This window comes from Limanda limanda, chromosome 12, assembly GCF_963576545.1.
Source record: "Limanda limanda chromosome 12, fLimLim1.1, whole genome shotgun sequence".
Classification (NCBI taxonomy): Eukaryota; Metazoa; Chordata; class Actinopteri; order Pleuronectiformes; family Pleuronectidae; genus Limanda; species Limanda limanda.
Genome location: NC_083647.1, coordinates 24,877,355 through 24,948,595, shown reverse-complemented (window position 1 = coordinate 24,948,595; position 71,241 = coordinate 24,877,355). Strand labels below are relative to the sequence as shown.

Here is a 71,241-nt window from a genome sequence, read left to right as displayed (position 1 = left end):
ATACAAATTAAACCACATTGTCAAATAATCCCTGGTTGAGGCCTCGTACTTCAGTCTTCAGAATATGAAACGCTCCTCTGCACCGAGCGGAGCTCCGAGGACTCGTGTAATTCCCTCCACAAGTGCTCTCAGGTAAATTCGAATCACCGTCGCAGCCGGAGTGAAACGTCTCGCTGCTCATTCCCAGTAGTGAAGAGGAGGGAGGGAGAGAATGAGAGGGCGGGGGGGGGGGGGGGGGGCAGGGGGAGGGATGAGAGCCGAGATGAGAGGCGAGATTGGAGTTTGGGGTTTCCTGGTGCAGATCACAGGGTCCGAGGAGGGAGGGGGATATTTTATCTCAGAGAAATGTTAGATGTCGATCCTCTGCTGCCGTCATACATAATGTAACAAACTCTTTTTCTGCCCATTCTGCAGAAACTGAATCGCAAACACACTGTTGCTGCGGCGACGTGTGTGTGTAAGCAAACCCAGATCTACTGAAATCAGCCCAGCGTTGGTGGAGTGTTTCCTCTTCTGATGAATGAAGAACATGCAGCTCACTCTTCTTGCTTCATTCTAGGGTAACGCATGCATTTTTAATGGTTGCATACGAAAAATGCCTCATCCAGCGATGGAGCGATTGTGGATGAAGTCGCTGCTGCACAATATTTAGTTGGAGGATGTTTCATCAGGCAGTTTTGTCGTTTTGCCCGGAGAGAGGAACCCCACACATGAAACGAATTCAGAGCGGGATTGTCTTTATGCTTCTTCTCCTTCTCTCTGTCTCTCGTCCCATTTTCTCATCACAGCCTTTCTCCTGAAGTGGAAAATCTGAAGTAATTGGTTTCTGAATTAAAGGAAAGCGAGCAGGGATGAAAACAGGTTCTAATTCATTTGACTCTCTCTGGGAGGACGGAGCGGCGGCATCAGGGAATTCTGGCAAACGAGCAATTTCTCCCTCAGTGTTTCACCGCCAACAATCAGCCGCTTCACTTATAGGATGGAGGTGCTGCTATTATTAGAGCTCCGGGTCAGCATCGGCATGCGGAGGCAGACCCCTGTGGCTTAATGCACTTCAGAGGATGAGGGCGGGGGGGCTTTCAGACGAGGCGATAGATGGCTTTGCTGAAAAAAAACTGTCCTTAGAGGGAATCTGCAGCCGGTGGAGGATCGTGACTCACCCACAGAAGATGGAGTCAGAACAGCTGCGCTCGTGGAAAATGTTGAATCATATTCATATAAGCGTGGATGTAAAGAAATGAGGGAAGACACAAAATATCCTCAGATACCAAAACACGTCTTCCCTTTCAGTGCCGTCCGAGACAATCATTGTTGTGACCCACTGTGTTTCAATGGTAAAGTTCTAAGTTGAATTTTAAATAAACTGTGACAGACGAGGAAGATGAAGATGAGGAGCTGCGGCAGAAGAACATTAAACTCCGGTTGAGATTCTTTTGTCACATGACTTGTTTGTGGTTATGAAAACTTCTCCGTCCTTGTGTAATAAAATATAGAATGTGGTGGGAGATGATGGGTGGATTATTATTTATCCAATTGTGCTCATTGATCTTCTCTAATCAAATTTCTGTTGCTGTGTGGGAAATATCGGTTTCTGTGTGAGTGTGTGTGTGTCTGTGTGTGTGAGTGTGTGAGTGTGTGTGTGTGTGTGTGTGTGTGTATGTGTGTGTCTTGCTTTTTGCCAACACACCTCCACACCTCCACGGATCAGCTCAGTGAATCTGCTGCAGGATATAAAGCCTGGTTCAGTGCCTCTGCGGTGGAAACACTTCAGCCACGCTCTGGGTTTTTTTAATTTTATTTTGAAAAGTCTCTAGTTTTCTTTTCCTGTCCTTGTTCTCTGGGTCTGTTCTTTGTAAAACACTTTCACATTGAGGCTTGTTGTTTTTACGTGTTTGCACATATGCCTGCTGTGGTGTGTCGTGTTGAAAATCTGCTGGAGCCAGTTTATCTGAACCATTGATTCATTCGTTCTTAGACCAACAGTCAAGACAACACTTGATTGATAAGATGGTGAAGCTGCTTCTTCCTCTTGGTTTCAGCTCGAAAACACGTTATAAAGAGCATTGAATCGCTAATACATATAAAGCTTAATCGTTTTTATACTGTTAATAAATTGCATATTGGTTTCTTTTTTCTTTCCTCGTCTCAAGAAAACAAACCTTTCCTCCCGATATCTGTTTTTATTGACCTGATCCTCGTAGTCTCTCTTTGCAGGATGATATACTGTAAACACAGACACTGGAACCGGACTTTTCCTTTGTGAAGCGTTCCGATCTGTGCACTGGATTTCTCCTGTTAGTTGCTTTATGTATGGCGCTGGAGGAAGTGACTCACCACCGGGCATCAAAGGCTCCGGGCACACGTCATGTAAATAGATGTTGATGCAAGAGCCTGCAGCGCTGACGAGAATCTGAGGATCAAACTGAAATCTGCTGCTGACCGTTACTTTCGCCTGAATCATTTTTATTTATTTTTTTAAACTTCTTTTTATTTCCTTTTATCAAATGCAGTCATACAGTACATCACATCATTTTTAACATGGAATTCGGTGCCACGGGTACAAGTCTTAGTCACACATGACATTACATTAAGACAGTATTCCGAAAAAGAAAGAGGATGGCCTGCAAATGTCCATTGCTTAAAAGGAAAAACAAAGAGAAAACAAACTAAATATATCTATATATTGTGTTTATCATATCAAATGGAAGTGTAGAGCAATGGGGAACCAGATGTTTATGAATACCTCTGTTTTCAGTTGTAATAGAGCAGTCAAATATTCCATCCTGTACATATCTAGAATTCTATCCCTCCATTCGGTTATTGTGGGGGGTGTGGCTTCGGCCAGGAGGCTGTTATTACTTTATTTGCTGTTAGAAGAAGGGTTCTCACGCCTGAATCATTTTGAGGAAATCTGATTTTGTTTTTTTAAAACCCATAACCATGATGTGCATATCATATATTAAATGTTTGTTTCCTTCCTCCTGCAGATCTACTTTACATGTAGCCGACTTGGTCCGGCCAGAATTTAAAAAAAAAATTAGCTATTATTATTATTCAGATTTATTATGAAGACTGTCTTTAGTGAGATTATATCTGATGATTTGTGTCCATTTAAATGTGTCTCCTGTTGGTGAGCGAGCGACCCGACCACTTCCTGAGATGAACCTGTCGGTGTAAAATGAAAAGCATGTGCGAGGAAGGTGTGTTTCAGTTCAGTGTGTGATCCTCTGTGGAGCTGCGGGTGATGGATGTGGTGTGTGTGTGTGTGTGGTGTGTGTGTGGGGGGGGTAACTGTGTGTGTCTGGTATCATCATCCCTGCTCTTTACTCTCAGCTGATAACCCCTGATTTGTTTGTGGGGGTTAATCCCTGGACAAGTGCAGCCTCTCAGTCTGCAGGGATTTAAACCGTCCAGGAGTTACAAACACAATGAGACAACTGTCCCTTTCACGCACGACCCCCCCGGAGCCTCGGGGACCCCCCCCCCCCCCCCACACAGGATCACAACACACTGATCAGCGGACGCCATTCACTCAACTGCTGGATCACAACAGAAAGGGGATCATCTCTTTTGAACGATTGAATCTCTTTCATGGGATTTGACAGAGATCTGCTCGTGAAGTTTGGTTTTCTCTTCATTTCACCCACTCAGCTACAGGTGGGGGGGGGGGTTTAATAGGGTACAAAAATAAAAACCATATCGGACAATGCTAAAGTATTACGTTTCTCTGCAAACAATGTTTTAATAAAACTGAATCAAGGCTTCATCACTTCACTTTTAAGACATCAGGAGACTCCAGTGTTGGTTGCTGGAGTCAAAGTGTTGTTTTTGTTCCATTTTAACTGAAATATTTCCAATGGTTTAAAGTTCCAGCACTTTTTAAAACCATTTTTGCACATTTTCCATTGTGAAGAACTTCCTTGCAACAGAAGGTTAAAAGTTTATTCGACGGGAAAAGGAAACAATCATTATCATATCTTTAGAGAGACAGCTTTAAAACTAAAAACAAAAGTTCAGAGGAAAATGTCCTCGAGGTTGATACATGAAAGTGTGTGTGTGTGTGTGTGTGTGTGTGTGTGTGTGTGTGTGTGTGTGTGTGTGTGTGTGTGTGTGTGTCTGTGTGTAGAATGTGTTTAACCTTGGTAGAGCATGCCAGTGTGAGGCCTGACATTGAAACCCGGAGGGAACGATCGCTTCAGAACACGTCGACACATTTACTGTAACTGTCCCGTAAAGCACCTCATGTAAACAGTGTGATTGACATAATTAGAACATAGTAAAGACTCTTCTAATCACTTGAGGTAGGAATATATTCTAATCTATCGAACCAGTGAGAAAATCACTCACGTTTTCTTATTTTAAATCTGTATAATGGAGGCGAGCTTCAGTATCCAGCTCTCAGGTGAGCTCTATTCTGTCTCAAACCTTAGTGACTTCCTTCAGATATCACGACGATGGATCGGACCGAGCTCCAACTTGTCGTCTCTGGTGCCATCACATGCAGCCATGACTCCAATTCTTCTTGTTGACGGAGGAGAAAAGTATTATTATTTATTTCTTAGCAGCAGAAATGACTCTGAGGTTAAAAGTAAATCAACGTGTTTGAATTGATGTATTCTGTTGAAAGCACTTTCTTAAATAAGTGGCAGCGGGTCAGAAGCACTTGGTTCCTCTCCAGCCTCCGGTGCTGTCCGACGCTCTCGCTCACGACTCGGCCTGATTGATGGAACGCGCCCTGCAGATTTCAGCCGGCTTGTTTGGATACTGTTGGCCCGATAGAGCACTTGTGCAAGGCTCCACTTGTGTTTTCCTACGTGTCTGCTGACAAGTCGGGGGTGGTGAGGGAGGCCGGGCTGGGCAAGGCCGACTGGTACGACAACACGGTTCTGTTATCAGAGACAACAGCACCGTCGGGTTATCAAAAGAAGGGATTTTCTTTGCTTATTAGGTCGAGAAACCAGAGACGCCTCGTGTGCTGTTACATTCTGCTGAGGTTCCCATATTCTAAATGTTGTGTTATGCATGAAGTTTTCTTGTTATTTGATCATATTTCAACCAACAACTGCATTCGTTTCCAGCACTTGTGTGTGAGCAGTGTTTCTGTATCTTCACTTCCGCCGTCCCAGCCTGGAACAGAGGCCCCCCTTGATTTAAACAAGCCTCATACATAAGGCCATGCTACTTTATCTTTGCTCTACATCGGTGGTGGTTGCTATTGGTTTCCATACAGATCAAGATCTATGAGCTATTCCCAGTGGAAATTGGTTGAAATGTTAAAACGTAGTGTGAAAAAAAAGGGAAATTCCTCAATCTTCCCCACGGGTTCTTTCTCGGTTCCATCCTTCCAGATTTTGCGTAATCCTGCTAACGAACTAGATTTAAAAAAAAAACCTGTGTAGAACAAATTGAATGATCACATTTCTAATTTCTTACTTTGTTTTTTTTAGATTTAGTGTTTATTCTGGATATTGATGGATCATGACACAGTTCTACTCTTCACCCTCATATCCACCTGGTTTCATCCTTTTTACACTAAGCTGCTCTATCTTTGATTCTGAAGCACACCACAAGTGTTTAGTTGCCAAGCCTGCAATAAACCTATAAATCGTATCTAATGAGGTAAGAGGATGAATTCACAAATCTCTGGCTTTGTGGAGGTAAATCTTCATTAGACCGAAGCGCCAGAATCGTGCACAGAGCCTCACACCGGGCGAGGAGCCTCCGAATAAGACATCACAGCAGCTCCACGTGACGCCATCCAGGTCTCAGGATCTTCTGCTTCCCAGAGAGAAGAGGCAGCGGTGAGCTGTCGACCCCTCGGCTCTGCCTGGAGCTCCTTCCTCAAATCCTCCCTCTGCTCTCTGTAGTAACCGAGATAAAATAAACCTCAGAGTTTAACTTTGACTGGTATTACCAACATGTAGGTCAGATAGTTCTCTTCCTTGATATAATTTTTACACTGGCAGTATATCTTTTACTTTTTTTCTGGGTTAGGATAATTCTGGATATTAGAGGTTTTAATTTCGACCGTTCTAACAACTAATAGACCTGCATGAGGTATTGTATAAAGAGTAAACGTGTTGCATAATAGAATCCATCAGCGTTTAGCTAAAAATAAAGCTAACAAGCTAAATTTAGCAACTTTTCTGTCCCTTCAACCTCAGGATGATTATTATTCTGCTCGTCTAGTGGTAAAGATTCAAGAAATCAGTTTAAACCCATCTCAAAAAATAAATAAGAAAAATCCTGGTTTATAATGTTGGTTAGCTTGTCAAGAAGACGCCGCGGAATATTGTGTAGAAGTTGTGTTATGTTTTTCTCCATGTGAGATTTCTCTCTGTCAAGCAGATGTGATGCCAAAGTTATTTCTTATTGTCGTGACAAAAAAAAACATGTAATTTCCAAACCCTGGGAACTGGCTGTCGCATATTTCCGAGCACCACAGATTGAAATGAAAGTAAATCGTTTGTCAATTTGTTTTCTTTATTCCCACTGGGAAAGGAAACGTGAGAGGAGCATCTTCTGCCTCTCAAGCCAGATTGAAGAGCCACAATCTTTATCTCTGTTGAAACCGGAGCCGGGCAGGAAGGAGTTTGGATGAATGCCGATCTGATCCTGATTGTAAATAGTGTTTTTCAAAGGGAGTGTTCCTCAGGCCACGGAGAGGGAGCTTGTTGATCCTCCAGAAACTCCTTATCTCTTCTTTGTGGGCCCTGCGTACATTGATCACGCCCATTGTTGTGCATTGAGGCCCCGAGTGAATGAGCCTGTTGTGTAGCAGCTCCCCCCCCCCCCCCCCCCTCCAAATGAAGACGTTCCCACAGAGAGGCCCGACACTCGGAGTGAGACGTCAGCCGGCCCGTGGACCTTGTTCAGCATCAGGCTATTGTGCTGGATCGTGAATTACATCTTTAAAACCATTTATTTATTACTAATTACTGCTTTTGTTAGATTAGAAACTTTAATCTAAAATTATAGATATTAGAATCCATATTTTTGTACTTTATTACTGTATTTCCGCCTTTAAAAATGTTCTAAATGACCCAGACGGACTTCACCACTATTCTGCCGACCTTGAGTCTAAACTGTATTTCATCCACTTTTTTCTCTCTGTATATTTTTAACTGCAATCTGTTTTACCATTCAAGCCGTCCAGCTGCATAATGTTGGATTTTCTAAATTAAGACGTTCCCTCGAATGTGCCTCAAAGACTCGTCCGACCGCACAGCTCATACTTCTTCACGCTAACTTAAGCATAATATTTACTTTACTTTCATTTGCCTTCAGTGACTGTATTTCCATCCCTTTGCTTTATAATTAGTGCCTTTTTTATTCGGTCAAGCTTTATTTTTAACCCAAGCTCTGTGAGCAGAATCCCATTATTCAGCCATTCAGATATATATATATATTTTTAGACTCAGTGTTTAGAAGGAGCAAGAATATGTGGATTATTTTTTGAATGAATGGTTTTCAGCTTGGATCCGTATGAGTGTGCGACCATGGCACAGGATCAGAACTGTGACACCACTCAATAGAGACTAATTATCTTGTGTTTTAATTGTAGAAAAACCTTTCATGTATTTAACAGAAATATATTTACTCTTCACAGACGAGTGATTTCATCTGTGTCTGACCTCAAAATGCAGCCTCGTAACTTTAACACTTCTCGTAGGGCTCTGGTTTAACGTGCTGCTCTGGGTGTGGCGACTCGAGTGCTGGTGGCAGTTTGCTCTTCGGTGTGTACGTTGGCATCGTTTACCAGAGGAGCCGGGACTCAAGCGCCCTCTACTGGTGGAGGCAGGTACCTGAGCTGTGTGCTGGGACGTGCGTCTTCTCTCTCTTCAGTTTCTTCATCATGAACCTTCCTCTCTGGAGCGTTTATTCTGTTTATTCAGACGTAAAAGGATGAAGTTATATCGTCCGCACTCCAAAGTGGTTAGTCACAAATTTGTAATTTAGTTTTGTATGAATTAGTTAAATTCTGTTTGTTTTTAAAAGCAGTAGTTTCTCTACATGACTCGATAAATGTTGGAGTCTATAACCTGTTCACTGTTTTGCTTTTTGCATTTCACTTTTTAATTCACTTTTTATATCTTTTATATATTTTTATATAGATATGTTTATGTCTAAATAAATGCTACCTTGTATAAATATTATAAGTGAGTAAATAAGAAGTAAATAGTGATTAAATATATATTGTTTTTTATTGTTTTTCTTATGTGTGGTGTATTTATTGTGTTTTCATGTTTCTATGTTCATTGTATGCTCCAATAACCAGAGCAAATTCCAGGTAGGTGTAAACCTACTTGGCAATAAATACCTTCTGATTCTGATTCTGATTCTGATCTGTTTTTATTTTGATCTGCCTGAAGGAGTCACACAAATAGACACTTGTTATAAAACACTTGTGTCCCCAAACAGTTTGTTACTTCACATTGCTGTGATCCAAAGCTGGAGAAGAACCAACAGTGCTGAGGATCAGATCTCAGACTTCAGGTTCCAGGGGGACGAACCCCTCAGTGAGCACATCTGTCCAGCTATGGGAGGGAACAGGTAGAAGTGAATCCTGCAGGAACCTGGCTCGTGGTTCTCCTGCACATTCAGTGTAGAGGAGGCCACTTTGTGAGGAGAGAGCCGCTCTGCAGCGTTTATTCTGTTTATTCAGACGTAAAAGAATGAAGTTATATCGTCCGCACTCCAAAGTTGTTGGTCACAAACTTAGAATTTAACTAATTCATACAGAACTAAATTCTGTTTGTTTTTAAAAGCAGTCGTTTCTCTACATGACTCACTTATTAAATGTTGGAGTCTATAACCTGAACTGTTTATTCGTGTCTTTATTTTGATCTGCCTGAAGGAGTCACACATAAAGACACTTGTTATAAAACACACTGTTTGTTACTTCACATTGCTGTGATCCAAAGCTGGAGAAGAACCAACAGTGCTGAGGATCAGATCTCAGACTTCAGGTTCCAGGGGGACGAACCCCTCAGTGAGCACATCTGTCCAGCTGTGGCAGGGAACAGGTAGAAGTGAATCCTGCAGGAACCTGGCTCGTGGTTCTCCTGCACATTCAGTGTAGAGGAGGCCACTTTGTGAGGAGAGAGCCGCTCCTCAGTGAGAGGCGGATCGGCTCACCGCTCCACTTCGCTGATCTTTCCCATGATAGCGCGTCTCACGCTGCGTGGGCTGGACTCGGCCCTCCTCCCGGCCACGCCAGGCTATTCTCCTGCCTCAATAGCTCTGTTTGACTCCCGAGTTTTGTCTGAGGGCCCGAAGTGGAGTCCCTCCTCTCTCTAGGACCCTCAATCCTGCCCAGCACCCCCCACCACCACCACCATCATCCCAGTGAAAACCGAGCGCCACAGGCTGAGCGGAGGAGAAGAGAGGTCGCTCACCACCCCCGGGTCCCAAAACTCTCCGGGGACAAAGGCAGAAAGAAAAAAAAAAAGACAGGAGCTATACGCTGCCGGGCTGACCCAACGCTGGCCTGCGTGTCTGACAGCAGAATTAATGGCCGAGTTTGAGATACTGCTGGAGCCAAGCTAACAGTTTACACACAGAAGGGTTTCCAAGGACGGGCCCTCAGACGGGGGGCTGGAAGGGAGGAGGAGAGATATTGAGACAGAAGGCGAGAGGAAGAGAGGGAGGAGGAGGAAGGAGGGTAGAGGGCACAGGGAGAGAAGAAGCAGGAGAAAGAAACGGAGCCGAGAGAGAACAGAGACGACAAGAAACAGAGAAAGTGATGGAGTGAGAAACTTTCAGCTTCAAAAAAATCTAACTTTATGTTATTCAGCCGAAAAAAAGCAGGGGCTGATCTAAGATTTTCCTGAACCAGGGGCCTATAAAGGGGCCACAATTTACACAAAGGAGCCAATTACACGTCCAACATCCAATTCCTGATTCAGTGAAGTGCACATTTAGGTTTCATCTTGTTTACTGTTGGCTCTGTAGCTTTCAAGCAGAGTCCACACATCACTGAATGTCCGACAGATGAGCCGGTTTGAGACCGGATCCACGCAGAGAGACACACGTCAGCTGGGATACAGTTTGCCTGGCTTGCCGGCGGTTGCCATGGAAACCTCACAGCGCAGAGGCAGGCATCCCAGGGAGTTTCTCGATGTCCCTCCGAGAGAATCGTCCAAAATGACGTCGCAACCGTCTGTAACCGTGGTGACAGCTCTGACATCACACACATCTGACAAGGGGAGCTGTTGTACTGCAGGTAGACACACACACACACACACACACACACACACACACACACACACACACACACTCCTTTCAGTTACACACCTACGAGAATTTCCAATCGTCCTCCGTCCAAACAGAAAAACATTCCCGGACCAGGGGATGATGCATTTTCTCTGTGTGAAATATTCATAACTCACTTTTGGCAATTTCCAACTCGCTCACTCACTCAGTCCACAGGATTTTTATTAGATTCTAGAAGAGCAACAATGCAAAGTACACTTCAGGGGTGGGGGGGGGGGGCCCCAAAAAAAATGTGTAAAATTCTTGAGGGGACGTGAGGACCGGGAAAACATCTCTCTCAGCACGGATAAATATTTGGATTAATCCTGGTTTTCTCATGCAAAGTGAGGCCTCAGCGATACCTTCAGCCGAGCGCCGGCTCCTGGATGAGTTCAGTAAGCCCCCCCGGCTTAAAGAGATCAATTGGAATCCCCCACCCCCCTCCTCCCGCCAACCCACCCTCCATTTTCTCCCTCTGCCCATTCAAAGAGAGGCCAACAGCATGAGATGGAGACACACTCATGTGTGAAATAGACTCTTCATGGGGACGCTGGTCTTTGGTCGTCTTGTGTTGGGACCCTCGTCTTAATCCCCGTCCAGATCCGGGGGGGGGGGCGGCGAGGACCAGGCCTTTTCTTTAGGAACAGGGGGGGGGGGGGGGGGGCGGCTGATGAGTCCATTGACCAACAGTTACGTATATGTGGAGATTTAAGTGATGATTTCATAAGCGACGGTCGACTGAGCAGCGCGGCTTCTTCCTCTGTAACGTGATGTGTGTGATGGGTTTGTCAACCAACTGGTGAAGCTCTTCAATGCAAACAATATATGTTATAATATATATATAATATAGACATAATGTTTGTGTATATATATATATATACACAAACATCCAGGCATAAATGCACAAATACAAAATATCACAGAAACACAATCCGAGAGAGATTTGCACCAGATGAACGTTTCTTCAGGAGAAAATGTAATTACTTATGAAATGTCACAAGTTCCACGTAAATTTTGCAAAATGAACCCCCAAGTTTAATCAGACAATGATCCTCCTCTGACTTACCACTGCCAGAGGTTTTTTAAAAAAGGGATGTTTCGTGTTTTAAGACCTTTCATGAGTTCTCTGACGCCACCTTCAGCTAAAAATGAACAGAAAATATATCGTGATTGTTACATTTCTACTACAATTGTTGGTTCATCCGCCCAAAAGAGGAAATCTGTGTCATTCCATGATCTGTGTGTTGTATTCAGCAGTTTTCCGGGGGGTTTGATAGTTCATTGCTTTACTTGTCAGCAGAATTACTCAAAAGCTTCTGAGCCAATGTCCACTGAACATGATGGAGGGATCAGGTCCGGGAAGAACCCATTACGTTTAGGAGCGGATGCAGATTGAGGGGCGATAGCAGGATTGTTTTTTATCTACGTGTACTTTGGCAGAACTGTGTAGTCTGAGTGACGCTCCAGTTATTTGTTCACACACTGTATCATGGGTGTCTATCAATGTGGCTATTAAATGTGACTAAAACTAGACTAAAATGTAATTTGTTTTCGTCGACTAAAACTAGACTAAAACTAAGAAGGATAAAAATGACTAAATGTGACTAAAACTAATATGCATTTTCGTCAAAAGACTAAGACTAAATCAAAAATAGCTGCCAAAATTAACACTGGTGGGAACATAGGACTGTGGGAACAAAGGGCTGTGGGAACATAGGGCTGTGGGAACATAGGCACGCCCCCCTTTATATCCCATTTGGCTGAGGAATGGCTCATGATGGAAGAGGAGCTGGAAAGTGACACACCAGAGAAACCAGTAAGCATCTGTTCCTCCCTGAAGAGACACAGGCTGAAAACGAGACGATCACATTCACCTTCCAGACCAAACATCCTGAGTGAGTCCAGCTACAGGAGAGAAGAGTGAAACTACAACCTGCCGACGCTCCACACACTGACCGTGAGTTTAACAAACACCTCGACTCAGAGGGAAAGTGAACCTCAGCGAAGTTCATGGAGCTGTGACTGACTGACTGTCTGTTTTCAGCTTCACCTAGAGACTCGATGGCTTCCAGATTAGAAGAAGATCTCTGCTGTCCCGTCTGCCATTATGTCTTCAGAGATCCTGTTCTTCTGTCATGTAGCCACAGCTTCTGTAAAGACTGTGTGAAGAGCTGGTGGAGAGACAAAGAAGTAAAAAAGTGTCCACTTTGTAAGAGAAGATCTTCAGAGCATGAACCACCTTGTAACCTGGCGTTGAAGAACCTGTGTGAGGTCTTCTTACAGGAGAGAGATCAGAGCTCTTCACATGCTCTCTGCAGTCTGCACTCAGAGAAACTCAGACTCTTCTGTCTGGAGCATCAGCAGCCAGTGTGTCTCATGTGCAGAAACTCAGAAAAACACACCGACCACAGATTCAGGCCCATCGATGAAGCTGCACAACAACACAAGAAGCAGCTTCAGGAAACTCTGGAGCCCTTGAAGAAGAAGTTACAGAGTTTAGAACGTGTTAAAGTAGAGTTTGAACAAACAGCAGAACACATTAAGGTCCAGGCCGGACTCACAGAGACGCAGATCAAGGAGCAGTTTAAAAAGCATCATCGGTTTCTGGAGGAGGAAGAGGAGGCCAGGATGGCTGCACTGAGGGAGGATGAGGAGCAGAAGAGTCGGATGATGAAGGAGAAGATAACGTCTCTTTCAGACACAATCAGAACCACAGAGGATGAGCTGGGAGCTGAAGACGTCTCGTTCCTGCTCAACTACAAGGCTGCAGTGGAACGAGTCCAGCAGCGCCCCCTGCTGGATGATCCACAACTGGTCTCAGGAGCTCTGATAGACCAGGCCAAACATCTGGGCAACCTGAGCTTCAACATCTGGAACAAGATGAAGGACATGGTCTCCTACAGTCCTGTGGTTCTGGACCCAAACTCTGTTCATCCAGGACTCATCCTGTCTGAAGATCTGACCAGTTTGAAACGAGGAGCGAGACAGAAGCTTCCTGACAATCCAGAGAGGTTTGATCATTACGTAGAAGTCCTGGGATCTGAAGGTTTTAACTCAGGGACTCACAGCTGGGACGTCCTGGTTGGAGACAGTCCTGACTGGACACTGGGTGTGTCACTAGAGTCTGTCCCGCGGAAGGGAGGTAAACTGTCTGGATACTGGGGAATAACGTTCTATGAAGGTAAATACTCAGCAGAGTCACCATCAGGAGTATCTTATCTCTCTGTGCAGAAGATCCAGAGGATCAGAGTGAAACTGGACTGGAGCAGAGGAGAACTGTTGTTCTCTGATCCTGACACTAACAAACACATTCACACTTTCAAACACACTTTCACTCAGAAGATGTTTCCATACTTTAGCACTCAATATCCCTTGAAGCTGTTACCTGTGAATGTGTCTGTGACGCTGGATCAGAGCAGTTAGAGATAAAGATTTTATTCATCTTGTTTATTTCTTCAAGAGAAATCTGCTGACTTGAAATGTTAAACTCGTTATTCTAAAGCTTTGTTTATTTCTCCTATTACTTCTGACTCATTTTTATTTCTCCTGTCGACTTTTCCACGTGTGTAAAAAGATTTCATTATTTTCTGATCTTTATCTTTGGTTTGTTTTTTACTTTCATGGAAAATGTTTTCTATCATTTAGATTTTGTGTGGATCCATGAAGTCGAGCAAACTGATGAAGATCCACATAAAAACACATTTATCAATAACAGCTGATCATTGTTCACATTCAACAAACTTTATTAAAACTCACACATCAGACATGATTCATGTTCAATCACATAAAGTCTGTTCACATATGAAATAATCCAACATATATGAACATTGGTCTGTTTGATGTGATGAAGCCAAAATGATTCTGTCTGTAGAAGTGTTTATTCAACAGCAGCCGAGTGATGTGATTTTAATATTGTGATATTAATAATAAAAACTATGAAACAGAAACAGAGTTCTGACCTTTTTTAAGTTGAAATGTTAATATAACATTATCTGTCATTAAGTAGGATTTAAAAAATTACATGACTAAATGTCCACGCTCAGAAAGTGCTGAAACGAAAATTTAAAAAAAATTACAATTGGAATTCAATATTTTTGTGTATTTTGCAAAGATTAATCGAACCACATGCATTAATCATTAATAAACAAATAGATTTTAATAATCAGAGCCTGTGGATGCAGATGTGTGAACGCAGCCTTGTCCCCCCCCCCCCTTATCTCGTGGACCGTAGAATATAAACCCTCTGACATCACAACTTCCTGCCTCAAAACCTAGAACCACAGAAGTTCAAATGTCGAACTTTAATATCCTGGTTTTTAAATTGTAAGATTCACACGTGCAGCATAAACATGAGCTCCATGATATTTATATATAATGCAGGAGTTTCCACTGAAGAATATTCCAGTTCACACTTGATCTGCAGGAAGTTTTCACTTCTGTCCTGCGCCGTCGATTCCACGTTGTGTAGATGTCTTGTAACGTGTCGTCGTTAATTAACCGAGTGTGTCTCTGCTCGCCGCCTTTGTTCTCGCTGATTAAAGCGATTCTGCTGCTGATCAAAGAGGAGAGTGATGGGGCAGGGAGAGGACATCCCACTCCTCCCCGTTCTCCTCCGCTAAACTTCCACTGTTCAAACTCTCGGTGACGTCTGAGGATCGAGATGAAACTGATCAAAACACTCAAAACTATAAGAACTTACATTTGAATTAAACATTCTTTTTTTTTTTTTTTTTTTTTTAACAATCTGTTTATTGAATTTTTTACATATTTAACAGACAAACAATACTGTTCCATCAATAACAATTACAGATGTAATTCCAACATACCAGAGAACAGATACCAACCCCCCACTCCCCTCCCTCCGGCACCCAGCCCCAACAGATGAGCAAATATTGTAGAAAAATCAAGAATTGAAAAGGATAGATGACATAAATCTTAATAATAATAATAACAATATAATAGCAATACTAAAAATAAATGAATAAATGAATAGATAAATATGATCAATACTAAAAAAAAAAAAAAAAAATGAAATAAAAGAAATTACGAGAGAATTTTTTTTTATAAATAATAATAAATAATAATAATAAAAGAAATAAAAGAAAACGAACACAAGTTCAGCAAGGCAGTACTTAGCACGCAGTGATCTGGCAGCTTGTGCTATTGACATAAGACAGAAAGGGATTCCAGGATTTCTCAAAAGAAACAGCCTTACCAATCAAAGTCAGTCTAATTTTTTCTAATTTAAGAAAATAGAGCACCTCCTTAACCCAGTGAGTATAGGTGGGTGGAACTGGGGATTTCCAAGTCCTTATCAGCTGGGGAAAGAGTAAGTGGGAAAGGCCATACACCAAACAGGACAGTTACGGCATTGGGAGACACATCCTTTCCAATTACCTTGGATAAAGTACCAAAGATCCCAGACCAAAATTTAGCCAGAGAGGAACAGCTCCAAAACATATGTGAATAATTTGCTGTGGCATGTTGACATCGTTCGCATAGGGGAGACACTGTATCAAATATTCTTGCAAGCCGAGCTCTAGTATAGTGAGCTCGATGGAGGATTCGGCATTGCATAAAGCTGTGCCCAGCACAGATTGAAGATCTATGTACCCTCCGTAAAATCCCCTCCCAAACATCATCTGAAATCACCTCACCAAGATCTGTCTCCCAAACTGTTTTAAGTACAATAGAAGAGCCTTGACGAAGGTTATGAATATTTAAATAAATAGAAGAGATTGCCCCCTTTAATGAAGACAGAGACTTCAGAGGCTACGGACAAAATTTCGATCTTGAAGATATCTAAAAAAAGAGTTTTTATGCCCAGCCTAGGCCATATAGAGAAAGTGCTATCCAATAACGATGGGGGAAAAGTAGGATTAGTTGCAAGTGGAGCACCAATAGAAAGTGTTTGCAGGCCAAAATGACGTCTAAATTGAGTCCATATTTTAATACTGGAGGCCACAATCACATTGTTAGTATAACCAGAAATAGAAAAAGGCAAGGGAGAGTACAGTAAGGCTTTCAATGATACCGGATGAACAGAATTTGCTTCCAGGATCAACCATGATGGAGGGACCTCAATATCTTCATAATTAACCCAATAGTTCAAATTTCTAATGTTTGTTGCCCAATAATAGTAAAGGAAGTTTGGCAACACCATTCCGCCCAGAGCCTTGGGCCTCTGTAAGACTTGTAAACGCAACCTAGGAGTTTTTCTGTTCCAAATAAAATCAAGAATAAGACTGTCTACTTTAAGAAAGAATGAAAGAGGAAGGAAGATCGGAATGCATTGGAATAAATATAAAAAGCGCGGGAAAATGTTCATTTTATTTGCATTGATTCTGGCAGCTATGGAAAGATTAAGTAGCGACCATCGCTCAAAATCTTGTTTAATTTTTGTTAGCAGAGAGAGATAATTATTCCTATAGATATTAGCCAACGTTTTAGCAACATGTACTCCGAGATAAACAAAGCCAGAGTTCACAATCTTAAATGGTACATTTGGGAGCTGAGATGAATCGTCATTAACCTCTCCATTAACAGTAAACATTTCACTTTTACCCAGATTAAGCTTATATCCTGAGAATCTACTAAATTTGTCTAGGACTGAGAGGGCTGCAGGAATAGAACGTGACAGATGAGACAAAAACAACAAAAGATCATCCGCGTACAGCGCCACCTTCAGCTCTACTCCATTTCTGGCTATACCACATATATCAGGATGAGACCGCAGAGCAATTGCTAGAGGCTCCATCACAATGGCAAATAAGAGCGGACTTAAAGGGCAGCCCTGCCTTGTAGAACGATGTAACTGAAAATATTCAGAATTAGTGCCATTTGTCCTGACCAAAGCCTGAGGAGAAGCATATAATAACCTGACCCATGAAACAAATTTTTCCCCAAAACCAAATTTCCCTAAAGTAAAAAAAAAGATAATCCCACTCTACCCTGTCAAAAGCCTTCTCGGCATCCAGAGATTAAAAAAAGAGTGTCTGTTACGAATTAACCCAGTCTGATCCAAAGATATAATTGAGGGTAGAACAACTTCTAAGCATCTGGCTAGCAACTTAGACAACAATTTAAAGTCAGCATTCAACAGGCTAATAGGACGATATGAACCGCATGAAAGTGGGTCTTTACCTTTCTTTAAAAGCAAGGAAATGCAAGCCTGGTTTAGGGTGTGGGGAAGTGTGCCTGACCTGTAAGACTCAGTGAACATCTCTAATAGGTGCGGGGCCAGCTTTTTCCAAAATGTTTTATAAAACTCGGCTGGAAAGCCATCTGGGCCCGGACTTTTACCACTTTGTAATGATTTAACTGCCGCCTCAAGTTCAATTGCTGTGATAGGATGCTCCAGTTCCTCAGCAACAACCCGATCCAAAGTGGGAGTGTCAAACCTATCAAAGAAGGAGATCATTAGTTTGTGTAGTTCTTCTGGGTAATGGGTTGGCACCTATGCTACTTTTTCGGATGTTTGGAATGGTCGTGTATTGCGTTTTTTGCTTTTTGTTTTTTTTGTTTTCTCTCTTCGCTGTTTTTGTTTGTTACATACTGAATTCTTTGTCCTTTAATGACACAGGTTAAGAGAACACTATCTAGTGTGGGCGGGGATATTAAATTTGTATCAAGTGAATATTGCATCTGCTGCTCAGTAACACAGGGTCACATTGTCAGGAAACAAACAATCCAAGACGTACAAACTGATATTCACATTAGTTCACATTCAGTCTTTGATCTGATCCTGAGGATTTTCTCTGGTGCTGAATGGAACCAGACGACAGATAGATCTGTGGTAACGGACGCCTCTAACACCACAGTGCCCTCTTTAGCCTCCACTATATTGAAGCTCTCTCTCTCGCTCTCTGTGACTGGCCCATAGACTCAGCTCGCACGCAGTAATTACCCATGCTCTGCAAAGTCCTGGGAGCTCAGCCCTTGCTAATGTCTAAGGATTCATTATAGTGTAAAATAGATAAAAATTCAATTATTTCCTCCCGGGTACACGCATTACTCCGGATTGTCCTTCTTCTTCTTCTTCTTCTGTTGAGGCCAATTCTCTTTGTCTGTGGTATCAACAGCACATCGAGCTTCTGGTTCCACAGATAGAAACTAATTGAACAAGGGGGGGGAAAGAAGGAAAATCTCTCCGCTGTTAGTTTCCGTCAAACATTTTCAAAACGAGGGGAAAGTTCCACTGGTCTCTGTAAATGTCTTTGACAGTTTGTCGTCTTTTCACAAAGTCGTAACGAACGTTTAGGTTGAAGGGGAAATAATTACAAGTGGTTTTAAAACCAGAGCTGCAAAAGGAACGTGAGTTTATAATGAATATCTGAATCGACTGATTAATTAAATGTTGCTCCTTATTGTTTCCAAAGAGGGAATCAAGTCTTAAAATAATCTTCTTAAAGCTCAGCAACTTTTTTCTACTGTTACATTTCTCAATAATGAAATTTACATTTAAACCTTGAAGTGAAAACTGCAATTTGTGCTGTTATGACTAGGGTTACAAAGGGGAAACTTTCCATGGGAAGTTTAGCTCGGGAATTTTGGGAATTTTGAAAAATAAATAAATACGCAAATTAAACGCTGAGCAATAAAAACATCATTCAAAACTCTATTTAAAAGATGTATGGAATGCAGCACACACTTCACGTTGAATTTCAACCCTCCACTGTGCATTCTTCCATCACATGCACAGATAACTCCCAGCATCCTTCACTCTACAGCAGGGCTATTGAAGCCTGCTGTAGTGTGCAGGACTAGTCAGGTAAGTTTCCATGATATTACTGGGGGAAATATATTAGCATGCTGATTGAGGATTGTTCATCTGTTCATCTAGCCTATTTCCATTCATTTATCCATCAATTGTAAAATATGTTTACAGACGATTCCAATTGTTTGGCTAACTATTTATATCTCTGGCATTGCATCAGTGTTTTTTTACAAACTTTTTTCTCGTCTTATTCTACAGAACGATGCCACGTGCACTCTCTCATGTGTGGAGACATTTCACCCCATCCAATGTAGAAGGAAAGGCTGTGTACATTTGCAAATACTGTGCAAAGACCTATGTTAAGAATGACACAACGATGCAGAAGCATATAGTCAAGTGCCCAAAGTTTCCTCAGGGCTCAAATCAGCCTATGACACAACAAAATGTTTATATTTATGTCTGTATATGACAAGGTAAATACAGTTAGTATAAATTACCCACAACATTTCCAGTTTATTCCCGTTAATTCCCATGGAAAGTTTCCAACTTTGAATATTCCCGGAATTTTGCAACTTTAGTTATGACACAATGGACCAGATGTGCACAGTTAAAGATGATGAAAGACTGAAGTTTGAATCCAATGTTTTATCCCTGACACCAGAAAAACAACTGCTCAAAAATCTGCAGACAAGTTATTCACGAGGAGTCGACTTTTCCAGAGCAGCACAAACATCCATCTTTACTCGCTTGTCTTCTATTCTCCGTCTCTCATCCTCTTCTCGCTAATGACACCATGGCCGTCACATTTCCTCGCTTTCATGCCATTTTACTCGTGTCACAAAATGTCAGGTCTCACAAGGTCGTTTCTCACAAATCCACATCCGCAGTGCATTAATATTCAGCCTGCCACTAAATATTGTATTCTCTTGATCCCCCTTGAACTTAAAACATCAGGTACTCTGCGTCAGTGTGAGGATCAAAGTCAGATTCCTCACGGCGGAAACGGAGTGAAATGTTTTTTCCATTGATTTCTTTCCCAGAGATCTTTGGGATTCAAACTAGCAACTGTTTAGTATTAAAAACCTTTTATGAAATCCCTTAAAACATATATTTAATAAAAAAATGCATTGATTCATTTTCTTTATGAGCAAACAACATCAGATTTGTTTGTTTCTTGACACATTTGAAATGTAAGGATATTTAAATTAAAATAGATATAAACAATGTGTTATTTATCAGTTTATCTTAACATGAATCCGCTAAATATTCATCTAATCCCTGTGACTGAGTCTCTGTCCTCACACCAGCAGCAGGATTCCCTGTTGCACCAACATTTCAAACTCACTAATTTGTTTCCTCGTTTAATCGCTTAATTAACTTCCAGCGTTTGAGTCCTGACGATCAATATAAATCACCGCTTCAGACCGGGGACCCGCTAATGAGATCAGATTAAGTGCCGGAATTACACTCGCTGCTGCCTGGAATAATTAGAAATCACTAAGTATCCCTCTATGCTATTAAAAGGCCATTTAAACAGCGTCCATAGAACCTATTTCTGTCTGTGACGACGCAGTAATTACAATCGGCCGGACGCAGACGAATCTCTCTCCTCGTCTCGTTCTGGTTTCACGTTGCTCACATGGAAACCGCGGCGGTTCCCCCGGCGTGTGGTGATGGACTGATTTGTTTTCACCAGCTCTACGTGTGGGACGGCAGCAGCTGGGCCTCCTGTGCACTTTTAATTATGTTTCTGTTCACCCCCTGAAATCTGAAGTGTGTTACAGACGAGTCGGAGATGGTTTTACAGACGCTCACAATCTCCGGTTTACACTACGCTCTAATTGGCTGGATTCACAGTGGGAAACTCTTTCAGGAGACACCGCTCATTCATTTTTTGAATGGGGTGATGTCATGTTTTGCCGAACTGCATTGTGGTTCATTTAGCTTAGTAGAAGTTGAGAAACCCTCGTGTTTTCAAGCAGCGCCACAGCCACGACCCAATCAAATCACGTTCAACCTGTTAAAACTGAATGCGATATATATATATATATATGATGAAATACTCTCGAGGAAAGCTGAAAAGCACTTTAACTTGGTTATTATTACTTATTAGTAATTATTGAGCTTTTAAACATCAAAAACCTTTGCCGGTTTAACGCTGGAAAGAAAACATGGCAGCAGCAGGGACTTGGGTCGAAGCCGTTGTCTCACACGGGTTCTTTTACCAGAGAGTAAGAGTTATAGATCTCAACATCATAAATGTCTGACTTTTTCCCTCAATATCCATCAATTATTTCCAGTTAAACTGATAAACATGTAAAGAACCTCTCCATGCTGCAGACAGAGATGAAAACGTGCTCCATCCCTCCACCAGGTTCAGACACACAAACCAACAGTTGCCTCTCGTAGCTGAGAGGAAACAGCCTCTCCATGTTTCTGCACCAGGACCACCTCTGTCTCACTGTGCTGCCTGATAGCAGAGATCCACCGTCTGTATGAATCTCCATGTTTTTTGCATTCGCAGGCACACCAGCTAGTTCCATTTTAATTTGCCCTTAGCACGGAACAGGCTGCAGTGGGTTGTGGTGCAAATCCAATTGTTTTCCTCGTGCCTCCTGCACAAGAATCCATTCAGAACAGAAGAAGATCCAGAGTCCAACGTAGATGCTGTTCATCTGTGTCAGTAAAGTAAAACTTGTTGATATCAGGAGGGAGAAGTGTGAAGTTAGGTGTGAGCTCACAGTATGTTTCGCTCTTTAATGTGTGATGATATACACACGGTGTGAAAAGCAACGCCTCCAGTGTGTGGAACAGACTTCACTGGCATTCGGATCAACATTTATAATCAGAGGACCGAGGGAAAATGGGCCAGTTTGAGTGTTGAGTGACAAATCTCCAGCAAACTGACACATGTTAGAGGTTTTCATGTGTTACTCTGCTTCTCATGGTGTGTAGTGATTGTTATTGTCATCGATGGCTAGTTTCTTGGTTTTGATACGGTGACAGAAAGAGCTCAGTGCACCTCGGCTGGAGGAAACAGCATCAGACAGACGAGAGCAGAATCAACCAGTGTCTTAAGCTGCGGTGTTGAACTATGTGTGATGCATAAAGTGGTAATGTTGTAATTCAGTAGTGCTGTTACTTCACAGGAGGAAGGTCGTGAAATCAAATCCAAACTACACAGCAAAATCGGGAGTGTTAATTCAACTCACAGAGTGTTAAATCTAACACTTTTTCTGAGTTTATATAATCCTCACGGATTCTGAGTTAAAATTACACTTTGAAAAGTGTTAATATTTTAACTCTTTAATAGTGATAAATATTTGACATCCTTGGTGTTATTTTATGACACCACATAAGTGCACCTTTAACTCTAAATTGTGTTATTCCCTTTCACTGTGAGTGTTAATTTTTAACATACATAGTGTTATTTTATGACACGTCAAAGTGTATTTTTAACACTAAAATCGTGTTATTTCATTTCACTATGAGAGTTAATTTTTAACATACATAGTGTTATTTTATGACACATTAAAGTGTATTTTTAACACTAATATCGTGTTATTTCATTTCACTATGAGAGTTCATTTTTAACATACATAGCATTATTTTATGACACATTAAAGTGTATTTTTAACACTAAAATCAGAATGAGGGTTAGTCTCACACCTGTCTTGATAAAGAGAGCCGAGGGATTTTGTTATGGTTCATTGGCCAAGAGAGGAACATGGCTCCTCCCATATTTTATGATCAACTCCACCTAAAGTGAATCTAACTCAGTCACAGGTGTTAACATTTAACTTGCTTGATTGACAACACTCCCAGAGCTTTTTGATCACTACAGGTGTTAAAACAACTCCAAAATCAACACCCACCAACTCAAAAATATTAACACTGAAAAAACAACACTACAGATTTTGCTGTGTATAAACAAAGTGAATTCACAATAAAACCATAACAATTTAAGAAGTAAGACGTTTTATTTCCAAATGTAGTCTCCATGTGACCCCTGAGGTGATTACGATAGATTGGAGGCAGCTTTAATTTACAGCATCGCAGCACGTGCACGTAGGTGAATCATCGTTATGGAGTTTCACAAATCTCACAGTCAGTTTGGGGGACGTGAGCTGAAAGGTGTCGGAGCCTCTGGTCTACGAGACTGTTTGAGGTGATGGGACCTTCAAATGTTATTTACGCTTCTCACCCGCGTGTGAGTGGGAGAAATGCAGATAGAGAATCAGCAGAGCAGGAAACCATGGCCGGGACTAAACACCCTGCTCCCACAGCATTAGAGATCATCTCTCACACATTATCAAACCCCACCGAGGTCCTCCCGACCTTGTGTTGGAATCGCCCTCCTGTTCCGGCCCCAGGTTAGGGGGGCTGCCGCGGACGGGAAGTCAGGAAACGAGGTCGAGCGCTCTCACGAAGATAACGCCGCTCGCTCTGTGGAGAAATGCATTCGCCGAGATCGAGACTGGACACACGGCATCTCCGTCCTAGATTTAATCAAACTGCACCAGATTACACACGAGAGGAACGAGTGGTTTTATGTCAAGATCCATGAATTGTCCCCTGGGAAAATAGTGAAATGTCAAAAAGTGGAAGAAAGAAAAAACAACTTGGATCTGGCTCGTTGTTCGAATCAAAAATATAACATTTTCTATCTTGACTGAAAAAGAGCCACAGGAAATAAAACACTTTACCAGGAGCTTGCAGGAACTCAGACTTTCTCCCTTTTTGTCAAATGTCCCGTCACTTGAACAACGTATATTTCTCTAAACGAGGCCTCTTGGATAAACTGTATATCTTTGTTTATTTGAACTGCTTCGAAATGACTCTTTGGTTTTTGGTCACAGGCAACAAAACTTTCTCCACATGTAGAAAGTGAGTAAAACAAATCTATCCTCACAATGACAGCGAGCTTCCAGAGACGGGCTGTCACCAGATCTTCTCTCCTCCACAGGCGACATGTCCGGCCACAGCGTTCGGGTTTAGCTGGATTTCTTTTCTAAGTTGCCCTCAAACAATCCGGATCCTCACGGCGAGCGAATCAAAGACTCGCGTGTTTCTGTGTGAGGAGTCCGGGATGAGTCCTGATCCCTCACAGAGCTTCCTGTCAGAGTGTGAGAGGGTAAAGAAACATGTCTCCGGGCTGTAAAGACTGAAGGAACCCTGGAGTATCTCAGCTCCATCCCTGGCACCCGGGCTCGGTACCTGGCTTTATAAGGCCTTGAGCGAGGCCAGAATCGGGCTATTCCTGGAGACGCTCTGTACCCAGGGAGCTTTGTTTGGACTGCGGCCGGGCAGAAGACGTACGGTTTGCCCCCCCCTCCCTCCCTCACATCACCTATTAAATCTTTACTGTCCACACTTTTAATTTGTACGTCTCTAGCTGTGAGACGGGGACGGAGAAGATGAACAGTACAGAACATTCTCCTGCTCTGGGTTGGATAGCAGCTGTAAATCATTGTGATGGGTTGTTTAAACATGCATGTGCCACATGGCACCAGTGCAGCTGACTGGGGCTGATGAGTCTAAATATAAAACAACACTGATCTCAGTTCAGTTTGCTTTTGAAACCCAGTTGGACTGAAGGTGCAGGTTAATTTAAATTAGTATTAATTAATCAATGTTTTTTCTGGTGATAAGGAGGCAACTGTAAAACGAATCTATGAGAAAGTGATTTAAAGATTCTAAAAAGAGTTTGTTTCATAAGTTAAAATTGGTGGAAAACCCCTTTAACACAGAAGAGAGCTGTGAGTCATGATAACTCTGACCTCGTGGATTATTTTAGATTTTTGACACCAAGGAGCAAAAAGTGGAGTAAAAACACAACTTTTAAAAACGTAAATATCAATTAAACGACTAAATTAAATGACTCTCTGAACGGGGACAGGGAGGACGCTGGTGATTTCTCTGTGCATGAGAAGAGGTGATTTACACACGTCTGTGACACAGGAAGTCGTTCTGTTCTGACGGATTGATTCTCCAGCTCAGACGCAGATCGTTTGGGAAGAGATCCGTCCTCTGGGATCGAACCCGGCTCGGCCTCAGCTGTTGTGTGGCTGCCGGCCAAATGTGATGTTTACACTAACACGCACAACTGTTCTGTACATAGCCACGGTGAATTAACAATCCTGAGACGGGTCACTCTCGTGGCAGGTGCTCGGTGCAGTAGTGGGAAACAGGGAGTGTGTGTGTGTGTGTGTGTGTGTGTGTGTGTGTGTGTGTGTTAAAACACAGACTGACACCTCGTTGTTATCGGGCCCTGGTGAACACAGCGGTTTCCCTGTTCTGTCACAGTTTGACTTTCACGTGGTTTGTTCTTCTCCTGCGCTGAAGGACGGATTCACTTTTGTTCACTTTCAAGAATTTAGATATTTCAGAAAGAACTTGATAAGGTGCATGTTGTTTTTTTGGACGTGTGTAGCGACTCTTTGCTTTGAACCGTGTTCCTTGTTGCAGGTGAGACACAAAACAAGAGTCGCAGTAAAACATATGTGTTTTAAATATGAAAATGTGTTTGTTTCCTCCCTCAGTGCCGGTTCTGGTTCTCACTGATGCTGGTTCTCAGTGATGTGTGTCTTCTTTCCCGCCACCAGAAAGCTAACGAAAGAGAACGCCACGAATCCACAGAGCTCCGCCCCTCTGCGTCAGATTTCTCCTTTCTCCTCCCGCAGCAACAGGTGGTCGATTAAAACCCAATTCCAATTCATTCTCCAGGCAAATGCATGCGTTCAAAATACAAAGTGTTCAGCTGCTGAGAGAAAAACGAGACAAATCACAATCCCTGGGATGTGAGGCTGCAGCAGCATCTCAGGAACATCGACTGTATCCATTAGCAGGAGGATGGAGCAGCTAATGAGCAGAGGGTCGTTGGTTCAGGTCTCCCAGGGGCCCACGCTGCTGTAATACATTCAGCACTTAACCTGAATCTTAACCGGAGCCGCCTCATTAAACCTCCAGCTGTACAAATGGAAAGAAATGTGTCGGGAATGTTTTGCCGTTCAGGGGGGTTCTCTCAGGGAAGAGGCCGCGAAAGGACTCGGTTCCTCGGATGAGGGGAGTTCAGGTGAGGTCGGAGCTGGAGGAGCGACCTGGCTTTCATCTCTCCTCACTCCCGGAGGAAAGTGCCAGAGAGGAGCGCAGCTTTGGTTCTGGAAATCCGTGTCCCTTCTCCTGCGTCCGAAAGCTGCTGTGAATCGTTCAGCAACAGGTTCCAGGTCCAAACCCCACCGCATTAAACATGCTGTGACGTTTTCTTACAAATGCAGCAGCTGCTTTTCGTTTGTTCGGTCCTAACGTGCGACATGTTTCCTATTTCAAAGTATTAAACGTGTATTTAAACCAGAACTCCAACAGTGATGTTCTCAGCAGTTAGCTGCAACACTTACTCATCTCAACAGAGCTCAATGAACAAGGTAAAACAAGAACGGTGGCGGACACTGACCCATCACAACAGAGAGAGCCAGCTGGCCAATTAGAGACGGTAGCTAAAACCAAGTGTTTGAGACAGAGGCTGACAAGAGGAGCTGCAGCGATGGACAGTCTGAGGACAGTGTTTTCTGAACATTAGAACACGTTAACCTTTTCTTTTTTTTTTAACTTGAGTTTTTATTAAACTTTTCTTAGGTATGGTACATGGCAAATTAAACATGTTTCTTTATACAGGAACAAGTAGTATATGGTTGAGAATTGACTCTAATAACAGACTTTGCACATATTTATCTCAAAAATAGGCAGCTATTACAAAACAAAGTGAGTACAAAATGATATCCACTCATACCTTCATTGCATACCTGCACACCCCACCATACATGATATAGCATATATCTTATAGACATGTTGCTTAGGTATACAGTATTACATGATCCCACTTGGGAGAAACACAGCAAAACAATAAAACCAGAGTCCTAGTGGGGATCATTATTCACCTTTATGTAATTCCAAAACCTGTCCCAAGGGGTCACCCCCTCCTCCCTGTCATCACTCAATCTACTAAGCATACATTCATAGGATGCAGTTTCAGTCATTGCACATACCCATTCTTTCACCTGTGGAATTTCTGGCGCCTTCCAATGTCTTAAGATAACTCGGCAAGCTGTTGTTGTACCCACCGAAATTACAGAAAAATTACATTTGGTTATATTGGGTAATTGAGACTTGTCCCCCAGTAAACAGAGCTCTGGACTTAGGGGAATCTCTGCTTCAAGCCAGTTCACCTTAACCTTTTCAAGTAATGACACAAATCCTGGAACTGAACATGAGCATAGTTTCTCCTTTAAGAGTTCATATTTTCAGATACTTCTTTAAAAGTTTCCGTATTTAGATTCGCTTCCCACATGAGACAAGGGAACATTAATTACAGTCTGAGCAGAAACAAAATGGCAGTTTTGTGTTTTGCAGAAAATGTTTATCCAGGTCGAAGGACGACTAGATAAGTTGATGAAAGGGAAATGAAGGAGTTCCTGAAGTATTTGCAGGGGAAACAAAGGGCGCACACTTCTCGTGGACCCAGCTCTGAAAGGTGAGCTCATGTTTTTCATAGATAAACTCTGAACAGAGTTTCATTGTGCAGCAACAAAAAAACAAAAATAGAAGCTAATTAAAGAGTACAGCAGCAGTTTGTTCAGCTCCTCTCTGTCCGATTCATCCTCCACCAACCACAGCTCCACCCTGTGCTCCCTGCTCGCCAGGTCTGTGTGTGGGACACGTGTGTGTGTGTGTATGTGTGTGTGTGTGTGTGTGTGTGTGTGTGTGTGTGTGTGTGTGTGTGTGTGTGTGTGTGTGTGTGTGTGTGTGTGTGTGTATGTGTGTGTGTGTGTGATTGATAATTCTCTGCTGTTATTTACTGGAGCAATATTCATCCTGAATGTAAAAAGCTCAAGTTTTTCATTACAGAATTTTTTTTTGCGTTACTATTCTATTTATTTTTTAAAGCAAGGAATTTGTCGTTTTCTAAAGTAAAAATATTTGGGGTTAATATGTGTATTTGATGTCAAATAATTTAGCAATTACTGCCCAAAAGTTTTTTGTAAGCAGCTTATTGTATTTCCTTCTTATTGCACTTCATGTTTTGTGAAATCTTTCATTGCTGAAAAGCTTTTTAATTGAAAAGGACGAGTGAAAATCACTTACAAAGTTACATCACATTCAAACAAAATTGTGTTAACATGATGATTATGTCCTGAGCAGCATCATTTGTTTGCACAAGGACATCACATTTGAGTGAACACAAAGTTGTGTAACGGGTAGAAAATATATTTATATAAATTCAAGGCCATGGCTGAAACTGAACTACAGGCAGCAGCAGGTGGAAAGTAAAGTCTTTTTTTTTTCTGGGGAAATTAGATATTAAAAAAAAGCAAACACCTCTGACCCCTTCACTTCTGACTTCCAATCAGGTGCAGAAACTAACCCAAGATCCCACAGGCTGTAAATCAGTTTGGCTGTTTGCCCACGTGAGACGTATTTATCCCGAACAAAAAACCCAAATGTGACGGCTTCTTCTGCCAGTCGACACCAGAGAGGACGGATTAAACGCTTTGCTCAGGGGCGAATCTGCAGCAGGGAAATGTTCTGCTGGGTGAAACCAACATTGCTGAAGAGGGTGATGTGAGTTACACAAGCAGGGGTCAGCGTGCCTGAGCGCTGCCCCCCGGCTCTCTGCAGCTGTCCGTGTTGGCAGCAGAAGCTGCCGGGCCCTGGCAGTCACCAGCGCTGTCAGATCAAGTCAATAACGATCTCCTGGAAGCTGTTCAACAACCCAAAGCCATCCGTCAGGGAAACAAAGCTCGGCCCGCAGCGCGGTCTGGCCCAAAATGCAGCCATTCATCGCGAGGGAGAAGCCGGAGCGCTGGCCAAGCCTTTCATGGCCAGAGAAAAGGATCTGTAACCAAACCGTGCTCAATTAGGCTCAGATTCACCGGGGGAGATAAGGGCTAATCAATCATCCGTGACCGGGCCCTTGTGCAAACAGCGTCGGGATGTGTGGGTCCGGAAGCATAGAAGTCAGCTGATGCCTCTCACACAAAGGTGCGAGGGCTGGACCTGTCAAACACTTCTCACACTGAGCCGCTGTGTCGGAAAAACAGGTCTGTGCCACAATGGTGCTCTGTGCTGCCCCCTGGTGGTGAACCTCTGCTTATCATCACGTCACTGGAGGAAGTGGATAAACAGGAGAGCCACTGTTATCTAGATCCAACTCTCCAGCTCTCTTACCTCATCTGTGTCGGCATGGGAACCGTCTCTATCAGCGGCTGAGCACAGTGATGTAGAATCCTTCACCTCAGAGTGTAATCCACTGTTGATTCAACAGCTCCACCTCTGGGAAGCTCGTGGTGTTCCTGTCGATGACGTGATTCTGCTTCTGTAGATCTAAACTCTCGAAGCTCTTTACCTGCTTTAACTTATCAACAAGGCGGGGAAAAAAACTGGGATCTGAAATAACTGTGAGGCTGAGATGAAGTCATCTTAGAAAACATGCAGGCACAGGATTTATCAGGTGAATAAATATATACTTCCCGTACACACACTGTATATTATGTAAGTGTGTTGTCTTATTTGGCCCAGCCTCTTTCTTTAACAGTCGGGTCGGGTGTGGGATCTGTTTGTGGGCGAGTGTGGAAAGTCTGGAATAATAATGTGTCACCAAACACTGCTTCAATACACAGGTTTATTTTTTAGAGGTTTAAATACAACGAGCATCACAGGAACTTTCCTAATTCGTTTCATTCCTTTTATACATCAGGATCTTTTTCGTATTTTACTTATAAATCTGATTTTGTTACGTTTATGGTCCCAAATATCTCAAACTGTAAAACACAGCTACACACAAAACACCCAAAACATCTGCTCTGTGAATGTGGTTGATGCTGCAAATGAGTTCAGTTTATGGGTTCCAATTGTGATATAATAGAATATAGTAATACTATGGAGATTATGTTATGTTTATTTATTAAAATAAATGAGATTCAATATGTTTATTGTGAGAGTTTATATAAATATAATGGTGTGAAAAACTTTCAGGGAAGCTAGAAAGATAAAGTAAACAGAACAAACATGATAATAACATTAATGCATATGTTTAAAGTTAATACACAGAAAAAGACTCATTACAAACACATAAATAAATAATACGTAAATGTACTTTTGAAAAAAACCTCTTTATGGTTATGCATCACTTTTCACGCTGAATTCTTTCTTCTCCTTTCCTCCCTGTGATGTTTGCTTTTCCTGAGCTGCCGAGCGACCAGACACCGAATCTTCAAGACCACAAATAAACACGAGAATCTGCAGTTTGACTCACAGGTCACAACACGGACCTTCTTATATTTATATATAAAACTGTCGTGGCTTGTTACTTTTACAGTTTTAAAGTTGAGAAGGCCGCTGCAGCGCCTCCTCTGCTTCTGCTCACACGGGCAAAAGTTTCCATCCCAGCAGACGAATAACAGCAGCGTGTTTCTCAGTGAGTCACCGGCAGTTGGGCACCTTTCAACTGCTGCCTGCTGGTGAGAATATCCCCCCCCGTCTGTCTGTGTCGCGTGGATGAGACGTCGGAGGAGAACCAGAGGCCGAGCAGAAGGCGGCTCCGTCTCTCTGTGAGTCATCGTTCACCTCCTGCCTGCAGATTCTGACACTTTACAGAAGTCTGACGAGTGTTTTCGTCTCCACGTGTATTTCCTAGAGACGGATGCACTCAGACAGTCATCACCACTCAGACAGACATCTGATGATGACTCCTGAAATTAGCTGCTTTTGAGATTAGAGTTATAGTTTGATTTTTATTGATGATCCACACAAGAATCACACTTTTCAATCAGTCCCAATAAGTCTTCAGTCTGGACGTGAAATGACTCAGATAACCAGAATACACACATGCAGGTAAACACAGTCATCGTGTCCTCGGGTGGACTGAGCTCCCCGCCTGCAGAGGGCGCCTGCTGTCTGTGACACCGTGATGTGAGCGGCTGTGGTTGATTGGCCATCGCCCATCCTCCCACGCTGCTCGCCGCTCTGAGTCTCAGCGGCCGGAGCTGCAGAGGACTCATTGTAATGCCGTCTGAGTTTCAGAGATGTCCAATCTGCAGTCGCTGGCATCTTCTCTCTCTTCTCCTCACGTCTCTTCTCCGAGTAAAAACTCTTGGCCGGGGAAAGATCCAGAGAAATGGAGGAACTAAACGAGCACAGATAAGAAGCTGTTGTCTTCACAGTTGTTGAAAGTTACAATAAGAGCTGTTTTCAAGGTTTGAAAACACATATTCTGTTGCACATATTTGAAATTTGAGTTCTAAGTGGCTGCAAGTGGACAAACTCCTGCTTGTTTATTCTCGTTATTTATGAACCTGTTTGTTTTTTTCCTCTCCTCCAGGTACCCTTGTTCTCAGGTTAATATCTCACAGTATAATTATGTGTTCCCCTACAGCAGAAATAAAGAACTCAGCTGTGAACCGCTGACCATCCTCTGCCCACTGTGCCTGACGAGTCACCATGGCAACTGACACAAAACTAATTTTGCTGAAATTTGGCTAGTGGAAAAAAAAAGTGGACAGTTGTATTTGCTGAAAAAACGTCTTTCATACGGTGCCAGAGAGCCTGCGAAGCTTTGTCCTCTATACAAATATGAGTGGCAACCCTGAACAAACATCATGGGCCTCCTCCTCCTCCTCCTCCTCCTCCTCCTCCTCCTCCTCCTCCTCCTCCTCCTCCTCCTCCTCCTCCTCCTCCTCCTCCTCCTCCTCCTCCTCCTCCTCCTCCTCCTCCTCCTCCTCCTCCTCCTCCTCCCTGGGATGAAGGTACCATGAGACTACTTTCTGGAGACTTAGAATAAAAGAGAACCAGTGGCACTGAGATTGATCTGGCTTTAATTAACCGTTATACAATGATGCTCTGCCAACCAGCCGGCGTGATTTACGCTCCGCCTGTGGGTGAATGGCTACAGGAGGTGGCTTCAGCTGGGCTCCTTCTTCTGTAAAATGTAGTCGGGGGTAATTTAACACCACAGGATTTCACTGAAAGTCTGAGACACAAAAAACACACAATCTGATTATTCTTGAGTCACCATTTAAGTTCCCCTATTTTTCTCCAAACAATGATTATTTTAATCAGACAATGTCAGTCTCGTCCATGTAAAAGTGCAAATAAAGCTCAATGAGATGAGGTAAAAAACATAAAAACAGGAAGAAAGAAACACACAAAGATCATCAATGTTCAGATGTGACGTTATGAAGTTCTGAGCTTTGTCCAAAATCGTGTGTTTGTAGTAAAATTATTATGAAGTATTAATTTATTAACATTTTTAGATACTGTATATAATACGAATTTATGTTTCTTCAAAACTAACCTCCCAGCCGACGCCACAAATTCCTGAACGTCATTCTCACCTGGTTCAACTGGTTTCTTCTATTAAAGACTCGATGAGGGAAAAGCCTGCAAATCACTGACTAAGCATCTCGCTGACCACAATATCTCCCCCCTCTCTCAGACGAGGATCGAGCTGCGGACGCACAACCACCAGTCGATACTTTAAAAAGACATGAAAAAGAGGAAGGCATTAGCATATCAAAGACCACGGCCCTGTCTCAACCTGCAGTGAGTGTGGAGGAGGAGGAGGAGGAGGAGGAGGAGGAGGAGGAGGAGGAGGAGGAGGAGGAGGAGGAGGAGGAGGAGGAGGAGGAGGAGGAGGAGGAGGAGGAGGAGGAGGAGGCGGTATGAGAGTCTGCGGGCGAAGCTGGACGAGGTTTTATCGCTGCTCCTCAGTCACAGGAGGAGAGGGAGTGTGCACCCACAGCAGATCAGGAGGAAGACGAGGGGTTCAGACGATGAAACCAGTGCAGGATGAGAGCTGTGCTTTCTGCCTCGGGGCTCTGATTAAACCCAGCACACACATGCTGCAGAGATCAGTCAGGAGGGTCAAAGGTCAAAGGTGGAAGTGTGAGAAGGAGGGAGGTCATGAGTGAAGGAATAAAAAGATATGAGGTAGAGAATGATATCAGAAAGAAGGAATGAGAGACACACGGAGAAGGAAGTTACCTGGTAATCGTCTCGTATTGTATAACAGTTTTTCTGCTTTCATCCCCTGAACCCCAGATATTGTTCTAGAGTTTTTCCTGCCCGCTCCTCAGAGCTCCAGATGAGGTCAGAGTGAGTCCACGTGAGAATACAGCAGGAAAATGTCACTGTCAGCGAGTGGGTGTGTTGATGACGTTTTTTTTTTTTTTTTTTTTACAACTTTATTTATCATTTTTCCATATGGACAACAGTTACATCATTAGTTAGGTATTTCTTACAAAAGTTGCGCACCCGCCCCCCGCCCCAACCAGGTGGCATCCCCACAAATATATCCACAAAAACACTCACGTATCACACTGACAGACAGAACACCAAAAGAAGAAAGCAAATATAGACAAATACAAAAAAGAGACAGGCCAAAGGAAAAAAAAAAAAAAAAATTTTATTAATTAATTTAAAAAAAAAGACTCAAACCAATCTGTTTTGATCATTATGTTCATAACACCAACATCCAGGACCTTTAACATAAGAAAAAAGTCCCAACAGTCAGAATATAAGCATTGAGAAGACTAGGACGGCAATCAGAGATTGATGATGTTTCTAACACAGGACAAAATACTGCAGGAGAAGAGAGCAGAGAGGAAATACATAGAGAAAAAAATAGTTTTTAGAAAACGCCTTTTGGCCCGGGAGCAGGACGTACTGTATCACAGCTGCTTTTCATAAAAAGCACAGCAGCATTGATCTGGGGGGGGGGGGGGGGGGATTTCTCCAATCATCCTGCAGAGCTGAAAGGACGACGGGATGTTCCTGTTCCAATCTCTCAAGGAGGAGAAGTGAAACTTACAGCTCTCCCAGTATGGACGCCTTCCTGAACATGAGATCTGATCCTCGGGGCTGTGACTCACCTGCCACCTCAGTATTTACACTGAGCAAATGTTTTCTCACAGCGTCACAAAGGTTGAAACCTGAGCGCAACTGCTGCACAATTCACGAGAAATGAAACTCAGCCCTCTGCTAGTAAAGTATTGTGAAATTAGGGCCGTGCAGGCAGGTTATAAAGCTTCTTTATCTGCAGTAATCCAGTGTTCACACAGAAGCTGAAAGACGAAGAGCTGAAGACATGGAACCAACGGTGAGTCTCCTGCTGCTCTTTAGTTACTGTAGATTTAGTTTTTGTTTAGAAAAGTGCTTTGGTTATATGAGTAAAATACAACATTAGCATTTTAATGCAGCTTTAAAATGTAATTTGATCAAAGAGTTAACAACAGAAACCAGAATAAACGAAGTGAAGTGTGTGATCACAGCTGCTTTTCAACAATAGATTTATTTTCCTAAAAGTGAACAAAATACAGAGTTCTGGTCCATAAGGGGTCGACTGAACAGAACTTAGGTTTTATAAACTTTAACCAAATGTAACTGAACAAAATCGAACCTGAACAAAAACATGCAGATCCAACAAAGGGGAAGAAATATAATGACTGATCAGAGCATTTCAGAATCAAAAGGAGCAAACAGAGACAAAGAGAGAGAGAGAGAGAGAGAGAGAGAGAGAGAGAGAGATTGTGAGTGTTCAGTTTTATGAACTCAAACATTCACCCCACCCCTCCATCAGCAATGTGGTGAGTAGATAGTGACTGAATTTTTATTTTTGGGTGCACGATCCCTGTAAGGCAAAATGTATGATAAATCTAAAGTGTGACTGTGCAGAAGGAAACTAAACGTGTGCACCACTGATAGGATCTGAGGTGCTGTCAGTTCATTAAGAATAAGGAAAATATGTTGCATGGAACAAAAGCCAGTGTATTATTTATCTGATTTGCTGTCGTATGTGTGAATGTAATAGAAATAAGGTCCAAATAATAAATGAATGTTAACCCTTAACTAAAATTAGTCATTGAGACCTAAAGTCCTTGTGTGACACAAAGTGATGCAATGGGTTATGATGTATTCCTGAAGCGTTTAGGTGTGAAAACATCTCAAGTAAACTTTCCTCCAAGTCCTGATACATTAGTCGAGTTTCTTTCGTACGTCAACCTGTGGCAGGGCTGTGTCGTCGTATGACCCTCGTGCTCGTGCACACAAACAAATACAACAGGAAGCCACGATGAAGAGCACTTTGATCACTGCACATTTACATTGACTACATGTCCAGTTTATTAATCATATTTGTATTTTCATGTTTCTTTTTAGTTTAATGGAAAACCAGGAGACCTGATCGAGATCTTCCGTGGGACCTATCAGCACTGGGCCGTCTACATCGGAAAGGATGAAGTGGTTCATTTCACTACAGAGGGTGAGTGAAGTGATAATTATATTCACGTTAGAATATCACATGGACATGACGTGTATTTCATGATGGCACCTTCCTCCTTTCCTCTTTCTTTCCCTCCCTGTTCTTCCTGTTTGTCTTTTCTATAAAACACACAGGTGGTCAGTCATCTGGCTCGTTTGAGCGTCCGAGCAGCAGAGCAGAGGTGAAGCGTGAGAAGCTCAGCGACGTGGTCGGCCATCACCCTTTCAAAGTCAACAATCTGCTGGATGAAGAGTACAAGGCTCGTGATCCCTACGTCATAGTGAAGGAGGCCTGTGAGATGGTGGGCCGCGTGCTAAAGTACAGCCTTGTCTCTTACAACTGTGAACACTTTGCAATCGAGATGCGATACGACAAAGCAGAGTCTCGTCAGGTGTGTATCTAACTGTTGTGTTTGTTAACCTTGTTAACTCTTCCACAGCTAAATTAGTGTGTAGATGTTGTGTTACTTTCTTACTTTGTATTTACATCAGGAGCAGGTCCTCTCTATGGAGGCAGCCATGTTTTTTACAGTAGCCCAGACTGGACAAACTAAACCTTTTGAGTTTCTATGACGACTGAAGCTGCCACAGGTTCTCTCTCATGTTTGGAAGGGGAGGGTGAGGTGAGGGGTGTTCAGCTGCAACCTGACACTTCACCCCCAGATGTCACTAAATTCTACACACTTAACCTTTAAGTGTGGTTTCATAAGGGGACTGTGGTAATAACCGTTCTTCTCATCTTGTCTCTCACAGATTCAAACAGCAGGTTTGATCACAGGTGCTGTAGCAGTTGGGGTCTTAGCAGCTTTAGGTGCAGTTCTGTTCAGCAGCCTTTCTGGCAAAGAGGAAAAGAAAGAGGAAGAGGAAGACTACAGGAAGAAAAGAAGAAGACATCATCAACACTGGCACTAATGAGACAGAAACATGACAAGAAAGTTCTCTACATTGTTTGAGTTGATGCAGCCGACATTGATTACGATTGAAACTATTTAAATAAACAATTTCGCTTGTGCAGAGTAGAGAGAAAACGGTTGTTGTGGTTCCTTCAACACAGTTAAAAGACTGGACCTTGAATCAGAACTAATTGAAGTCTTTCTTCAGTGAAAATGATTTTCCTAATTTTAAGACTTGAATCTAAACTGTGAATGTAAAAAATATATTTAGAAAAGCCATTTATCACATGTTGGCATTTTTTTATTGTACTCACTTTGTACTTGTTTTGTTGTGATAAATTCTTCATTATATATTTAATGTAATAATCAAAGTAGAATTAAATAAAAATCTTCCCATCTTCCCATCAATGGATGTGTTTTTTTTAATTTATTTATTTTTTTTATTTCAACATGTGTTAATTTACTTTTGAAACGCGTAGCTGTACTTGGCAGGAAAATATAAGGATGTTAGATTTGTATTTGACATTGTTTAAATCATGCAAATGTTCTTTCACAGCTTCACAAATGGTCAAAACCTGAAGGCAGAGTTGCTGCTGCCCTCTTCTAGAGAAATGAAACTCAGCCAACTTACTGGAAATGATTGTAATGTTGGGGGACGTGCAGATCTGCAGTATTTCACTGCACACACACAGACTGTGACAGAAGCTGATAGACGAAGAGCTGAAGACATGGAGCAAACGGTGAGTCTCCTGCTGCTCATTAGTTACAGTAGATTTAGTTTTTGTTTAGAAAAGTGCTTTGGTTATATGAGTAAAATACAACATTAGCATTTGAATGCAGCTGTAAAATGTTTTTTTATCAAAGAGTTTACAACAGAAACCAGAATAAACAGGATGAAGTGTGTGATCACAGCTGCTTTTCAACAATGAACAGATTTATTTACCTTAAAGTGAACAAAATACAGAGTTCTGGTCCATAAGGGGTCGACTGAACAGAACTCAAGTTTTATAAACTTTAACCAAATGTAACTGAACAGAATCGAACCTGAACAAAACCAGATCCAACAAAGGGGAAGAAATATAATGACGGATCAGAGCATTTCAGAATCAAAAGGAGCAAACAAAGACAAACAGCTTAATTACAAATTCCTCCACCCAAAAAACAGCTATTAAGTAAATCAGCATTCAACATTAAACCAATTAACCAAATTAAATTATTAATTCAAATAATCCTCCCCTATAATGTGGAAGGCACATGGTACAGTCCTATGAGCTTCCTCCTGTATTTAATGGCCGGCTTCAGTGCGTGACTCAAAGTTAGAAAACTAAACGTGTGCACCACCAATAGAAACTAAGGTGCTATGAGTTCATTGAGAATAAGGAAAATATGTTGACTGGAACAAAAGACACTGTGTTATTTATCTGTTTAGCTGGCGTATGTGTGAATGTAATATAAATAAGATCAAAAGGTTAATATAATAAATAAATATGTGTTAACGATTAACTAAGTGAGTTATTGGCAGTTAAAGTCCCGGTGTGGCACAAAGTGATGCAACAAGTGTTGTGCAATAGGAGTAGACTTGACGTTGGCTAATTATTAATAATCATGAAATAGGATTATTAAAATAATAAAAATTATCTATCAAAAATAATTAAATTATTAATTGAAGATGATCAGTAATCAAATAACAATAAAACCACTGATGAGAAAATAGGAATTATCAATTAGAAAGTACAAGCTATCAATTAACAATGATAAGGTTATCAACCAAGAATAATGAAAATAATTAGTCTAAAACAATAAAATTATCAATTTAAGAATAATACTATCTATATTAATAATTGAGAAAGGGGGGCACCACCCTGGTTACCAGGGACCAACAAATCAAGCTATAATTATCAGTCTCATAATGATAAATGTCAAATTAATAATGTCAATATTTTAACATTAACGATTACTTAATAAACAGTGAAGGCTTCTAAGTTCGAGCACAGGCAATCATAATCCAGCTGTATTCACACACTTATGCACAAATAATCACAGACTACAGATACTTTAATTACAAAAGTATTTATTAAAAAGGGGAAATAAAGTTATAATGTTATTCAATGATTTATCATTTTAACAAGCTCCGATATTTCAAAGATAAACACAGCAGCACTTATCACAATTCAGAAAATACATGGACAACCTGCGGTCTACCTATGTATGTCTGTCTCTGTGTGTGTGTGTCTGTGTCAAAGTGTCTCTCTGTGTATGTGTGTCTATGTGTATGTATGTGAAATAAAGTTAGTGTTATTTAATGATTTATCATTTTAACAAACTCCCATATTTCAAAGATCACAACAGCAGCTTATCACAATTTAGAACACGCATGTAACCTCTGGTCCATCTATGTGTCTCTGTGTGTGTGTATCTGTCTGTGTCTATCAATGTGTCTGTGTGGGTGTGTGTGTGTGTGTGGGTGTGTGTGTGTGTGAGAGAGCAAGAGAGAAAAGGGAGGGGGCGTGGCGATGACGCAGTAACGTAGTGACGTCACATCCAAGATGGAGGCCGACAATGTTAGGCTTAAAACTACAAAACAAAATGGCGGGTTCGTTATGAATTTAGAGCCAGAATTGAGGGCGGGTCTACCGATGAATAATCTCAAATGGCCGCCGGACCACGTGTGAGGCACAAAGGAGGAGGTGGAACAAAGGATTCTTTGTTCTGGTTTAGCTTTGGCTTCAAAATGGCAGCCAGATGTTTTCAGGCCCTTTAAATATAGATTTAACTGTTACATGAACTGTATTCTAAATACAGATCGGAACGGGTGTATAGATCGGTTTAGAAGGAGAGAGAGAGAGAGAAGAGAAGGCATGCAAGGAGAGTTCAAAGAAGCTCTTAAAAACACCGTCAGAAACAAGTTACATTTACTTTACCGCTCAGCACTCAAACGGCGTTGTGTGCTGAAGTCTGACGGTAAAATCTCTGTAAGGTTCTTCAGACGGGAACGAGTGCAACCGGAGACGTTTAGTCACGGCGCTTAAAAACTGTGGCACAAGGCCGTAACCGGAAATGAACCGGAAGTAGCCGAATCGTCGTGGCTAAACAATGAGACACGGAGATCCCACAAACAAATACACTCAAATATTAAACAATATGCTACGTATCTGCCCAGATAATCAAGTCTCTTACTGTACAACCCTCGCGATGTGCCTGCGACTCGGCGCGAATGTGTCGGGGGCCAGTGAATCACGTGGTCTTTCTCACGAGCGGAGCTCCGGAGCTCAGCCGCTGGACCGGAAAAGGGAGCGAATTCCTCGTGCTCCTTGACGGAATGAAACTTCGTCTTTCTTCTGTAACAGCGGAGACCGTGCTGCTTTACAGGAACGGAGTGGATTGTCTCATACTCCTCAGCGGGATGAACGTCGCGCTTCTGCAGGGGACGGCTTTGTGGAAGCCGTTTGTGGATCGTTGGAAAAAGGAAAGTCTATAGAAGTGTCGGAGTCCGTCCAGCGGGGCACTTCCTGTTTCGATCTTTCAAGTTAAAACAGGAAAGGTCCTATCAAGATTAAACTTTGACTGAGATAAAAGAAAATGAAACGACTTCAAATAAAATGATATTAAACAAACGTCTAATCGCCTCCTTAGTTACTGAGTCGTGTGGTTAGACCTCTTGAGGTCAGAAAACAACTTGAGCAGCGTGGAAAAGAGGCAGATTTCTGGGAGCACAGGGGTTTTGTTCTACCTGGGAGGTACCTGCCCCCCTGGAGGAGGGGTCAAGGGTCAGTGTTGCCCTCAGCCAATTAGATGTCAGGGTCCCGACCTTAGTGGGCGGGGATTCGACCTCAGTGGGCGTTTCAGAGTCTCATTAGGGTTTTTGCAGAGCGGCCTGCGACATCTCCCCACCAGGCCCTGCTGGAGGGGGGGGCATAGTGGGGGTTCAGGAGATGCTTTCCCCACCAAGGCGAGGCTCCAGGCTGTCTAGAGAAGGTGTGACTTAAGACTGAAACTGGTTGAACTGGTTTCAGCTGGGCCTTGTAGGCCTCAAGTATTTACAACCTATTGTTTGATGGTCACTCAGGACCTCACCCCCAACACAAGTAATAATATCTACACGTTTTAAATTAACAGGTTAGTTTCTAAAGGCGCTTTCACAACTTCCTTGTTTGGTCCGAACCCTTTGACTTATATCATGTGATATCAGGTGTGAAAGGTTCCTCCGACCGAAAGAGGCGTTCAGGGTCAAACTGAAACATGGTTCGGTTCTATCGTACAGCCTTGTCTCTTACAACTGTAAGCACTTTGCAATCGAGATGCGATACGACAAGGCAGAGTCTCGTCAGGTGTGTATCTAACTGTTGGGTTTGTTAACCTCGTTAACTCTTCCACAGCTAAATTAGTGTGTAGATGTTGTGTGACCGGCTTACTTTATATTTACATCAGGAGCAGGTTCTCTCTATGGAGGCAGCCATGTTTTTTACAGTAGCCCAGACTGGACAAACTAAACCTTTTGAGTTTCTATGACGACTGAAGCTTCCACAGGTTCTCTCTCATGTTTGGAAGGGGAGGGTGAGGTGAGGGGTGTTCAGCTGCAACATGACACTTCACCACTAGATGTCACTAGATTCTACACACTGAACCTTTAAGTGTGGTTTCATAAGGGGACTGTGGCAATAACCGTTCTTCTCATCTTGTCTCTCACAGGTTCAAACAGCAGGTTTGATCACAGGTGCTGTAGCAGTTGGGGTCTTAGCAGCTTTAGGTGCAGTTCTGTTCAGCAGCCTTTCCGGCAAAGAGGAAAAGGAAGAGGAAGAGGAAGAGGAAGACTACAGGAAGAAAAGAAGAAGACATCATCAACACTGGCACTAATTAGACAGAAACATGACAAGAAAGATCTCTCCATTGTTTGAGTTGATGCAGCCGACATTGATTATGAATGAAACTATTTAAATAAACAATTTCACATGTGCAGACTAGAGAGAAAACGGTTGTTGTTAGGTTAGGTTAGTTTATTGGTCTCCACCAGGGAGAAATTTGTCGTGAAGACAGGGAACATGTTGCATACATAAAAACACATACAGTACAAAAAGAACATCAAGGTTGTGGTTCCTTCAACACAGTTAAAAGACTGGACCTTGAATCAGAACTAATTTAAGTCTTTCTTCAGTGAAATTATTTTCCTAATTTTAAGACTTGAATCTAAACTGTTAATGTAAAAATATATTTAGAAAAGCCATTTATCACATGTTTCAATTTTTTCATTGTACTCATTTGTTTTGTTGTGACGAATTCTTCATGATATATTTAATGTAATAGTCGAAGTAGAATTAAATGAAAACTATCTTCCCAACAATGGATGTGTTTTGTTTTTTTTATTTCAACATGTGTTAATTTACTTTTGAAACGCGTATCTGTACTTGGCAGGAAAATATAAGGATGTTAGATTTGCATTTGAAATTATTTAAATCATGCAAATGTTGTCTCACAGCTTCACAAATGGTCAAAACCTGAATGCAGAGTTGCTGCTGCCCACTTCTAGAGAAATTAAACTCAGCCCACTTACTGGAAATGATTGGAATGTTGGGGGACGTGCAGATCTGCAGTATTTCACTGCACACACACAGACTGTGACAGAAGCTGAGAGACGAAGAGCTGAAGACATGGCACAAAAGGTGAGTCTCCTGCTGCTCATTAGTTACAGTAGATTTAATTTGTTTTCGTTTACATTGAAACTGTTTTAAGTTTTCTTCGTGAACTTAAAAAAAAAGGGAGACCTGATCGAGATCAGCCGTGGGTCCTATCAGCACTGGGCCGTCTACATCGGAGAGAATGAAGTGGTTCATTTAGTTAGAGAGGGTGAGTGAAGTGATAACTATATTCACGTTAGAATATCACATGGACATAACGAGTATTTCATGATGGCACCTTCCTCCTTTCCCCTTTCTTTGTTTCCATGTTCTTCCTGTTTGTCTTTTCTATAAAACACACAGGTGGTAAGTCATCTGGCTCATCGGCAAATCCGGGCAACATCAATGGAAAGGTGAAGCGTGAGGAGTTCACCGATGTGGTCGGCAATGACAGTTACCGGGTCAACAATCTGCTGGATAACAGCCGTAATCCTCGTGATCCTTCCATCATAGTGGACGAGGCCTGTGCGATGGTGGACCGCAAGCTACCGTACGACCTTGTCACTTGCAACTGTGAGCACTTTGCTACCAGGATCCGATACGGCGAGGCAGAGTCTCTGCAGGTGTGTATCTAACTGTTGTGTTCGTTAACCTCGTTAACTCTTCCACAGCAAAATGAGTGTGTAGATGTTGTGTTTTTTAAAAGGCGATTGACAGTAGACGAGTCTTCCTTTCTGTTTTCTCTACAAAGTGAGTCATGGTCTTGAACGCTCCACTAACTCTCTCTACAACTCTGATATGACTCAAAAGAATCAAAGAGACAGGATTCATAATAGTTATTTGAAGTGCATGTAGTGGAGATACTGATATTGGGGTTATAAAACATTTCTTAAACTAATACATCAGATGATATTTATTCTTATGGTGTCGTTATCAAACCCTTATTACATAAAATTTAAATGAGGCTTGATATTATACTGTTTTATTGTAAACTACTTTAATGAATATGAATATGAATATAAATAAAGCAAATATATAGACCGTGAAATGAGTGGAAACGATTAAAATGACCCTCTAGATTAATATAAATATTCTGAAAGGCTATTGCAGAGGAAATACTGATTAATAATGTGGAAAATACATCATTAAACAGTAGTGATAGTAATTTAATGTTATTGTTTGGTAAATCTTTTTTATCAACAGGTTTAATCAGGTAAAGTTTAGTTTGTTCAGTTTTTGCAGCCCACAGTGAAACCACATCTTTACATAATAAACTCAGATGCCATGTGAACAGAATGAATTGGTACATGATTTATAATAGAGTAAACAAGCTTCTGAAATATTTCAACTCTAATCACACCAGAATAGAAGTAGTTAAAATTAATTTTATGAGCCCTTTATCTTTCTATTTATTTATTTAACACAATCTAGTGCAACTGAATACATGCAGATGTGAGTCCATTGTGATATTTGAAACACTGCAGGAAGATGAACAAACTCTTTAATCCATGGGTCTTCAACGTTTTTCAGGCCAAGGACCCCCGAACTGGTGGAGAGATGGAGCAGGGACCCCCTACTATATACACTCCTGATCAAAATCTTAAGACCAGTTAAAAAATTGCATGAATTTGCATTTTGCACTGTTGCATCTTAGGAAGGTTCTAAGTAGAGTTTCAAAATGCAAAAAGAAGAAATGGGAACAAGAGCCCAAAAGTTGTGAGCAGGCAATTTATTGAAAACAACAATTTAACTGAAGTAGGCTGTTCATCAGCTGATCAAAAGTTTAAGACCACAGCTCAAAAAAAAAAAAAAAACCTCCTAAAACAGAAATTAAAGTGTCAAAAACTGACTCAGTAATGAGTAGCTCCACCATTATTGTTGATCACTTCAAAAATTAGTTTTGGCATGCTTGATGCAAGTGTTTCCAAAAGGCTAGTGCGAATGTTGTCCCAAGTGGTGAAGATGGCTTCACGAAGGGCATCCACTGTCTGGAACTGAAGTCCATTTTTGTAAACGTCCCTTGCCATCCATCCCCAAATGTTCTCAATTGGATTAAGATCAGGGGAACACGCAGGATGGTCCAAAAGAGTGATGTTATTCTCCTGGAAAAAAGTCTTGGTCAGACGGGCATTGTGAATTGGAGCGTTGTCCTGCTGAAAAACCCAGTGGTTACCACACAGACGAGGGCCCTCAGTCATGAGGGATGCCCGCTGCAACATCTCCACATAGCCAGCTGCTGTTTGACGCCCCTGCACAACCTGGAGCTCCATTGTTCCATTGAAGGAAAAAGCACCCCAGATCATGATGGCGCCCCCTCCACTGTGCCGCGTAGAAAACATCTCAGGTGGCATCTCCTTGTCTCGCCAGTAACGTTGGAAGCCATCAGGACCATCAAGGTTACATTTTTTCTCGTCAGAGAATAAAACTTTCTTCCACCTTTGAATGTCCCATGTTTGGTGCTCCCTTGCAAAGTCTAAACGGGCAATTTTGTGGCGTTGAAGGAGACGTGGCCTTTGAAGACGTTTCTTGTTTTTGAAGCCCTTCCTTCGCAGATGCCGTCTGATGGTTATTGGGCTGCAGTCAGGACCAGTAATGGCCTTAATTTGGGACGAGCATCGTCCCGTGTCTTGACGGACAGACATTCGGATCCTCCGGCTCAGCGCCGGTGAGATTTTTTTGGGTCTACCACCTGATTTTTTTGTTCCATAACCCTGAGGATCTTTTAAGAAATGCAAAATGACTGTCTTACTGCGTCCAACCTCAGCAGCGATGGCACGTTGTGAGAGGCCTTGTTTATGCAGTTCAACAATCCTACCACGTTCAAAGACGGTGAGCTTTTTTGCCTTTGCCATCAAGAGATCTTCACAGTGTGATTACTTGACAGGAAATGACATGGAATCCAAATTTTGGCTTTTAAAGGCTGTGGTCTTAAACTTTTGACCAGCTGATGAACAGCCTATTTGAGTTAAATTGTTGTTTTCAATAAATTGCCTGCTCACAACTTTTGGTCTCTTGTTCCTATTTCTTCTTTTTGCATTTTAAAGCTCTACTTAGAACCTTCCTAAGATCCAACAGTGCAAAATGCAAATTCATGCAATTTTTTAACTGGTCTTAAGATTTTGATCAGAAGTGTATATGTAAAATTGTGTTTTATATTAAACTGGGCCTAGTGCCATGTATAAACATAGCTACCCTGTTATTGTGCACTCAATACTAAGCTATTCAAATATTACACGGGTTCATATATTCATGTTTTTAATTTAAACATGTGCAAGGTACAGGGTGGCCATGCCATTGACATTTATAAACATACATCTTGCATACAACACTGAGCTATTAAAGTAATTCATATATTCATGTTTTTATTTTAAACATACATGTAGAAGAGACAGTGAATCCTCAAGCTATCTGTGGATGGAACACATACTTCCACATTAGTGAGATGTCGGACCTTGATGGGCAGCACACAACTTATCTAATCTTGGACGGATGGAGGTTGTCAGGGTCAAATCAGCCTCTCAATATGTTGGATGCATGTAATGTGTATTTAAAGACATTTAAATTTGTGGGAAAAAAATTGGTTCGAAAATAAATTAAAAATTATAAAAAATAAAAAAATTGTCTAATTAATCAAAGATTTTGCGACCCCCCTGCAGTACCTTCGCGGACCCCCTAGGGGTCGCGGACCCCCTGTTGAAGACCTCTGCTTTAACCACTGCGTTCATCTGTCACCTTCACTGTGTCGTATACATAATAATCCAGAATGTTAAACCAACCATCTCACAGCCATTAAAGGTCCAGTGTGTAAGATTTAGGTGAAAGGATCTATTGGCAGATTTTGAATATAAAATAATCCTAGTGATGTTTCCACTAGTGTGTTTCATCTAAATTGTACGATTTGTTGTTTTCTTTATCCTAGAATGGGTCGTTTATATTTAAATACTTTGTATGAACATACTTTATATAGAAATACTTTATATTTACATCAGGAGCAGGTCCTCTCTATGGAGGCAGCCATGTTTTTTACAGTAGCCCAGACTGGACAAACTGAACCTTTTGAGTTTCTATGACGACTGAAGCTGCCACAGGTTCTCTCTCATGTCTGGAAGGGGGAGGTGAGGTGAGGGCTGTTCAGCTGCAACATGACACTTCACCACTAGATGTCACTAAATTCTACACACTGAAACTTTAAGTTTGGTTTCATAAGGGGACTGTGGCAGAGCTTCACTGAGTGACATTCCACTCGTCCAGATTCTATTTGAATGAAAAATTATCAAAATGTTTTGACCTTCAGTTTGTTGATTGTTGGTTGTTTTATCTCAACTTGTCTCTCGCAGGTGACAATACCCTCTTTGATTGCAATCATCGCAGGAACCTTTGTCGCCTTGGTCACTGGAGGCCCCGTTGTCGCCGTAGGAGTCGCAGTAGTTGGGGCATTTGCTTTCTGTGCAGCTCTGATTCGCAGTCGTTCCAGCAGTTAAGAGGAAGAGGAAGACAACAAGAAGAAAACAAGAACAAATCACAAACACTGGCAACAATGAATGTTGGCATGTAGCCGACAGTGATTATGATTTTAACTTTTTAAATAAACGATTTCACTTGTGCAATCTGGAGAGAAAAAGGTTGTTGTTCAACACAGTTAAAAGACATTTGACCTTGAATCAGATAAGACAATAAGGCATTAAATCATCTGGATGATTAGACTAAAGACACATCTCTGCAGACTTCACCTTGGATAAAAGATACAAAATATATACTTCTATATCTGTTTAGTAGCACCTCTATATATCTAGTAGCACTAATATAACACTTACATATAGCATTTTGTAGTTTGGCTTCTTGAAGCAAATTGCACTTGATTCTTGTTGCTCTGGGTTTGTTCTCTCATGGTTGATGCTCTTATTGTGACTTTGGATAAAATCGTCAGCTATTTGAAATGTAATGTGATGTGATGTTAGGGATGTTTCTTTGTCTTTCATGTCATTTGTCACTTTTTAAACGGATCAAATAATCATTTGCACACAATTTATTTGCAATAAAATAATTTAAGATACATTTCTTCAGTGTAAATTATTTTTTTCATTTTAAAAATATATTTAGAAATTACATTTTTAGCATTTTTCCATTTTTCAAATGTTTCCATTTTTTCATCCCACTAATTTGTTGCATTGTGATCAATTCCTCATATATATTTAATATAATAACCGAAGTAGAATTAAATGAAAACTATCTTCCCAACGATGGATGTGTTTTTTATTTCAACACGTTGTGTTATGTTACTTTTAAACGCGTATCTTCTAGTGCTAGTAAATGATTGTGAAATTAGGGGCGTGCAGGCAGGTTATAAAGTTCAAAAGGTTATATAGGTTCTTTATCTGCAGTATTCCAGTGCACATACACAGTCTGCATCAGAAGCTGATAGACGAAGAGGTGAAGACATGGAACGAACGGTGAGTCTCTCATTAGTTACAGCAGATTTAGTTTTTGTTCCTTTACAGTGAAAAGTGTTTTAGTCGGGAGAAATACAACATTATCATTCGAATGCAGCTTTAAAATATAATTCTATTGAAGAGTTTACAACAGAAAGTAGAATAAACGGGATGAAGTGTGAGATTACATCTGCTTTTCACCAATAAACAGATTTATTTACCTTAAAGTGAACAATATACAGAGTTCTGGTCCATAAGGGGTCGACTGAACAGAACTTACGTTTTATAAACTTTAACCAAATGTAACTGAACAGAATTGAACCTGAACAAAGACAAAAACAGATCTAACAAAGGGGAAGAAGTATAATGACTGATCAGAGCATTTCAGAAACAAGGGAGCAGAGAGAGAGAGAATGTGAAAGAGACAGAGGAAGAGGAAGAGAAAGTGAGAACTGCAGAGTTTTGTCTTTCTGATTTAATGCTGCCTCAACTTCTTCACAACTCCAACTGAACTTCTTGTTGTCTTCACCTCTGATGATTTAATGTTTGAACGACAAGAACATTCATTTTGTGAGAGTAAAATCTAAATGATGATAGAGTTCCAACAAAACTAATGAAATCAATGGGTTCATTAGTTTTCTCCCATCAAACGAAACACGAAACTTTCCTCCAAGTCCTGATACATTAGTCGAGTTTCTTTCGTACGTCAACCTGTGGCAGGGCTGTGTCGTCGTATGACCCTCGTGCTCGTGCACACAAACAAATACAACAGGAAGCCACGATGAAGAGCACTTTGATCACTGCACATTCACATTGACTACATGTCCAGTTTATTATTTATATTTGTATTTTCATGTTTCTTTTTAGTTTAATGGAAAACCAGGAGACCTGATCGAGATCAACCGTGGGCCCTATAAGCAGTGGGCCGTCTACATCGGAGAGAATAAAGTTGTTCATTTAGATACAGATGGTGAGTGAAGTGATAACTATATTCACGTTACAATATGACATGGACATGACGTGTATTTCATGATGGCATCTTCCTCCTTTCCTCTTTCTTTGCCTCCCTGTTCTTCCTGTTTGTCTTTTCTAAAAAACACACAGGTGTTCAGTCATCTGACTCGTCGGCAAACCCGGGCAGCAGCAATGGAAAGGTGAAGCGTGAGAAGTTCACCGATGTGGTCGGCAATCACCGTTACCAGGTCAACAATCTGCTGGATGACCGGCGCAAGGCTCGTGATCCTTCCATCATAGTGAAGGAGGCCTGTGCGATGGTGGGCCGCGAGCTACCGTACGACCTTGTCACTTACAACTGTGAGCACTTTGCTATCGAGATGCGATACGGCGAGGCAGAGTCTGGACAGGTGTGTATCTAATGTTGTGTTCGTTAACCTCGTTATCTCTTCTTCAGCTAAATTAGTGTGTAGATGTTGTGGATTCATAATTGTTATCTGAAGTGCATGAAGTGGAGATACTGATATTGGGGATATAAAACATTTCTGATACTAATACATCAACTGATCTATATTCCTATTGTGTCCTTATCAAACCCTTATTACATAAAATGTAAATGAGGCTTGATATTATACTGTATAATTGTAAACTCTATTTTAGGAAACATAAAATTATGGCATTATTGTCGAGGAAGTGCTTCTTATGAACATAGTTTGTGTCCTTTTTTTCTGTGGATATTCAACTATGTATTTGAATATGCTTTTGGATTAAACTGTGCACTACCAAGACAATGAATGTACAGTATGGAGTTCATTCACATTAAAAGTATTGCATATATTATTTAATACATTATGTATTATGTGCAATACTTTGCTTTGACTGTAAGTAATGAAAACACTAGACGAACATTCAACACAAATACACAGATATGTTAAGTCATACATGTGCCAGGTTAACTCCTTAACAACTTTTACATGGTAAAAATAAAAGTTTATTACTTCAAAATTCCTCAGATCATAGTCATTTCAACTTGGGGAATAGGTTGTTGACATCAGCCTCAGCTTCTCTATGTGACTGTCTATTCAAGTAAAGTTACACTTCCTATAATGTATTTATAATTAACACAATAATTCAGTGAAGTCTGCCTAACATTAACGATGTAAAAACTGAAGGCAGCACACAAGTTTAGTTTTCACTGTAATACGTTACAACACAACACCAATACTCTGAATAAAGAACTTTAGGAGACGTTATGCTACTTTAAACAGCTGCTCTTACAATGCAGATGTGACTTTAAATACTCAGGGTTCAGTTGATCACAGTAAATCTGTTTCTGCAGAATAATAATCTGTGTCACACAGTCAAGTCAAATGGGTTGGCGAGTGAAACAGCCGAGACAACCTGGTGAGAGAAATCGCTCAGGATTTCAAGACCGACCTGCGCTTCCTGAGCTCCGCTGTTATGGCTCTGCAGGAGGCCAGCGAGGCTTACCTGGTCGGCCTATTCGAAGACACCAACCTGTGCGCCATCCACGCCAAGAGGGTCACCATCATGCCCAAGGACGTCCAGAGACGTATCTCTGACAAATGTTTAGTGCGCTCCATGAATTACAATGTGAAACCAAATCTAAACAGATCAAATGAAAACTATGTTGGTTTCAGACTTTTTGGTGTGAAAACGACTCAAGTAAACTATCCTCCAAGTGCTGATACATTAGTCGAGTTTCTTTCGTACGTCAACCTGTGGCAGGGCTGTGTCGTCGTATGACCCTCGTGCTCGTGCACACAAACAAATACAACAAGAAGCCACGATGAAAAGAGCTATGATCACTGCACATTTACATTGACTACATGTCCATTTTATTATTTATATGTTAACGTTTCTTCTCTTTTTAGTTTAAAGGACAACCAGGAGACCTGATCGAGATCTTCCGCGATAAAGGCTATCAGCACTGGGCCATCTACATCGGAGGAAATGAAGTGGTTCATTTAGTTAACGAGGGTGAGTGAAGTGATAACTATATTCACGTTAGAATATAACATGGACATAACGTGTATTTCATGATGGCATCTTCCTCCTTTCTTCTTTCTTTGCCTCCCTGTTCTTCCTGTTTGTATTTTCTATTAAAGACACGAGTGGTCTGTCATCTGTCCCCTTGGACTTACTAATCAGCAGAAAAGGAAATGTATGGCATCAGAAGTTTGATAAAGTGGTCGGAAATGACCATTACCTGGTCAACAATCTGCTGGATAAAAAGTACAAGCCACGTGAACCTTCCATCATAGTGAAGGAGGCCTGTGCGAAGGTGGGCAGCGAGCTACAGTACAACGTTGCCACTTACAACTGTGAGCACTTTGCTACCGAGATGCGATACGGCAAGGCAGAGTCTCGACAGGTGTGTATCTAACTAATCTTCCACAGCCGAATTAGTGTGTAGTTGTTGTGTTTTTTAAAAGGCGATTGACAGTAGACGAGTCTTCCTTTCTGTTTTCTCCACAAAGTGAGTCATGGTCTTGAACGCTCCGCTAACTGAGAAGCTCTCTCTACAACTCTGATATGACTCAAAAGAATCAAAGAGACAGGATTCCTAATAGTTATTTGAAGTGCATGTAGTGGAGATACTGATATTGGGGTTATATAACATTTCTGATACTAATACATCAGCTGATATGTATTCCTATGGTGTCGTTATCAAACCCTTATTACATACAAATGTAAATGAGGCTTGATATTATACTGTTTAATTGTAAACTCTACTTTAAATTAATATGATGATAAATAAAGCAAATATATAGAGCGTGAAATGAGTGGAAACGATTAAAATGACCTGCAGTAGGAATATAAATATTCTGAAAGGCTATGACACTTCACCACTAGATGTCACTAGATTCTACACATTGAAATACTGATTAATAATGGTAAAAAAAACATCTTTAAATAGTAGTGATAGAAATGTAATGTTATTGTTTGTTAAATCTGTTTTATAAACAGGTTTAATCAGGTAAAGTTTAGTTTGTTTAGTTTTTGCAGCCCACAGGGAAACCACATCTTTACATTATGAACATTCAGGTTTATAATGAACTCAGATGCCATGTGAACAGAATGAATCAGAACATGATTTATAATAGAGTAAACAAGCTTTCGAAGCATTTCAACTCTAATCACAGCAGAACAGAAGTAGTCAGAACTCATTTTATTGAGCCCTTTATCGATTTATCTATCTATTGATTTATTTAACACAATCTACTGCAGTTGAATACATGCAGATGTGAGTCCATTGTGATATTTCAAACACTGCAGGAAGATGAACAAACTCTTTAATCACTGGGTTCATCTGTCACCTTCACTGTGTCGTATACATAATAATCCAGAATGTTAAACCAACCATCTCACAGCCATTAAAGGTCCAGTGTGTAAGATTTAGGTGAAAGGATCTATGGCAGAAATTGAATATACAATAATACTTGTGATGTTTCCACTAGTGTGTTTCATCTAAATTGTACGAATTGTTTAGAAGGGGAGGGTGAGGTGAAGGGTGTTCAGCTGCAACATGACACTTCACCACTAGATGTCACTAGATTCTACACATTGAACCTTTTAGTCTGGTTTCATAAGGGGACTGTGTCAGAGCTTTACTTAGTGACATTTCACTCGTCCAGATTCTATTTAAATTAAAAATTATCAAATTATTTTGATCTTCAGTTTGTTGATTGTTTAAAAAATTAACGGTTTGTCTCATCTTGTATCTTGCAGGTTGTTAAAGCTGTGATCGAAGGCGCCACAAGCCCCGAAGGCCTCTCATGCTTTGCCATTTCAGGCGCCTTAGCCGCGTCATACTTCTCCAAGTAGCTTTCTGTACAGCTCTGATTCGCAGTCGTTCCAGCAGTTAAGAGGAAGAGGAAGACAACAAGAACAAAACAAGAACAAATCACAAGCACTGGCAACAATGAATGTTGGCATGTAGCCGACAGTGATTATGATTTAAACTTTTTAAATAAACGTCACTTGTGCAATCTGGAGAGTAAGAGGTTGTTGTTCAACAGAGTTAAAAGACTTGACTTGAGTCAGATAAGACAATAATATATTAAATCATCTGGATGATTAGACTGAAGACACATCTCTTCAGACTTCACCTTGGATAAAAGATACAAAATATATACTTCTATATCTGTTTAGTAGCACCACTTATATAGTATTTTGTAGTTTGTCTTTCTTGAAGCAAATTGTACTTGATTCTTGTTGCTCTGGGTTTGTTCTCTCATGGTTGATGCTCTTATTGTTACTTTGGATTAAAGCGTCAGCTAATTGAAATGTGATGTGATGTTAGGGATGTTTCTTTGTCTTTCAAGTAATTTTTCACTTTTTAAACGGATCAAATAATCAATTGCACACAATTTATTTGCAATAAAATAGTTTAAGATGCATTTCTTCAGTGTAAATGATTATCTTCATTTAAGAAATATATTTAATATATTATATTTAAATATATTTATCAAATTTTTCCATTTTTTTTATCCCACTTACTTATTGCGTTGTGATCAATTCTTCATTATATATTTAATATAATAACTGAAGTAAAATTAAATGAAAACTATCCTTCCAACGATGGATGTGTTTTTTATTTCAACACGTTGTGTTATGTTACTTTTGAAACGCGTATCTGAAATTTGCAGGAAAATAAAAGGATGTTAGATTTGTTTTTGAGCAAAGTAAATGAAGCGGTGAGAGGTGGAGCAGGGCAGCGGAGAGGAAGAGGAGAACACAGTGATGCTTCTCTTGTGATCTAGTTATGAGCTCAGAGGGTTTTTATCCTCCGTCGTGTCTGTGCCAACATTGTGCTGCATCACAGTCCGACACTGTTCACATGTGGAGCCTGTTACAGACGAGGAGGTGGAGCCAGGAGGATTCACATAGATCTACATGCTGCATGTATGTGTGTGTGTGGGGGGGTGGGGGGGGCATGCTCTGATGTCTCTATATATGTGAGGACCAATATGAGTGTTATAACTTTCAAGTGGGGACATTTGTGGATATAAAGGTGTTTTTCCAGAGTAAGGACATTTTTTTGAAAGTGTCAATATGAGGGTTACACTTGTAGCTGTGATGGTTGAAGTGTCTCTTGCCCCGGGAGCAGGACATACTGTATTACAGCTGCTTTTCATAAAAAAGTGCCAGGCTAGAGAAAGTAACTCGTTTTCTGCAAGGAAAGTCTTTGAAGAGCATAACTTACCTAACATTAACTTTTAAATAACTTATAACCAAAATATCACAGCAACAAAAATCCATCTTATTAACATCACACAGAACCGAATAAACAGTCTTTGCTTAGCCTAGTATAATTATTGAGCCCAGTTGTGTTACCTGTTTATGAAAAGGGAAAAAAAGGTTGATGTGTTGTTTGAAGTCCAGTGAAGTCGTCTCGCTGGTTTGTGGCTCCTGCCTTTGTGGTTCTGTCGGTGGATGCAGCAGTTTTGCTGTTCGTTGTTAAGCAGGACCGTGTGTCGCTTCTTGAAGGTTGGTAGAGCTTGGATTGGGAAGAGGTTTCCTTGTGGAGGTGAGTGGAAAGCTGCACCTCTCCTCCATTGAATTTGAGAAGAACAAAAAGGTGAGCTCCTCTCGTAGGGTTGCGTTGAGTTGAGGAATCGAAAAGAGTGAGCTGGACAGCCACCCTTCTCCTCTGAGAGCTTTGTGGAAAGAGAGGAGAACTGGGCTTATATTGGCATGGTGACATTATGGGTCATGGGGCCCAGAGTGATCGATGATGGTTGAAACTTGTGTCCCGGGTAGGTTTTCAAACTTCTGTGTGACGTTGCCGCGCCTTGGGAGACTGAGTTCTGGAGGCTCTGGTTTTCTCCAGAACAGAGGACATGCAGCCTCAGGATTTTGACGACACATGTAGGCCGAACTGTAATTCAGAAATACCAGGTCCCAACAACGTGTAAATCATTATGAGGAGTTTCTCACTTTCTCGCAAACTACATATCTATTAGAATGTCAACCTTATTTTTATGGCACATTTGAAACAAATGGTTTGACCAAAGTGCTTCTCAAAGAAAAAGGTTCAACAAGAAAACAGCAATACGCGATATATCAAAAATACTGATGATAATAAAATAAAATCTACTGGGATAAAAACCAAAGTGGCCAAAGCGAAGAGTTTTTAATGATGATTGTATCATAAACATTTAATTTCATATAAATGAAAGACAAGGAAAAATGTCTTAGTTCTATAAAAGATTATGTATTGACTCCACAAGTTCACCTTTTAAACCTTTTGGTATCATTTCATGCAACCAATTTCAGTAGTTAATAATAAATCATGCATGTTTATCTCTTCCCTGTAAGTGACTTCACCCTGTTACCTTGTGATTGAGCTTTTACAGGAATCTCACCTGAACGCCATGCGAGCGTCTGTCTGCCAACCAGCTGCCACGCCCCAGCCACCGCCACAAATTCCTGAACGTCGTTCTCACCTGGTTCAACTGGTTTCTTCTTTTTAAGACTTGATTTGGGAAAAGCCTGCAAATCACTGACTAAGCATCTCGCTCTCCACCGCATCTCCCCCCTCTCTCAGACGAGGATCGAGCTGCGGACGCACAACCACCAGTCGATACTTTAGAAAGACATGAAAAAGAGGAAGGCATTAGCGTCAGAGTGAGTCCACGTGAGAATACAGCAGGAAAATGTCACTGTCAGCTAGTGGGTGTGTTTATGACGTTTCTAACACAGGACAAGATACTGCAGGATGAAAAAGCGAAGCCGAGCACGTAGAAGCTGCAGACAAAGACGAGGAGCTTTTGGTGATGAGGTCTCAATGTGCTGTCCACGAAAACATGTAATGTCCTCTCTGCTCTACACAGCCTGAGCCTGAATATGTCAAATTGTAGGCGGCCCAGTTCACACGGGCAAAAATTAAGATGCTTGTGTTGGATTTGAGTGAAGATCCACCGCTCGTCCAGTGTCGGCTGAGATTACCTCTGATGAAGTGGGATTTTCTAGTGTTGAAAAGTGCCTGAGAATGAGAGACAGAATGAAAGAAACCTTAGAAATCATAGAATACACGTGTGTGAGGTCAGACGAGGCAGTAGGTCAACAGGTGCTGTGGCCACTGTCAATGAGCTGAAGACAAACAGAAGAGAGCAGAGAGGAAAAATAGTTTTTAAAAAACACCTCCTGGCCCGGGAGCAGGACAGACTGCTTTTCATTAAAAGCACAGCAGCATTGATCTGGGGAGAAGTGAAACTTACAGCTCTCCCAGTTTGGACGCCTTCCTGAACATAAGATCTGATCCTCGGGCTGTGACTCACCTGCCACCTCAGTACTTACATCGTGCAAATTTCTCTCACAGCGTCACAAATGGTCGAAACCTGAACACACCTGCTGCACAATTCACGAGAAATGAAACTCAGCCCTCTGCTAGTAAAGCATTGTTTCATTAGGGCCGTGCAGGCAGGTTATACAAGTTCTTCATCTGCAGTATTCCAGTGCACACACAAAGGATGTGTCAGAAGCTGATAGACGAAGAGCTGAAGACATGGCACAAACGGTGAGTCTCCTGCTGCTCATTAGTTACAGTAGATTCCGTTTTTGGTCCTTTACAGTGAAACATTTTAAATGTTCTTTGTGCGTGACAAGGTGAAGGCACAGACATGATGTCATGAATAGGTGTAGATTAAAATATATCCACATACTTTACCTTGAGTTTGTTCACATAATGTGTGCAAAGTTTTTCGCATATGAGTAAAATACAACATTCGTTTTTTAACGCAGCTTTAAAATGTGTCAACAAAGGGGAAGATATGTAATGACTGATCAGAGCATTTCAGAAACTAAAGGAGCAAACAAAGAAAAAGAGACAGAGAAAGTGAAAGTGAGTTTGCAGAGTGAAAACTAGAACTGCAGAGTTTGGACTTTCTGATTTAATGCTGCCTCAACTTCTTCACAACTACAACAGAACTTCTTGTTGTCTTCACCTCTGATGATTTAATGCTTGAACGACAAGGACGTTCATTTTGTGAGAGTAAAATCTAAATGATGATAGAGTTCCAACAAAACTTAAGGTTAAGGAGTTAACCCCAGTTCTTTGAAAAATGAGTGAGGTATCTCACTATGGGACACGCCCTCGCGCTGTCCCCCAGAAGCAATTTTACACTCACCAGCCCTGACTGGCAGGCAGACGTGACGTCAGTCAACAGAGGAGGGACCTCCTACTCTATATAAGACCAGATGTCACGTCTTCGCCTTTAGTCTAAAAAATAAGCACACCTCTTCCTCGCTCCAGGCAAGGAGGGTGATCTGGTGAGATACCTCACTCATGTTTCAAAGAATTGGGGTTAACTCCTTAACCTTAAGTTCTCTTTCAACATTCGTGAGGTATCTCACTATGGGATATAGCGACTCCCGTATTGCCAGATAAGCTTATCCAAAGACCCCTGAGGAACGATTAAATCCGTCAGTCAGACAGGGACATTTGTGACTGACCCCACGCTCAGAACTGAGACCATGGGGGTACAGTGACATCCAGATTATAAAATCTGGTGAAGGTATGAGGCGTTGCCCAGCTGGCTGCCTCACATATCTCTTCCACAGGCACGCCCTGGAACAGTGCCCATGACGCCGCGATCCCCCGAGTGGAATGAGCGTGCAGGCCTATGGGGGGTTGTAATCCCCTGCACTGATAGGCTGTGGCAATTGCCTCCACGATCCAGCATGACAAACACTGCTTTGTAAGAGGCTTCCCCAAGTGCGGCGTAGCCCAAGTGTTGGGGTAGACTCCCAGTGTGCTGACCATTAGACAAAGGCCCATAAAACGAGGCCTACATGCGATCCTGAGACCAGCTCTAGAGTTTTCCTGGTGGTCGAATCCCCCCAGCCGGCCCTGGGGGGAGATGCTGCATGCAGCCCTGCAGAGACCCACAATGAAACCTGAGACGTCCACTGAAGGCGAAGCCCGCCCCTTGTGGCCAAATTCTGATAGTCAATTGGCTGAGGGCCACACTGACCCTTGAACCCTCCTCCCAGGGGAGAGTCACCTGGAACGTGACTTAAAAGACCTGAGCTCACAGAAATCTTTCTCTTTTTACTCCAGTGCTGACTTTGCAACTAGACCTCCCGAGGTCTTACCAGATAACCCAGTAAGCTAATGGAGGCGATAAGACGTTTGTTTTATTCATTTCATTTCATTTCCTTTATTCTGTTATCTCAGTCATAATTTTATTTTGATAGGACTTTTTGCTGTTTTAACTTGAAGGACCGAAACAGGAAATTGCTCGCGGGACGAGCTCAGACATTTCCCACACGGACTTTTTTTCTTTTTCCACAAGATCTACAGACGGCTTCGACACAGCCGTTCCCTGCAGAAGCGCGACGTTCATCCCGCTGAGGAGTATGAGAAAATCCACTCCGTTCCTGTAAAGCAGCACGATCTCTGCTGCTTCAGAAGAAGACGAAGCTTCATCCCGTCACGGAGCACGAGACAATTCGCTCCCTTTTCCGGTTCAGCGGCCGAGCCCCGGAGCTCCGCTCGAGTGACCACGTGATTTCACTGGCCCCCGGCACATTCGCGCCGAGCGCAGGCACTCCGCGAGGGTTGTACAGTAAGAGACTTGATTGTCTGGGCATATACTAGTTTTTAATACGTAGTGTATTGTTTTAATACTTGAATGTATTTGTTCGCGGGACCTCCGTGTCTCATTGTTTTAGCGGCGACGAGTCGCCACTTCCGGTTTCCGGTTATGGCCGGGTGTTACAGTGTTAAAGCGCAGTGACGAAGCGTCTCCGGCTGCACTGTGCCCGTCTGAGCAACTTTGCAGAGATTTTAACGGTCAAACTTCAGCACACAACGCTGCTTTGGTGCTGAGTGGTGGAATCACTGTTAACTTGTTTCTGACGGTGTTTTTAAGAGCTTTGCTCTTTCCTCGCATGTTTTCTCTCTTCTCTCTCTCTCTCTCCTAAACCTAACTACACACCTTCCAATTTGTACTTATACAGTTCACGTCACATAGATAAATCTATATTTAGAGAGGTTTAATGCATCTGGAAGCCATTCGGCCCAAAGCCAAGCAGAGAAAGAATTCTCTTTGTCTGAAAATTTCCTTTGTGTAATTCATGTGGCGATCGCCATTGTGAGCTCCGGCAACATGGTCATTAACATAGACTCCATTTTGAATAACGCAAGTTAAACCACCATTTTGAGAGTCTATTATTGCCACTCCTCCTCTCTCTCTCCTCCCATTCTGGCTCTAACTTCCAAAGCGGCTCCGCCATCTTGTTTGTAGTCAAACCACCATTTTGAGAGTTTTCGGCCCTCTTGATTCCACGAATCATTATCGGCCGCCATCTTGGATGTGCCACTCCCCCTCTTCTCTCTCGCTCTCTCTCTCACACACACACACACACACACACACACACACACACACACACACACCTACACAGAGACACATTGATAGACACAGAAAGATACACACACACACCTAGATGAATACATGTGTGTTCTAAATTGTGACAAGCTGCTGTTGTTATCTTTGAAATATTGGAGTTTGTTAAAATGATGAATCATTGAATAACATTAACTATATTTCACACATACACACACACACATACACATAGATTGACACATTGACACACACACACACACACAGACAGACATACATAGGTAGACCGCAGGTTTTACATGTATTTTCTGAATTGTGATAAGTGCTGCTGCTGTGTTTATCTTTGAAATATTGGAGTTTGTTAAAATGATGAATCATTAAATAGCATTAACCTTATTTCCCCTTTTTAATAAATGCTTTTGTAATTAAAGTATCTGTAGTCTGTGATTATTTGTGCATATGTATGTGAATGCAGCTGGATTACGATAGCCTGTGCTCGAACTGAAAAACCCTTCATTGTTTATTAAATAATCATTAATAATAACTATTGAGATTATTAATTTAACATTTATAATATGAGACTGATATTTATAGCTTGATTCGTTGGTCCCTGTAACCAGGGTGGTGCCCCACTACGATAAGTAATATTTACAGATTCTATCATATAAAATTAATAATTTCATTGTTTTCATTAATTATTTAACTATTCTTAATGGATAACCGTATCATTTCTAATTGATTATTTTACTATACTTAAGTGATAGCCTTATCATTTTTAATTAATTTTAATAAATAATTTTTATAATTTTTATAATCATATTTCATGATTATTAATAATTAGCCAACGTCAAGTCTACTCCTATTGCACAACACAAGACACAAACAGCTGCTCTGATTTCCTGAAGCCAGATGTCCGGTCCACATAAGTGCGCAATGCGCGCAGAGCGCATTCAGCCGTCCCTGCTCCAGCGTGGAGAACGGTGGAGGATGGAACGCCGATAGTTCAATACGGCGATATGCTAATGCCGAGTTAAAAACTTTAGGCACAAACGCGGGATTTGGTTAGAGAAAAACCACCGGCCGCGTCCGTTGTGCGCCCTTCATGAACTGGCAAACGAGAGGATGCTGTCCTGCCGTTTTGCCCCCAAAGCCTATGTGACATGCTGAAATAGCAGCTAAGTACACTTCAATGAGGAGAGACTTGGTTTTACTTTACAATATTTATTTTGTAAACACACAAGATATGAATGTTTACGGTCTGTGGCATTTAGAAGGTTAGAAGGGGGCGGAGCAGGACATCGAACAGGAACACCCCCCCGGGATCTAGACACTGGTGGTGGTTCATCAGTCAAGCGATAGTTTTGGATGGCCCATGTCCGTGAGAATTGTCCTATTGGACTTCGCCAATTGTGACATCCTCTGCCCTTAACCCTCACAAGAGTAAGGAAAAACTACAAAACCTTCTTAAAGGAAAAACGTAGAAACCTCAGGAAGAGCCGCATGCGAGGGATCCCTCTTCAGGACGGACAGAAGTGCAATGGATGCCATGAGTACTAGGTATATTGTCGGCAGGTTGTTGCCTTTTTAGTCCGCGATCAGCTCCCACCGTGATCGGGTGCCGCCGTAATCACGATCCGCTGACAGTCTTGGGATCAGTCATCAAGGTCCATGATCTCTGCCAGCATGGTGTGAGATTAGGCATGTAGTCAGTTGAGGTCAATGAATATCCTACTGGGGACTGGAGGAGATTGGGGTGGAGGAGGGGTTATGCGCGTCACTGAAGGACGCATGACTGCGGAAGAGAAGAGAAGGGATTTTTAAAGTTTGCCAGGTTCTGAATGATTGGCTGAAAAGCCCGCGCCAGACTTGATTGGACATTTAGAAACGCCCACGATCAGCTGATCACTTTGCAGGTTACGTGCTCCGTAGATCAGCTGACCGTGTGCAGCTTAAGTCTTCCTCACTGAACTTGCGCTGAGCTTCATTTCAATGAGGAGAGACTTGGTTTTACTTTACAATATTTATTTTGTAAACACACAAGATATGAATGTTTACGGTCTGTGGCATTTAGACCCCTGTGAGATGTCAGGGTTAGAAGGGAGCGGAGCAGGACATCGAACAGGAACACCCCCAAAAGAATAAGACGAAGAAGGTAGATCAGGGGAGTGAGATAATGATGAGTCTTACCTCGTGTTGTAGTATTCTGGGAAGTAATACATGCTTTGGTAAACAGACAATCATAACATTTATCTAATAGAAATATAGAGATGACTCGTTAGAGTGCACCTGCAACCCGAGTGATAATTATATGAGATGAAGGTCTGGAGACCAACGTAAAAGATCATGTGCACAGGTATATTATGGGATCTAAAATGTAGAACATAACTAAAGGTTATCAGACAAAAGGGTTAGGTCCCAGGCTAGATTATAAAATGCTAACAGAATTATATCTCAGTAAAGTAACTGAAACCAGAATTTAGGTTGCTTGTTACGAAAAGAAAGGTCCGCTGGACCGGAAGTGAATGTCGCGGTGAGTGCAGGGTCTGCAAATGCAAATCGGCACGACCACCGTAACAGAAATTAAAACGGCTCGGCACACCGTCAACAGAAATTAAAACGGCTCGGCACACCGTCAACAGAATTTAAATTGCATGGCAAACTTAAATGAGGGTCCGCTGGACCGAGTTAAAGCCATGGTGAGTGCAAGATTCAGAACTTAATAAACGGTCAGCAAGGACCAAACTTAAATAAAAGGTCGTTTGACCAAAATGAAATTAAGGTCCAAGACCAAATGAAATAAATTGTCAACAGAAATGAAAATCGGCACGACCACCGTAACAACAATTAAGTCTCATGACGAACAGAAATTAAAACGGCTCGGCACACCATCAACGGAAATTAAATGGCATGGCGAACTTCTATTAAGGTCACCTGACCGGTTCAAGCCATGGTGAGTGCAAAATGTAAACTTAAAAAACGGTCGCGAGAAAAACTCACGAATGGAGTGCATTTGTGAATAACTGCAAATAATCAGAAGAATGCACTGCTTTAAATATGTGTATATATATATATATATATTTATTTATTTTTTATTATTATTATTATTTTATTTTATTTTATTATTATTTTTATTTTTTGTTGTTTGTTTGGTTTTTATTATTATTATTATATTTATTATTATTATATTTATATATATTTTTTTTAAATATTTATTTAATTATTTATATATTTATTTATATAAAGAAGTGACGTCGCTAGTGATCGTGAAAATGGGGCCAGACGCAGGTTGGATCGGCGCCATTGCGTGAGATTCTGAGTCCCATAGATGGAGTTTTTTTAAAATGGCTTCATTAGGGATGATGTGCATCGCGAAGTGCTGAGGAAAGCAGCTGCTGCTTTGTGACGTATTGACTGCAAGGGAGGATTTTGTGATGTCACAAATATGCTGAGCAGAGCACCTTGACCTGCGAGCTTACTCATTTATTTGCTTTGTCGGCCACGTCAGTCTAATTAGCCAGTTCAGGTGTGTATTGCATGCTTAACACGGCGCATTTTTATGATTCTGAAAAATACTCCCGTGTCTCAGATTAGATCGCTGAATACGCCGATGCGTCGGGTTGTTGACTCTCTCGACGAAACAGATTGTGTTGTGATTTAATGTGCTGAAGCACGAGGAACAGCTGATCTACGACTCTGGACGCGGGACGCGCTGCTGAGTGCGCCGGTGCTGCGGCTTTAGACGAGTGTCGATGTTCTGCGCGGTGAGGACCGGGGACTGCAGAGTGGTCCGAATGATATTTTCTAAAGCTAACGTGGTTGCAGGAGTGTTTAAAAAGGACGATGTATACTTATCTTCGGGAGGGGGCTTTAGAAGAGGTCGCTTGTTGAACTTTTGCGACCGCGAACAGGTGCGGTGGGGGACCCGCTGGATCGTGCTCCAAGCTGCGATCCGGCTGAATCAATGGACGGTTTACTTGAACACGGAGCCGAGAAGGAGACCGGACCTGGAGCCGCGTGATGCCGCGATGTTGAAGCTGAGCGATGAGGAAGTCGGCCTCCCCGTAGACTCGTCAGGTTCGCTCGGCGGAAGCTCCTGCACCGACGATCCGTAGATTTAAACGAATCTTTGAATGCTGGGTCCGAACCTCTTGGGAAATAATCATTGTCGGGATCCGACGTTGAAATGTAATTGAGCTAGATGAGCAACGGCTTGGTTATGCGCGTCACTGAAGGACGCCTGACTGCGGAAGAGAACAGAAGGGATTTTTAAAGTTTGCCAGGTGCTGAATGATTGGCTGAAAAGCCCGCGCCAGACTTGATTGGACATTTAGAAACGCCCACGATCAGCTGATCACTTTGCAGGTTACGTGCTCCGTAGATCAGCTGACCGTGTGCAGCTTAAGTCTTCCTCACTGAACTTGCGCTGAGCTTCATTTTGACCGTGGAGAACGCCAGCCCCTTGTCCAACCGTTCCTGTAGGAATGTCAAAATGCCAGATGGAGGGCTCTGAAAAGCCTCCACACCTGCTTTTGCGCACCAATCCTCAAACGCCATTTGCCATCATATGCAATGCGTGTAGAAGGGGCCCTGGCGCTCTGAATGGTTTTGATGACATTCTGTGGAAGTCCAGCTGTGGTCAGATTCAGCCTCTCAAGGGCCAAGCCCATAGAGCCATGCGCTCTGGATGCGGGTGAAAAATTTCTCCGTGCGCCTGTGACAGGAGATCTCTCCGTAGAGGCAGAGGCCAGGGCTGAGCGCACAACAGCTGGTAGATCTCCGCTAGCCAGTATTTTTTTCCCAGCCAGCGGGGAGCTATAAGAATTAGGGCATGACTCCTCTCCCGCACTCTCGCCAGAGTAGGTGTGATCAGCTCTAACGGGGGAAAAGCGTACAGTAGAACCTGTGGCCACTCGTGCGCTATAGCATCCCCCCCCATCGGGGCGTTCTGGCCGGTCAAGGAGTAAAACATCGAGCACTGTGCGTTTTCTTCTGACGCGAAGAGATCCACCTAAGCCCGGCCAAATTTTCTTCATATCTGCGTTATCACCTCGCCGTGGAGTTTCCAATCCTTGTAGCGAGGGCTTCCCCTGTAGAGCAAATCCGCTCCCCAGTTCAGTGTGCCCGGCACATGTGTCGCCCTGAGGGATAACAGGTGAGAACTGCTCCACACTATAAGTCTGTGTGCCAATGTGTGCAGATGACGTGAGCGCAGCCCCCCCCTGTCTGTTGATATATGCCACCACGGTGGTATTATCCGTTCTGACCAGAACATGTTGCCCTCTGAGAAGGGGCAAAAAATGTTTCAGTGCCAACGATACAGCCAACAGTTCCAGACAATTTATGTGAGTGGACTGCATTAGTAAAGTCCAGGTTCCACTCACTGTCCTGCCCTCGTGCGTGGCCCCCCAGCCCGCCAGCGAGGCATCTGTTGTAATTACCCTCCGTGTCATGACCGTTCCAATGGCAACGCCCTTGGTCAGAAAACCCGTGTATCTCCATGGGCGCAGCGCATGGACGCAGGCCATAGAAATAAGACCTGGCGATGACGGTGGTGTGTCAGGCTCAGTTTGAGCGACGCCACCCAGCGCTGAACTGGTCTCATGTGTAAACGACCCTGTGAAGTGACCACCAGAACTGAGGCCATCAGCCCTAACAGTCTGAGGCCCGACCTGAATTGTAGTAACGCCCCCCTGCGAAAAAGTGCCAGAAAAGCTTGGAAAGCTTTTATCCTTTCCGCGGACAGACGCGCTCTGAACGTGACTGAATCGAGGGACAGTCCTATGAATGTGATTCTCTGAGTTGGAATCAAAACACTCTTTTCCCAGTTTATCGCAAAACCCAGGGATGCCAGATGCGATGTGAGCTGACTGGTTTGGGCCTGAGTTTGCTGGGGCGACTGTGCCGCTATGAGCCATTCGTCTATATACATCGCTATACGCATACCCCCTTCCCTCAGGGGCGCCACCGCTGCCTCGGTGCATTTCACAAACACCCGTGGGCTTAGCGAAAGACCCAACGGGAGCACCCAGTATTCGGATGTTATGCCCTGGAAGGCAAACCTGAGATATTTCCTGTGAGGAGGGTAGATAGGAATGTGGAAATATGCGTCTTTTAGGTCTATGGCTGTAAACCAGTCGCCTGGACGCACAAAACGGAAGAGCGCTGAATGTGTCAGCATTCTGAATTTCTACCGCCTCAAGTGTGTGTTTAGTGACCGTAGGTCCACTATCAGGCGTACACCCCCGTCCTTCTTCGGGATCAGAAAGTACCTCGAATAGAAGCCACTCTGGCTCTGTTCTGGAGGCACGACGTGAACAGCCCCTTTTTCCTGCAGAGCAGAGACTTCTTTCTGCAAGATGTGCGCTTTTTCTCCTTGTGCCTGTGACTGCAATATCCCGTTGAAACGGGGTGGAGTTGACGCAAACTGAAGCCTGTAGCCGCTGGTCACAGTCTTCATTACCCACTCCGATATCCCCCAGATTCGCCACTCTCGGGTTCGAGCCGCCAGCGGCCCCAGAGCCGGAGCATCGCTCATATTGCCCTTTGCAACAGGCCGGCTGAGTCGCTGTTCCATAGGTGGAGTCAGCCCTTGTGGCGTTATGCGAGCCCGCACCCCTCTGTTCTGTTCCTCTATCACACTGATAGTCTTTGTCATTTTTTGTTTGTTTTTTATGAACAAGTGAGGCTGCGCCCTCGGCCTTATTTGGCCTGGGTGCGCACCGCATATGACATTTATTGAACATTTCACAGAGGGAAAAATACTTTTGTGTTTGCTTGTGCACCGTGTGCTTTTGGCAACACTCGGCTGCGGCTCCACAGAGCTCTGTGCAGCACAGATCTTTCCTTTTTTTGATTTTGCGTGAGCTATAAATGCCAACATGGCCTCTGCACACCTTTTGTGGGTTCTGGAACAAGCTCCTCGGAGCTGAACCCCTTCCGCCGGGAGGGAAGCAAGTGTCTGGCTGAACCTGTCCCCCCCCGACAGGCGGAGGTGCGCTAGGTAACGCGCCTCTTCTTTTTGGCCCCCAGAGTGGCAGGATGGGCAGGTGGGTCTCCCGCTGTCACGCTGGAAGTGAAAGGTTTCTTCGCCCAGGCGCCCTTGAGCTCCTGCGTTTTGTTCTGGCCCCGACCGCCCGCCTCAGACGCACCTGATGTTTCGAGAACTGGGAACCTGGCCGTGCCACTGCGTGGGAGAATGTTTGCTGGTGTGCGGCTGGGGAAGCGGCCGGCGCCTTCCTGGGGAGGCAAAGCTGGATCGCTTCCCCCTCTCTCTTTTTCTCCTCACAGCGTTTTTGCATCATCGCTAACGCCGGGCCGAATAAGCCTTTCGGGTCCACGGGAACATCGAGGAGCTGGGCCTTTTCTTTTTGGGAGAGGCTCAATAAATTTAACCACCGAGCTCTTTCCTGGGTGATCATCACGGCCATGGCTCTACCAGATGCCTGGACAGCGCATCTGTGCAGACGCAGGCAGAGGTCCGTAACCACGCACAGCTCGTCCCACACAGCCGTGGAAGGTGACGCCACCATGTCATCCTGCAACTCAGCCTGGTAAGCGAGCAACAGCGAAGAGGCGTTCAGAGCTTTCACTGAAGTGGCCACAGCTTTGTAGCTCTTCTCCGTCAGCGACGACTGGAAACAGTCCGCTTTGGAGGGCAGGGTGGGTCCGGCTGAGGTCATGGTGGACCTCCGTGTCGGGTGGAGGTGATTTGCCAGTAAAGGTTCGACTGGGGGCAGGTGGGAGAAGCCTTTTCCTTCCATATCAGCCCAAGAGAGTGGATTACTCCAGGACCGTGTTGCCTCCTCCAGGCACTAGGGAAACACAGGCAGCAGCTGTTTGGTGGAAGCTTTTGCTCTGGGCAGCCTTTTACCCTCATAGCGGGACATGGTGGTCTCGGTGAGGGCTTTCGGCCACTCAATTCCCAATTTAACGGCAGCCTTCTTACAGACCTCGTGCAGGTCCATGCTGGAAGCCGGTGGGCCGCATGAACCATCCTCGGATGCCAGCCCCGTGGCTGCTGGGTTGAACGCAGATTCCACGTCCACCTCGTCATCCTCGGAGCCGAGGCTGATAAACTCCAGAGAGTCGGTGTCACCTCCAACGGTCCCGGCCTGGCCAGACATTAGGTCGGTATCGGGCTCGTCGGAGTCATTTAGCGGTGCCACGGCATCAAGCTGATCGCCCCAGCTGGCACCCGCGGGAAAGGTGTTTCCCTGGGTGTCTTCCGCACTGTCCTGTGTACTGGGGACGGCTACCCCAGTCACAGGATTCACCTCTGCCAGACTAACTTGGCGCGCTAGCCTGCGTCGGCGTGTTTTTGTGGAGAGGCGTGCACAGTGCTCACAGGTGTCCGGGGATATTAGTGATTCTCGGGCGTGTTGCAGCCCCGAGGCACGCTGAACATACAGAGTGGGTATCTGCCCCCGATATTTTGTTTCCACATGTGCACAACCTCGGAGGCACCTTGCTCTTGCCCATGGTGAGGACAGGAGCCGGGTCGATGGTTGCCATCTCTTCCTGATTAATTGGAAGCTGCTGAGTAGATAGTATGGTGGCTACCTACTAACCCCAGCCAGCTATGTAGTTTTAAGGTTTTGTTAGCCTTTAGCTACACCTGCCGTCTGAGATAATGCTTCTAGTAGCGAGAAGAGGTTTTAGACTAAAGGTGATGACGTGACATCCGGTCTTATATAGAGTAGGAGGTCCCTCCTCTGTTGTCTGCCTGCCAGTCAGGGCTGGCGAGTGTAAAATTGCTTCTGGGGAACAGCGCGAGGGCGTGTCCCATAGTGAGATACCTCATGAATGTTGAAAGAGAACTAATGAAATCAATAGGTTAATTAGTTTTCTCCCATCAAACGAAACACTTTTTTTTCACATGCACTTTATTCAAACCACTTGGTGAATACAGCACCTGAACACGTGGATGTCAGAAACACATGTTGTCTACAATCTAATCAATGTCACGTGAAGGTTGGTCTCAGTCCACGAAGCTGATGACCACAGGACGTACGTATCTCTGACAAATGTTTAGTGCGCTCCATGAATTACAATGTGAAACCAAATCTAAACAGATCAGATGGAAACAATGTTGGTTTCAGACTTTTAGGTGTGAAAATGACTCAAGTAAACTTTCCTCCAAGTCCTGATACATTAGTCGAGTTTCTTTCGTACGTCAACCTGTGGCAGGGCTGTGTCGTCGTATGACCCTCGTGCTCGTGCACACAAACAAATACAACAGGAAGCCAGGATGAAGGGCACTTTGATCACTGAACATTTACATTGACTACATGTCAAGTTATTATTCATATTTAAATTTTTATGTTTCTTTTTAGTTTAAAGGAAAACCAGGAGACCTGATTGAGATCTTCCGTTGGCCGTATAAGCACTGGGCCGTCTACATCGGAGAACAAGAAGTGGTTCATTTAGTTAATGACTGTGAGTGAAGTGGTAACTATATTCATGTTAGAATATAACATGGACATGATGTGTAATTCATGATTGCACCTTCCTCCTTTCCTCTTTCTTTGCCTACCTGTTCTCCCTGTTTGTCTTTTCTTTAAAACACACAGGTGGTCGGTTATCTGGCTCATCGGCAAATTCAAGCAGCAGCAACGGAAAGGTGAAGCGTGAGAAGCTCAACGATGTGGTCGGCAATGACCATTACCAGGTCAACAATCTGAAGGATAAAGAGTACAAGGCCCGTGAGCCTTCCATCATCGTGGAGGAGGCCTGTGCGATGGTGGGCCGTGAGCCAAAGTACGACCTTGTCTCTTACAACAGTGAGCACTTTGCTACCGAGATGCGATACGGCAAGCCAGAGTCTCGTCAGGTGTGTATCTAACTGTTGTGTTCTTTAACCTTGTTAACTCTTCCACAGCCAAATTAGTGTGTAGATGTTGTGTTTATTAAAAGGTGATTGATAGTCGACGAGTCTTACTTTCTGTTTTCTCCACAAAGTGAGTCATGGTCTTGAACGCTCCGCGAATTGAGAAGCTCTCTGTACAACTCTGATATGACAAAAAAAATAAAAGAGACAGGATTCATAATAGTTATCTGAAGTGCATGTAGTGGAGATACTGATATTGGGGATATAAAACATTTCTGATACTAATACATCAGATGATTTATATTCCTATGGTGGCAGGGCTGTGTCGTCGTATGACCCTCGTGCTCGTGCACACAAACAAATACAACAGGAAGCAACGATGAAGAGCACTTTGATCACTGCACATTCACATTGACTACTTTATTATTTTTTGTTTTTTATTTTCATTTTTCTTTTTAGTTTAATGGAAAACCAGGAGACCTGATCGAGATCTCCCGTGGGCCCTATCAGCACTGGGCCGTCTACATCGGAGAGAATGAAATGGTTATGTTATTTAAAGATGGTGAGTGAAATGATAATTATATTCATGTTAGAATATAACATGGACAAGACGTGTATTTCATGATAGCACCTTCCTCCCTTTCCTCTTTCTTTGCCTCCCTGTTCTTCCTGTTTGTCTTTTCTATTAAACACACAGATGGTCAGTCATCTAGTTGGTCAGCAAATCCAGGCAGCAGCAACGGAAAGGTGAAGCGTGAGAAGATAGCCGATGTGGTCGGTAATGACCGTTGCCAGGTCAACAATCTGCTGGATGAAGAGTACGATGCTCGTGATCCTTCCGTCATAGTGAAGGAGGCCTGTGCGATGGTGGGCCGCAAGCTACAGTACAACGTTGTCACTTACAACTGTGAGCACTTTGCTATCGAGATGCGATACGGCGTGGCAGTGTCTCAGCAGGTGTGTATCTAACTGTTGTGTTCGTTAACCTCGTTAACTCTTCAACACCAAAATTAGTCGGTAGATGTTGTGTAGATGAGTTTTCATTATCAGACCCTTATTACATAAAATGTAAATGAGGCTTGAAATTTTAATGTTTAATTGTAAACTCTAATTTTAATTAATATTAATATAAATAAAGCAAAATAAAGCAAATACATAGACCGTGAAATGTGTGGAAAACGATTAAAATGACCCTCGAGAGGAGTATAAATATTTTGAAAGGCCATTGCAGAGGAAATACTGATTAATAATGTTAAAAATACATCTTTAAATAGTAGTGATAGTAATTTCATGTTGTTGTTCGTTAAATCTGTTTTATAAACAAGTTTTAATCAGGTAAAGTTTAGTTTGTTTAGTCCAGTTTTTGCAGCCCACAGGGAAACCACATCTTAACATTATGAACAATCGTGTTTAAAATAAACTCAGATGCCATGTGAACAGAATGAATCAGTACATGATTTATGTACATGATTCTTTACAAGCTTTCAAAACATTTCAACTCTAATCCCAGCAGAACAGATGTAGTTAAACTCATTTTATTGAGCCCTTTATTTAGTTATCTATCTATTTATTTGTTTAACACAATCTACTGCAGTTGAATACTTGCAGATGTGAGTCCATTGTGATATTTCAAATACTGAAAAAATCTCTCATCTCGGCTGAGGCCTTCTGACAATATAAGAGAACAAACCGTTGGGCTTCATTAGTCGTTTGTAGTTCACTGTTATTTATACAGAAGGAGAGTCTGACCGTTTTAAGCGACGCTACGTCTATGGATGCTATACGTCACTTTCGAAATAAAAGCATGGAAAAAAATTTGAGCGAAAAACAGGACCTTTATCTCAGAAAAACATGGAAAAAAATTTGAGATTTTTTTTTTTTTTTTTACCCAGAGCTTTTTTTTTCAAGTGAAAGCAATACGCTTCTGTAACATCCGGAGCAGGTCCTCTCAATGTTTTTTACAGTAGCCCAGACTGGACAAACTAAACCTTTTGAGTTTCTATGACGACTGAAGCACAGACAGATTCTCTCTTATGTCTGGAAGGGGAGGGTGAGGTGAGGGGTGTTCAGCTGCAACCTGAAACTTCACCACTAGATGTCACTTGATTCTACACATTGGACCTTTAAGTGTGGTTTCATAAGGGGACTGTGGCAGAGCTTTACTGAGTGACAATCCACTTGTCCAGATTCTATTTGAATTATTGTTTATCTCAACTTGTCTCTCGCAGGTGAAAAAACCAAGCCTCGCAGGCGCCTTGGTCCCCGGAGGCTCCGTTGTCGCTCTAGGAGTCGCAGTAGTTGTGGCATTTGCTGTCTGTGCAGCTCTGATCCGCGGTCATTCCAGCAGTTAAGAGGAAGAGGAAGACAACAAGAAGAAAACAAGAACAAATCCCAAACACTGGCAACAATGAATGTTGGCATGTAGCCGACAGTGATTATGATTTAAACTTTTTAAATAAATGATTTCACTTGTGCAATCTGGAGAGAAAAAGGTTGTTGTTCAACACAGTTAAAAGACTTGACTTGAATCAGATAAGACGATAAGGCATTAAATCATCTGGATGATTAGACTAAAGACACATCTCGTCAGACTTCACCTTGGATTAGTAGCACCTTTATATATCTAGTAGCCCTTCTATAGCACTTACATATAACAATTTGTAGTTTGGCTTTCTTGAAGCAAATTGTACTTGATTCTTGTTGCTCTGGGTTTGTTCTCTCATGGTTGATGCTCTTATTGTGACCTTGGATAAAATCATCAGCCAATTGAAATGTGATGTGATGTGATGTGAGGGATGTTTCTTTGCCTTCCATGTAATTTTTCACTTTTTGAACGGATCAAATAATAATTTGCACACAATTTATTTGCAATA

General features: G+C 42.4%; 4 protein-coding genes across 7 annotated transcripts; all 4 read left to right on the top strand.

Annotated features, from left to right (window-relative positions):
- Positions 1–12,315: 12,315 nt before the first annotated feature.
- Positions 12,316–28,868, top strand: LOC133015067 (E3 ubiquitin-protein ligase TRIM39-like). Its single transcript, XM_061082200.1, has 2 exons — positions 12,316–13,647; positions 28,662–28,868. The coding sequence occupies exons 1-2, from the start codon at positions 12,316–12,318 to the stop codon at positions 28,866–28,868; spliced, it is 1,539 nt and encodes a 512-aa protein (XP_060938183.1).
- A 5,067-nt stretch (positions 28,869–33,935) lies between these two features.
- On the top strand, positions 33,936–41,410 carry LOC133016083 (phospholipase A and acyltransferase 4-like). Of its 2 annotated transcripts, XR_009681551.1 has the most exons (5): positions 33,936–34,121; positions 35,180–35,282; positions 35,417–35,673; positions 40,864–41,149; positions 41,259–41,410. XR_009681551.1 is itself a non-coding variant. In XM_061083399.1 (4 exons), exons 1-4 carry the CDS (start codon positions 34,110–34,112, stop codon positions 36,191–36,193), a joined length of 531 nt encoding a protein of 176 aa, XP_060939382.1. In that variant the 5' UTR covers positions 33,967–34,109; the 3' UTR covers positions 36,194–36,582. The 2 variants fall into 2 exon arrangements, 1 of the variants encoding a protein (XP_060939382.1); XM_061083399.1 differs by lacking the exons at positions 40,864–41,149; positions 41,259–41,410 and adding an exon at positions 36,035–36,582 and having other exon boundaries at positions 33,967–34,121.
- Positions 36,673–46,839, top strand: LOC133016084 (phospholipase A and acyltransferase 4-like). 3 transcript variants are annotated; one of them, XM_061083401.1, is made up of 5 exons: positions 36,673–36,914; positions 41,648–41,831; positions 41,928–42,015; positions 42,150–42,409; positions 44,325–44,787. In XM_061083401.1, exons 2-5 carry the CDS (start codon positions 41,820–41,822, stop codon positions 44,415–44,417), a joined length of 453 nt encoding a protein of 150 aa, XP_060939384.1. In that variant the 5' UTR covers positions 36,673–36,914; positions 41,648–41,819; the 3' UTR covers positions 44,418–44,787. The 3 variants fall into 3 exon arrangements, with proteins under 3 accessions (XP_060939384.1, XP_060939385.1, XP_060939383.1); XM_061083402.1 differs by lacking the exon at positions 44,325–44,787 and adding an exon at positions 43,317–43,415; XM_061083400.1 differs by lacking the exon at positions 44,325–44,787 and adding an exon at positions 46,124–46,839 and having other exon boundaries at positions 36,680–36,914.
- Positions 46,840–47,185: 346 nt separating this feature from the next.
- Positions 47,186–52,582, top strand: LOC133016081 (phospholipase A and acyltransferase 3-like). The gene is made up of 6 exons (XM_061083397.1): positions 47,186–47,236; positions 48,083–48,185; positions 48,320–48,579; positions 50,065–50,170; positions 50,299–50,564; positions 51,923–52,582. The coding sequence occupies exons 1-6, from the start codon at positions 47,225–47,227 to the stop codon at positions 52,016–52,018; spliced, it is 843 nt and encodes a 280-aa protein (XP_060939380.1). The 5' UTR covers positions 47,186–47,224; the 3' UTR covers positions 52,019–52,582.
- The last annotated feature ends 18,659 nt before the right edge of the window (positions 52,583–71,241 follow it).

What these genes read in the sequence shown, in the direction of transcription:
- LOC133015067 (XM_061082200.1), top strand. Translation starts at nt 12,316, where the DNA reads ATGGCTTCCAGATTAGAAGAAGATCTCTGCTGTCCCGTCTGCCATTAT. An exon ending in TGAAGCTGTTACCTGTGAAT is followed by an intron (nt 13,648 to 28,661) that starts GTGTCTGTGACG and finishes CCGTGTTGGCAG; the next exon opens with CAGAAGCTGCCGGGCCCTGG.
- LOC133016083 (XM_061083399.1), top strand. An exon ending in GGTTCATTTCACTACAGAGG is followed by an intron (nt 35,283 to 35,416) that starts GTGAGTGAAGTG and finishes TAAAACACACAG; the next exon opens with GTGGTCAGTCATCTGGCTCG. An exon ending in ACAAAGCAGAGTCTCGTCAG is followed by an intron (nt 35,674 to 36,034) that starts GTGTGTATCTAA and finishes TGTCTCTCACAG; the next exon opens with ATTCAAACAGCAGGTTTGAT.
- LOC133016084 (XM_061083400.1), top strand. An exon ending in GGTTCATTTAGTTAGAGAGG is followed by an intron (nt 42,016 to 42,149) that starts GTGAGTGAAGTG and finishes TAAAACACACAG; the next exon opens with GTGGTAAGTCATCTGGCTCA. An exon ending in GCGAGGCAGAGTCTCTGCAG is followed by an intron (nt 42,410 to 46,123) that starts GTGTGTATCTAA and finishes TGTCTCTCGCAG; the next exon opens with GTGACAATACCCTCTTTGAT.
- LOC133016081 (XM_061083397.1), top strand. An exon ending in TGTTCATTTAGATACAGATG is followed by an intron (nt 48,186 to 48,319) that starts GTGAGTGAAGTG and finishes AAAAACACACAG; the next exon opens with GTGTTCAGTCATCTGACTCG. An exon ending in GGTTCATTTAGTTAACGAGG is followed by an intron (nt 50,171 to 50,298) that starts GTGAGTGAAGTG and finishes TTTCTATTAAAG; the next exon opens with ACACGAGTGGTCTGTCATCT.